The following is a 72,089-nucleotide window of genomic DNA, read 5'->3' on the forward strand; positions in this document are numbered from 1 at the left end:
CATAAATGGACTTCTCAAGCTTACACACTCTATTTGGATGCTTCGGATCGACAAAACCCTCTGGCTGAGCCATGTAAATATCCTCAGCCAACATTCCATTAAGGAAAGCGGTTTTGACATCCATTTGCCAAATCTCATAATCATGAAATGCGGCAATAGCTAGCATCACTCTAATAGACTTTATCTTCGCAACTGGTGAGAAGGTCTCATCATAGTCAACTCCGGGAGTTTGAGTAAAGCCCTTCGCAACCAATCGTGCCTTATATGTGTGTACGTTTCCATCAACGTCGGTCTTCTTCTTGAAGATCCATTTGCACCCAACGGTCTTACATCCGGGCACATTATCAACCAAATTCCAAACTTGGTTGTCATACATGGACTGGATCTCGTTGTCCATTGCCTCTTTCCATTTCGTAGACTCCGGGCCTGCCATGGCTTCCTTATAGCTATTAGGTTCATCAAGGTTTATTAGTGTATCATCACTAATATACGTGTCCCCTTCGGTAGTAATATGAAAACCATAAAACTGAGGTTGAACTCTAACTCTTTCGGAACGTCTAAGAGGTAATGACTCGTCAATTGGTTCAACCGGAGTTTCCTCCTCGGGTTGAGTGCCAGCGGTAGAGGTTCCTTCATCTATCGACTCTTGAATCTCTTCAAGCTCGATTTGCCTCCCATTGTCTCCTTGGCTTATGAGTTCTCGCTCTCGGAAAACTCCTCTCCTCACAACGAAGACAACATTGTCCTTCGGTCTATAAAAGAGATATCCAAAGGATTTCTATGGGTAGCCGATGAAAATACATCGCTCACTACGAGGTTTGAGCTTGTCGTGAGTATCTCGTCTTACAAAAGCCTTGCAACCCCAAACCTTGATATGTGCTAACGAGGGAGCTTTCCCTGTCCACATCTCGTGAGGTGTTTTGGCAACCTTCTTAGTAGGGACTTAGTTAAGGATATGGGCGGCAGTCTCTAAGGCATACCCCCAAAAAGAGATAGGTAGTGAAGCACGACTCATCATAGAGCGAACCATGTCTAACAAGGTTTGATTACGCCTTTCTGCCACACCATTCAACTGCAGTATCCTAGGTGGCGTCAATTGTGAAACTATTCCACACTCCTTGAGATAGTCGTGGAATTCAAGACTTAGGTACTCTCCTCCTCGATCGGATCGAAGCATCTTGATTTTCCTGCCCAATTGATTCTCCACTTCATTCTTGAACTCTTTGAACTTTTCAAATGTTTCTGACTTTTGCTTGTTTAAGTAGATGTACCCATATCTACTATAGTCATCGGTAAAAGTCACATAGAAGCGGTTTCCATCCTTCGTGGTTGATCTAAACGGTCCACATACATCGGTATGTATAAGGTCCAATAGACCCTCACCCCTCTCACATGTACTAGTGAAGGGTGACTTAGTCATCTTTCCAAGCAAACAAGACTCGCATGTGTCATCTTCCCTAAGGTCGAATGACTCCAACACTCCATCCATTTGGAGTTGGGCTATGCGCTTCTTGTTGACATGTCCAAGACGACAATGCCACAAGGATGCTCTATCCATACCATTGGAAGAATCCATGCATAAAACATCATTTCCTAAGTTATTTACAATCATAACAGTTTCATAAATTCCATTACACGGTATTGCTTCAAAGTTTAAGACACCATTTGGATAAGCAAGAATAGAACCATTCTCATTATTAAAAGAAAATCTAAAACCTTGTCTAAACAAACCATGAAATGAAATGATGTTTCTTTCCATTTCTGGCGAATAGCAACAATTGTTCAAATCTAAACATAAACCATCCCTAAGCACTAAAGAATACACTCCAATCTTGGTCACATGCGACGATCTTCTGTTCCCCATGATTAGATTTATTCTTCCATGCTCAACATCCCTATTTCTTCTTAGTCCCTGCAAATCAGAACAAATGTGGTAACCACAACCGGTATCAAGGACCCAAGAAATAGCATGAGATGAATTATTAGATATAATTGTGTAAATACTTGCGAAAAATGGCTTGATCTTTCATTCCTTGATAGCTTGCAGGTATTCTGGGCAGCTTCTCTTCCAATGTCCTATTTTATGGCAGTGGTGGCACTCTGCCTCCTTTGGGTTAGGACAGGGTTTAACAGGATCAACTTTGGTCCCACTAGAAGAGGCACCATCTCGGGACTTAACCTTGCGATGGTTCTTAGACGAAGCCTTCCTCTTCTTTCCTCTTCCTTGCCCAATAGCCAAAACAAGAGCAACTGGTGGATTGGGAGTTGGTGTAGCGGACTTGTCCTTGAGGTTGCTTTCAGCAACCCTAAGGAGACCTTGGAGCTTACTTAGGGTGACCTCTTCTTTGTTCATGTGGTAGGTCATCCTAAATTGATTGTAACACGGAGGCAAAGAGTGAAGCACCATGTCGATCCCCAAGTCTTCCCCAAAGTCAACATTCAACTTGCGAAGACGGTCGACATACCTTTGCATCTTCTGCAGGTGCACGGTAAGAGATTCTCCATGACCCATTTTGGCGGAAATTATGTTAGTGAAAATCTCGTAACGCTCTTGCCTCGCGTTTTGGTGGTATCTCTCTAACAAGTCTTGGTGCATTTCGCACGGATACATGTCCTCATCGGAATTTTGGAATTCTGAGTTCATAGTGGCTATCATGATGCAATGAACCTTCGTCGCATCACGTTCATGAGTCTCAAAAGCAGTCATTTCAGCCGGAGTAGCGATTTCTGGGTTAATCTTCTCGAGCTTCTCATCGAGGACATACTCCTTGTCCTCGTAGCGAGCAATTGTGTGAATGTATCTTATCCATTCGCTAAAGTTCGTCCCATCGAAAGTCACCTTTTGGCAAAGGCTCATCAACGTGAATGAACTAGCAGCAACATTGTTTGCGTTCGACATCTACAAATAGAAAGGACAAAGATAGATTAGAATTTGAATCCCTAATTATCACCCAATAAGAAAAATTAGGGCTAGGATCCAACAACAATATTTACATATTAGAAAAGGGATACCGTAATCTAACATGCAAACAATTTGAAGGTAAGTGAATGACGATTCACTAATTCTCCACCATGAAAACATAACTTTAAGTTCTAAATGTATTGAGAATTCCTAGGTTTGGATGAGATTCATTGAAACTTTTCAATGACATGTTTAAATTTCGATATGCCCCTCTCGTTTGTGACTGGGATACCGAGGATCACAAAGTGGGTGTGAATTACCATGCAAATTCACATGGTCCCTTCATTGTAACAATTACCTATTCGATGTGCCGGTAAACCACACATGCTCCATCGAACTATGATAAACAATGAATCACCCTTTGCCACCTTTGCTTAGAACCAATTAGTGTGCCGGTAAACCACACACGCTCCACTAACTTCTTAGCAAGGATGCAAAGTGTAATTTCATGGGATTACATCAATTCACTCTTCCTAAAGTAACTAGGATTGGGAAATTTTGAAAAACATGTAGTTACTTTGTATTTCATATTATACTTTTAATGAAGAGATGAGGTTGCCCTATCCTACCCGTTCGGCTAACGACCCTCCACCGATCAAGCAAGCGGTGGGTGTGAGTGTACACTCATTAAGCGCCATTTTATAGGCCTCAACCTTATACCCACCTTATAGACCGGCTTCGTGAATGAGGCCTACTAATGGTAAGACTAGCATTTTAATTATACATACTATATATATATATATATATATATATATATATATATATATATATATATTAATCTTGTAATATTATATTAGTATAGGGTTGAATTTTAAACTTGTAAAATTCTAGGGTTTGAAATTTAAATTGTCTAAATTAAAACTTTTAATCACAAAACATAAATTTCAAAACTTGAGGGCAAGTTTTAAACATTTCAAAACATAGGGGATCAAATAACAAATAATCTAAATTAACATTTAATCACATAATTATCCATATTTGATTTATTTAATAATTTCTTACAAAACAATTTACCAATTTAATTAAAATAATTAATCAATTATCACATAAGGAAATAAATATTTTATTAATTGATAAATATCTTCAATTAGATCAAGAATATACTCATATATATATATATATATATATATATATATATATATATATATATATATAATATATATATATATATATATATATCAGAAAATCGGATTTATATTGAAATAATATGATTAAGGCAAGTATCTCAAAGATAAACAGCAAGAAATCCCGACATTTGCTCTTTCTGACGCTTGGACTCGCCGAGTCAAGCCTACTCGCCGAGTCCACTATGGGACTCGCCGAGTCCATCAGACAGAACCACAAAATTCGAATTTTGAAGGCAATAAAAGAGCAACCAATGCATCAATTCAATAGAAACCAATCTAGGCTCTGATACCACTGATGGGTTTTGGCCATATGAACATTCCTATGTGCACATGCAAACCCTAATGCTTGGATCTAGGTTTTTCTAATTGAACATGCATTCAATCCAAGACTTCTAATGGCTAATAGACTATTATAACAATATGAAATCAGAATTAGAAGTATACATTGAATCACTTGCTTGATCTTCTTGTCCTTGGAGCTTTAGAGTCACAATTGTCACTCCTCTAATGGCTTACAAACACCAACTAGCAAGAGGATGATTTGAGAGAGAGGAGAGGTAAGTGAAAATCGGCCAGGGTTCCTTTTTAAAGCACAAGTGCCGATTTCCCTTGACCCCTAGGGTCTATTTATACTAATGAGGCTCCTAGGGTTTCACCCTTAGACCCTAATTGGATAACTTAGGCCCTAAGCAATCCAATACCGTAATTGATAAGCCTTGGACGAAATCTAAGCCTATCCAAAGCCCTAGATATCGTCCACCATTATCCATAAGGGATTTATAGCCCAAAGTACAACTATCATACAATTGACAGTTTATACCCCTTTATTCAATTAGTCTCTTTAAGTCACCAAATTAATTTCTAATTAATTTATGACTTATATTAATCAAATAATAATATTATTATTCCTTATATTATTCTCATAATATATTAATAATATTTATACTCTCATAATAAATTATCCTGTCAAGTTGCTATGGTGAAGGCAACCCAAAAGGACCATACACAACCGGGTCAAATACTTGCCTAATATAGTTGCAGCCTTAGACACTATTCCAACATTTACATCAAGTATTGCATTAAATATTACATGCCCAAATAATTAATGTATCATGATATAAAATATGACAAGTTCCACATGTTCCTGTCGACCTTTCTGCTTAATGATTCCCTGAGAATACAAGTTAATTTTAAAACGTCAACACATATAATGTTGGTGAGTTCATAAGTGTGACAACCTGAAAATTTTTATCATGTTAAGTCCAGCCAATCACCTAAAAGTCAGACTTAATTCCATTGCCTTCTAGCCTTATTAAGGGTCATTCTAATGAGTTCTAAGCCTAGTACACTTAATGATTGAGTGTTAGGAAGTATTGGCTCGAGATCAAAAGGATGCACTCGAATCAGAGAACCCAACATTTGAGGTTCACGGCCGCAAACCCAGTTCACTAGGACCCAAAGTTGTTTGGGTCCTAGTGAGCCTTTTACAAGACAAGGAAAATCAATAGAAATATCAACCATATACATTCGTTTTATTAAAGTGGTTTCCTCTTTTCTTTTAATGGTGGAAACTTTGATTTTGTTATTTGCTTTGTTTGAATCAGTTTGTTTTTCTTTATTTCGATTCTTAACAACTCTTTTAGTATCCTTCCTAGGGTTAGTAGTCGTCTTCTTTATTTGTTCTTCCGAATCTAAGATGACCTTTCCCTTTCCTGTGACATCCTTGATAGGATTTTGCTTAGTTTGAGAATAATGAGGAGAATTGGATTTAGGACCGAAACTGCTCTTTCGGTTCTTCTGATTGCAGGATTGGCAGTGAGAGCATTGATCAGAGTTTGCCTTTGTGCTTACTTTCGTCTTTGGATTGGACGCCTTTTCCTTGCGAACATAGTTGGAGTTTTGGGATTGCCAAAAATTCTTCGTCTCAGTTAGATTCCTTTGATATCTCCTGTTTCGCTGGCGTTTCTACTCTGACAGTTGCTTTTGAGACTTGTGAATGTTTACTTTCGGCTTTGGTCTTTCTCCATGAGTTTCGCTCTTTAATGAGGAGGATTCGCTTACCGCCTTCGCAGGTTCGCTTTAAATCTCTTTAGTACCACTTGTCATGCTTTAGCAAAGTTAGATGACTTATTGATTGGTTCAGCCACGTATCTTCCTTTTACCCTCCAAGAGGTTCGTTCCGATAATCCTTTCGTTTCATCTGCATTATCAATCAGGGCAGAACAAAAATACTCATCACATCTGTCAACATTATCTTCATCTACCAAAGAAGTTAGCTCAACAGTTTGCTTCTTGGTAACCCCAGTGGTGGCATACACTTGATTTGGTACAGTTTGTACCTTCTGGTATACTACAACCTTTTCTTTCAGGACTTTGTTCTGGTCTTTAGATGATCGAGTGAACTCAACTGAGTTTTCAGATATAAGGACTTTTGCTGGTTTGGGTTCGATTTTAACAAATTCAGAATAGTCAACCACGTCCTCTACAGAAATTTCACTCATATCATTGTCCTCGTCAAATTTAGAAGTATTGTCAATGTCAATATTTTGTTCTGAACTTAATTTGGTACTCAATGAATCAAAATTTTGTACGGTTTCGGTCTTAATTTTAAACTTATCATTTTTGTCCAATAAGCTTTTAAGCATGTCCTTGTGGTCTTTTGACTTAATAAAGGACTCAATTTTGTCCAGATGACTCCTATAGGCATCGGTAGTTTCTTCTGACGAGACAATTGATTCACATTTATAACAATCAACATCTATTTCGTATTCCTTCAGCTCAAGGAAGGGCAAAATCATTTTGTGAATCTTTTTGCCAATATCGCAATCTAGATGCAACTGAGTAATATTTGTATAAAGACGCCTAGCAATCAAATAGAAAATATTCCTCTATTTTAAAATTTTCAAATTGTCACGTTGGAAATATATTAAGTCGTCTCTTTCCCTAACCAACTCTAACTCCTTCTGCTCTATCCATATCCTTCGCTCCTCACTCTTGGAAGACACCCGGCTAATTTGATCAGTTAGGTTAGCATTTGTGAGGCGAGTTTGTTTTAGGCTGCCACTTAGAATAGAAAATTTAGATTTTAAATCTTTTAATTCCTTTTCATAGATAGAAATGAGTATTTTGAGTGTTTTAAGGATAGAATTTACCTTCTTGGTCAACTGATCACATTCGTTGATCTGTTCTCCAATCGGTTTCGTTGTGAACCATCTGTCCTCCCTCTCTTTCGCTTCATCATCCCCAACATCTGTATTGTAGCCTCTCATTTGTGATACTCCAGCAGTCACCATCAGACACCTTCCAGCAAATTCAGCACTGTCCTCCTTTGCCACAAAGCCCTGCCATGCGTGGGCTTGCGAACTTCTTCATCCTCGGAGTCAGTAGACCAAATCTCCACTCCTCCAAACCCATCATCAATTATATTCCCCTGCATAATTAAAGAATTCTTTGAATTACTAGAGGTTTTCTTCTTCTTTATTTCCTCCAGCTTGCGTAAATGGTATGCTTCATCATCTTCTCCATCCTTTCCTAGATAGCTTCCTCAACATGCAATCTTTGGCAAAGTGATTTTTGTCCTGGCAGAAATTGCAGTCATATCCGGAGTCACCTACGAGCTTTCTTTCCTTCTTCACTTCTTCTTGCTGAGGAGCATTTTTAACCTCCTCTTTCGCCTTTTCTGAACTGTAGCTCCCTTGCAAGTTTTTATTCTTGGAGGTAGGGAACTTTTTGCGAGAAAACTTCTTGGGATTAGAGACCATTAATGTATATTCGTCATTTGTCAAATCACATTCGGAGAGATCCAACTCTTCTTCTTCTTCAACCACGTTCTTGCCCTTTAAGAGAAGAGCCAAAGATCCCATACTAGAAACCACTTTCATTTCCTTAGTCACTACATTTTCATGTGACTTGAGTATTCCCACAAGCTTCGCCAATGAATAGGTTTTGAATTATTCATGAACTTTCACAGTTGAAACCACCGCCATCCATTTGGGTCTTAGGCCATTCTTAAAAGTGACCTTCTGTTCGATCACTTCTCTTCCGATTCCGTGCTTGATCATCTTGCTAAGAAGATGATTGAAACGATTGAATGCCTGAATGAGTTTTTCTTCTGGATTTTGCTTGAAGTCACCAAACTCCGAAAATAGAAGAGTTTTGATTGAATGCTCTAGATCCTCATTTGTGGAATACAGATCCCTAAGCCTATCCCAGATTTGTTTTGCTGTTGCGCATGAACTAACCAGACGAAAAGTATCATATTGTAAGGAAAATATGATCATCCTCATGGCTTTAATGTTGCTCATCAGTTTTTCCTTATCGTCTTGAGGAACTTTCTCCACGTCGATCATAATCTGATTACATTCCTTTTGCGTCTTGATGGTTTTATTTGTTCCAAAATGAACAAATGGGCCCAAGGTAATAACTTCCCAGATTAGATACCCATTTTCCTCTGAGCTAAGAACATAGTCTTCAAAGTGATGCGTCCAAACTTCATAATCTTGAGTATATAAAATCGGGATTCTCGTGGTAGATCCAATACTGTTGGAGATGTTAATGGGGTTTGAATGAAAGTCTTCATGTAACATGATGATTTGTTTTGATAACCTGTCAAGAATCAGACTAGTAAACAGAGTTAGTGTAAGATCGAGATCTAAGAGTAGCGTCAATAACCAGATGACGGCTCTAACAGATATGATAATAGCGGAAACCCTAAAACCTTCTTCAACAGAAGAGATGCGTATGGATTACACAGTCTCCTTCTCTGATACCAATTGATGAGTCGAAAACTCTTTTAAGATCGAATAGATTCTTAACCAGCAAATCAAGAAAGCAAATAAAAACATGAACAAACAATGAACTAAACAAGTGCTGAATGATTAATATGCAACACCTCAGAAGAGATCAATAAAGAACTTCTACTGTAGAGGTGTGCTAGGGTTATAGTACAATCAAGGAAATAATAAATGAGAAGCGTACTAGGAACGATGCATGCATGAACCATTTATACCAAACCTTAATAAACAAAACACGACTGGATAGGCCTAGACCGTGACTATCATGGACCGAACTAAAGGCCCAATGATGCAACATCTTAAACCCAACATTAGGACTCTCCCTAACAAGTTCATATCCTTACAGACGTGTTCGTTTTGGTCATGAACACTAACATGGTTCTGCAAGAGCTTTAGGAATTGTGCCCCCATAATTCCCTTCGAAGCGACCCCACTTCTCTCTCACATAGGTGATTCCAAGAAACATTAAAAACATATGTTTAGTCTAATTTTGTCACTACATATAGGAATGGAATAGGAAGTAATGTTAACTCCCCCCATAGTGACCTGCCTCACTTATACAATTAGGTTGTCCTTTTGAACCCAGATCTTGGGATCTCCAGTCTTCTGGGTAATGTTTCCTTCATATGAATTTATTCATTCATGGGCTTTAGTCTCATTCATCTTGATAACTTATAAACTACATCACTACTTAATCCTTTTGTAAGCAGACCCGTAATGTTATCCTTTGACTTCACCTAGTCAACCGTGATGACCCCAATATAGATTACTTGTCGTATCATGTTTTATCTATGTCTAATGTGCCTTGATTTCCCATTGTACACTGTACTTTGAGCTCTATAAATTGCCGATTGATTATCACAATGTATACATATAGCCGTTACCGGCTTAGGCCATTCGGGAATGTCCTCTACAAATTGACGTAGCCACTCCGCCTCTTCAGCACAAATATCTAAGGCAATAAATTCATATTCCATCGTAGATCTAGATATAACTGTTTGCTTGGATGATTTCAAGGCTACAACAGCATCTCCAAGTGTAAACACATATCCACTTATAGATCTGGAATCTTTTATGTCAGATATCCAATTTGCATATGTGTATCCTTTGATAACTGCTGGATATCTGCCATAATGCAGTCCATATTCTCGCGTGTATCTTACATACCTTAGTAACCTAGTAATACTCTTCCAGTGTTCATAACTGGGTTTACTAGTGTATCTACTTAGTCTACTCACAACATATGCCAAGTCAGGTCTGGTACAACTCATTAGATACATCAGACTGCTAATAATTCTTGAATATTCCACTTGATTAACACTATCACGTTTATTTTTACGTAGATATTGACTGGTGTCAATTGGAGTCCTAGCTATGCTAGTATCTCCCTTAGCAAAATTTTCAAGAATCTTATCCACATAGTATGTTTGATGTGAAATCAAACCACTTTGGGTTCTTATGATCTTGACTCCAAGAATCACATCTGTTAAACCCATATCTTTCATGTCGAACCTGGATTTCAACATATCCTGCGTAGATCTTATTATCTTGTCATCACTACCAATGATAAGCATATCATCAATGGCAAGAACTAATCTAATGGATGTTATCCGTGTTACCGGTGAATACGTATCAAAGTAATCTAGACCTTCCTTTTGTCTATAACCTTTGATTACTAGTCTTGTCTTTTATTTATCAATACTGCCATCAGGTTTCATCTTTCTCTTAAAAATCCAGCGGTAACCTAGTGGCTTGCTACCTGGGGTAGGTCCACTAGTTCCCACGTATGATTTTGTAAGATAGATTCTACCTCATTTTTGATGGCTTCTTTCCATTTAGGTCCCTCAGAAGAAGTAACTGCTTCTTGGTAGGTTTTAGGTTCACTTTCCACTATATAGGTGTAAAAATCATCACCAAATGATTTTTCAACTCTAGCCCTCTTTCTTCTTCTGAGTTCCATCTCTTCTTCCTCAGATTAAACATGTCATTCAAGGCATATCCTTTTTCCATAAACATACCATTTTTGGACAAAACAAAGTTGTCCAACTCAAACACTAGCTTAAAACCAAATTGGTTTAACAAACCACCCGACACTAGATTCTTACGAAGTTCAAGAACATACAAAACATCCCTAAGCTTCACATCTTTTCCCTAAGTCATTTTTAGAATGACATCACCAACACCTTTGATATCCATGGTAGCTACATTTCCCATGTAGAGCTTTTCACCATATTCAACTTCCTTGTAGGTGTTGAGAACACTCTTATCATGACACTGTCACAACTGGAAATTTTGAGTCATGTAATCTATACATTCAAGCTAATGTGAATCAAAAACTTCAATCAAATACATCATGCAAGTACTACAAATAGTCATCAAGCAATTGGGAACCTTAGAAGTCCTTGTTTAGGTCCATTTTGGACTAGAACTTCATTATTGGACCTAATGGACCAATAAACTTCCAATTTGACTATCTTGGGTTTAGAACCCTAAATGGGCTCTAATTGGACCCACATCTAATTTATTTCAACATTTTGGGCCATATTGGGCCTAGAATGAAATGAATTGAAAGCTTTGATCCATGAATACCCTAAACTAGTTCAACAAAAAAATGGAAAAATCATACTACATTCTTTTAGGTATAAAACACACCCTAACTAACTCTAATTTTGGGCTTAAGGGAAAAAGCCCAAAATTTTCTTTTCCCTTTCAAATTCTCGGCCCAAGGCCCAAGCCCAAGGAGAAATGGAAGAGTTGACTATTTGCTTGCCACCTCATTATTACCCAACATGTTTCCATGCACCTTAGTCCATATCTCCATGCATATCACTTCAAAAGTCATTTCTTCTTCTCTTCTCTCTCACTCTCGGCCACAAGCACACACACACACCACAAAAATCTCTCAAAACCCTCTCAAGAACACTCAAGAACATCCCTCCCTCTCCTCTCCAAAAATCTCGAAAATTAGGGGCTTTCAAGAGGATCTTGCAAGTTAATCATCATCTAAGGTAAGATTATGCTTGGATCTATGGTTTAGATTCTTTTTGTTATCAAAATCCTTTCCTAATCTATGCAAAAATCGTGATCTTGCACCCTAGAACCATCTCAAACTCGAGATCTACCAAGGAAAGGTGCTAAGGCCAAAAATCATCAAGTTTTCCTCCATCTTTTCTTCCAAAAACCGAAACCACACCCAAGGTGAGCTTCATACCCCCTATTTTCTGTTTTTATGTAGATCTATATGTGTTTTGTATGCCTTGTATGATTTCCATGCTTATATGTATGCATTTGTGTGTTATAATGTTGGATCTAGCCATAAAACCCCTCAAAACCGAGATATATCTTGTGTTAAATGATTTTAGCTTCAAATATATTTCTAAATACAAAGTGTTTCAAGAAAAATGGTTAAGTGGTTTAGTAACAATTTTCTTTGGGTGAAAAACACAAATTTTGGGCCTAAAATGTGAAAAATACAAAATTAAGGGCCCAAATTGACATATCACGAATTCTGATGGATGAAGTGTGTCAAAACAGTTTCAATAAAACAATTTCTGGAAATTTACTCATTTAGAGGATTAAAAACATAAATTTCAAGCTTAATGGGCTAAAAAATGACATTTTCGGCCCAATGAGGCCCATTATGCGAATTTTTCTGTTTTGGAGGGCCAAAACTGTGATTTTCTGTAAAACAGTGGACCATAAGTGATCCAAGTCCTTTTCAAAGGTTTAAAATGCTTTTTAAATTAAAAAGGACCAAAGTTGCAAAAATTTTACAATTGGGGCCAAAATTGTCAAAATTGCGAAAAAGAAGGGTTATAACCGAGGAAACTGAAATTTCAGGGACTTAAACTGTTTTCTATGAAAAATATGCTGAAAAATATCAATTTCAATAATTTTTGGTGTTAAAATGTCAAGAAAATTGATTTAAGGACCAAACCGGAAAGTATTTAACTAAAGGGTTGAAAAAAGTAAATTTTACGAACAATGAGGGGCTGAAACAGAAAACTTCCAAGGCTATTTCAATACATGTAATCAAACAAACCATGGTACCGCGACTATCGGCGAAATACAATACACTACAATACCAAAATCGTTGTGAAACGAATTGGTTCGGTCTCGAACCAATGAAAATCCGAAACTACTAACACGACGACACTACGATTCATACAAATAACGTTTGGGAACTCAATTTACATGCGAGTGTGCACAGACGTCTACGCACCATCTTTGGGCCCCAAAAGTGTAAAATCTTGTTTGTTGGGCCTAGCTAGCCCAATGACCTGATCTTAAGGCCCGAAGACATTTTTTTCTACGAAGTGTTGGGTTTCACCGACTTGGCACGACGTAGAGGGACTTTCAATGGCTTGTATACTACTGGTCCCCAAGGGTCCTTTGGTATTGCTAGTAAAGTCTACATTTTGCGAGGCGGGTCGGGGACCCCTCGTACACATTTTATCCCCAACCGGCTATTAGAGTCATCGAGGTCTTCGTGCCCTCTTTCTCTTCGGATGTGGGACGACACGTAGTCAGGGCGGCTGGATAACGTGATTAGTACGGACGACGCCTTCGGGATCGTTAGTATAGCTATAAACTGGGCGTTTGTGTAATGCGGGTTTGTAGTAATTAATCATGCTCAAAAATAATCCAACGTCGCCTGGGACTGACACTATACGCTATGCAATGGTTTCAATGTAACTTCATGTAATTCAAGGAATTAGGAAAACATCGGGTTTTCCTAGGGTTTTCAATACATACAGATTTGAAATGCATACAATTTTAACGAACAATTTTTTTTTAAGTATAGAAACAAACAAGCATACCTATGGATCTTCACAAACATTTTCGAAGGCTTTTCATTTCAGAAAATATCGGATTTTCTGGCGGTTTTCAAACAATACAAAACATTGGAATTTAAAACACTACTTATGAACTCACCAACATTTCTTATGTTGACGTTTTTCAAAATACTTGTATTCTCAGGGAACCAGTGAACCAAAGGAAAACATATTCGGTGATGGCTTGCAGTTTGATTATGTACGAATCGAACAATTTATTTTTGGGAATGTAATGTTTAAACAATGTATGACATGTAAACGCTACTGGTTGTACTATATTAATGCATGGTGACGAATGTTGTTATGTTTCATATATTCAATGTTATGGTATTCAATTGAGTCACGACAGCCCCCGGACGTTTCCGCCGTCTGGTTCGGGGGTGTGACAGACACACATGATGATTAGCCCCCGTGTCAATCCACCACTCCTTTGAATTTGTATTCATGAGATTCACTTCAGAAACCATATCCGTGAGATCAGTTATCATGGCCACCAACTGTATGTTATCATTCACCATGCTTGCTTGACGGTTTTCCCGCTTAGGTTGCGGGCACTCCAAAGCCTTGTGACCCGGCTGGACACTTTTGTAGCACTTTAACTTGTTCTTGAAAGTTCCTGCCTTGGGGCCTAGGTTTTTTCCCTTTGCTTTCCCCTTGTGAGGTCCCTTGCTTTTGCTCTTGGAAGTTTGACCAACTTCCACCGTATGAACCTTAGAAGATTCAACTTCACTGCCTTTTTTCAAGGCAATTCGATTGTCTTCTTCAATGCGAAGACGCACCACCAGTTCCTCTACAAAAATCTCAGTTCGCTTATGCTTAAGGTAGTTTTTGAAGTCTATCCAACCAGGAGGAAGCTTTTCAACCATTGAAGCAACTTGGAATGACTCATTAAGATCCATCCCTTCTTCATTGTTATCATGTATGATGACCTGAAGGTCTTGTACTTGAATCATAAAAGATTTTGAGTAAACCATTTTGTATTCCAAGAACTTAGCAACAACATGTTTCTTGGTACCATCATCTTCTGTCTTATACTTCCTTTCCAAAGACTCCCATAGTTCCTTAGCAGTTGCAACTTTACAATAAACATTTTAAAGTGTATCAGTTAGCCCATTCAACAGATAGTTGCAACACATAAATTATGAATGCTTCCATGCATCCACTACATTGCCAGATTGAGCATCAACCTGCCCCTCAACAATTACAAGAGCAGTTTCTGTTAGGAACCGATCCAGGTTCAAGGTGGTCAAGTAGAATAACATCTTCTGCTGCCACCTCTTGAAGATAGCACCTCTTGAAGATCAGGCTAGAAATTTTTTCAGGTCTCTCAACATGATTAGCCATGATGTTTGGAACCGATACATTTGGGTTCACAGCTGGGGTATCACCGGCAGCAGGATTTCCAATAGCAACGAGAGTTCCAGTCATTCTGAAAGAGTCGACACTACAATTAAATTGATTACAGGAAAAAAAATCGACAGACAATCGATTTAGAATAAAAGAACAGAAAACAGAAAAACAAAAGATTTAGAACAAAGAAGAAATTTGTTTAAGACTGTTGGTGTAAGGACTTCATTTATCTTCTTTCAAGATTCATGTATGAAAAAGATTAGTAGCAAACGAGGTGGCTAAGGCTCGAGTTAGACTCGATTCTCTTAAACAGATATGCCGTCTGCTCCAAGGGTACAACAACCTTAACAGTATGTGTACTGCTGGATATTCCCACTTACCTAAAAGAGTATCCGGAAGCATGTGTAAAGAGAAGGATGAGGAAGAAGAGTATTTTCATTCGTGTGTCAAATGAGATGGTAGAGGTCTCCTTTTATAGTTGAAACGTAACGGAAACAAATCAATTCGATATTAATGAATTGATTGTGCATTGAATGCATCCGTTACAGAATTCATATAAGGACCAAAATTGTCAAATTTAGCAAAACAAGGGTAGTGCGAGCCTGAGTTTTCGGAGCTGCATTCGTGTCCGCAGGTCGCACCTATGCACAAGTTCGGTGTTTTTGGTATACGAAATCCAAGATTTTCACCCCCTGCGCGTGGTTAGGAATTGTAGTAAAATTATAGACACAAGCTTGTAAGCCTTTCATGCATCCAAGCTTTTAAACCTTGTTGAGTTTGGTCTTTCTACCAATGTGGGACTTATTCCCACATTCATCTCTTTTGCTAAATTTATTCTCAAATATCCATCTTTAAGTATCGATATCTCTTTCACATATACTCCATTTTGGACATATAATATATAGTTTCGAAGTTCTCACAGAGCAGAACACAAACCCACTTAGTGTTAATTATATATACAACATATTTATGTATTTATATATATCCAAAGTTAGTAAATATATAAATATTTATACTAAATTTTCACACAATAATCCAGTCTCTTTATTTGTAGTTATTCTAGGGTTTCAAACCATGGTTGCAATACACATAACAAGCAATAAATAAATCCAACCCTTTATTAAAAATCAAGAATGAAAGTAACATCAACATAGAGTCATAATCTGACCTCTTTATTTGTAGTTTTTCTAGGGGTTTCGACCATGGCTGCAATATACAAATTCAACCCTTTATTAAAAATCAAAATTTTCAAAATGAAAACATGGATGCAAGCATGTGATGAAGAAGCTTAATGGATGTAATCAGTGATATTGGAGCACAACCTTCAGTCTTGTTCATAACCTAAAAAAAAAGAAAAAGGAAATGGAACACATGAATCAAATATGGACGGAAAGAGAAATGCAAAAGATAGAAGAAAATAATCTATGTACAAAAAATAGTGTAGTTTATGCCGTTCATCGTTTTAGAATTTTAAGTTTACATTTTGTTTCTCTTGATTTATGTTCACCAAGTTTGGTTGCCTTTTCAAATCAACATCTCAATTAAATTTAGTTCAGATTTTCTTTGAAGATTTTTTGTCTTAAATCTCATTCCTACATATATCTCCAAGTTTTGTTTGGATCTTAGTTTAGTTTACATATTAAACTGTTTGATAATTGCATTATGTTAATTCTAGAACACTCCTAGTTCACATAATATTTTATAAATAATGATGGTTTCGATAACATATATGACAGAGGATTTAGGAGTATATTAAGTAGGAGAAACTAATTTATTTGTTTTCCATGTGTATAAGATTTGTCAAGGTATTTCTTCGAATTTACATGTACAGTTTGGTGGATATTAAATATGTTAGTTGCCACATACTAGTTTTATTAATGTGTAACATTGCTTATTGGTCTTAATTATGTATAATACGATGTGTTAGTAAGAAAAGTATTGAAAGTATAATGCTGGAATAGGAAGAGTCGAATGATATGGTAATAGTCGCATATTCGGTTTATTGTTTTGCAGCCATGCTTATTGTTGTTTTCAATTGTTTATATCTTTTTTTTAAAGTTGAAAGTATCTTGCTATTAATTTTTTTTATAGTTGTTTATTCAAGTTGAAAGTATATTGTTATTAATTTAATGATAATACTTGATGTTTAATTAGTTGAGAACTTGGTTATTGTTGCTTTGTAGGGTACTAGTTATGAAATCTACGAGGAGATGAAAGAAGAGATTTAGAGGGATCATGAAGAAATTGAGGTAAAAAAACAAGAAATTGCCTAGATGTATAACGAAATCATAAAGCCAAGAAAATAACCCACCCACCAAATTAGACTTTAATATTTTTATTTTTTTGATTTAGTTTCAATACTTTGAAATCAAATATGATTCTTCATTTTGCTAGTCGAATATTAATATTTATTTTTCAAGTTGAATGTTAATGTTTCGATTTGAAGGTATAAAATTTGAAGTTCATTTTTGCTAGTCGAGTATTAGCAACTGAATGACATTATATCCTAAACTGATATTCAACAATATAAAAATCAGATCAGGGAGGACTGAATGGCATTGCGTTTGAGACTAATATCCAATTCTTGAAAAATTAGGTTAGAGACCGAATGTCATTGTGTCTGAGACTGATATTCAATCATTGGAAAATCAGGTTAGGGACCGAAGGAAATATATTGGAGATTAGACATGATTGTATTAAAGATTAATATTTAGTTCTTCAAAGATCAACATAAAATAGAGATTTCAATGACACATTAAAGACTGAATGATATATCATAAATGACTGATATTCAGTGCCTAAAAGATACTATCAGGGACTGATATAATATAAAATCACGGGTTTGAAAAAAATAAATTATAGACTGAATGAGATATTAACAAATACTGATTTTAAGTATTCAATATTTTGATGTATTAGAGACTAATTTTCAGTTCTAGATATATAAAAAAATCGACCGTCAAAGACTAGGTCTTGGAGACTAGCTAAACACATCCTTGATTCTCATTAGAGACCAATTATTAACTATCGGAGACTGATTTTGTCAACTATGATACTCCGTTTTCTTATAGTGATATATATCATTTTATTCCTACTTTTTTATTTAGTCAAATATCAATATTAAACACGTTTTCTTTTTCATGTTGTCGAGTTTGACCCCCTTTTCATGGTAATCATATTTTACTTGGTAAATTTCATTTTGACTTTATTTTCATTTCATTACTATTTATTTTTGTTATTATTTTATTATATTGTTATCTAATTTATAATTTATTTATTTATTTAATAAAATTTTATTTTGGACCTATTTTAAAGAAGTTGCAAGTTCTAATATCTAAATCATTCTCCGCTTCATACATGTAACACTATAAGTTGTTCTATAAAAAGTTAAATATGAAGGTCTAAATAATTAAGAACTTTGAATTTATAACAAAATAAGAAAATTAATGAATTATTAAAATTAAAATGTTTTTTATCTTTTAAATTTAAACAAATAATTTAAATAAATAAAGAAAAAAACCAGTAAACCTTAATTTAGAATTTTTGAAATTAGAAGATAAGCTTATTAATAAAATTGATATCCATTTGTTATGATATTTATTTCAATTCTTATATTAAATTATTAAATGAAATTTAATAAAATATGAAAACCCAACATGTGGAAAAACAATTAAATCATAATTACCACAAATTGATATTTGTCAAATTAAAGGAGAGCATGTCATGTGGCAAAAAAATTCTTTGTTTATTAGGGATGATATATATATATATATATATATATATATATATATATATATATATATATATATATATATATATATATATATATATATATAGGATATAGATCCGGTAAGAAAATTTTTTTGGTAGGAAAATAAGAAGTTTTTTTTTCTACATATTTTTTTGACGAACAAAAGAAATGAATCACTAGATGATTCATTTGTAAGATGATTTACAAGAAAAAATTCCCAAAAAACATCTTTATGATTCAATTTTAAGTAAATTATGAAAAAATTCACTTTTGTGACAATTTTAGTAAATAACAACAAAATTATTGTATAAATGAATCATCGAGATGTTTTTTTGAGAATTTTTTCTTGTGAATCATCTTACAAATGAATCATTTAATGATTCTTTTTGTTTGTTCGCGAAAAAAATATGTAGAAAAAAAAACTTGTTACCTTCCTACCAAAAATTTCCTTCTTATTTGATCTTGACTCTATATATATATATATATATATATATATATATATATATATATATATATATATATATATATATATATATATATATATATATATATATATATATATATATATATGGAAGAGTTATATGGAAAATGAATGATTAGGGCAACACATATTTGAACCAATGAAACATGACAACACATCACTTCCACAATACATTACTTGTGATGAAAGAAATGGACACGTGTCATTTGATTATTGGTTCCGGTAGATGTTGCCCTAGTTATTTGTTTTCCATAGAACTCATTCTTATATATATATATATATATATATATATATATATATATATATTGTTTTTTATTATAGGAACATAATATTATTAATTATATAATAATTTATAAACATTAATTTCTAAGTCAATATATAAACACAAGGATTTTAATTTATCAAAAATGTCTAAATCGATTTCCAAAAGCCATAAGTTATTTCTAAAATTAAAATATATGCACATCAGTATTGTAATTTACAAACATTAATTTTTTTCGGTTAACGAATTTAATGGGTAATGAACTTTTGGTTTTATTCATATTTAGACAACTATATTTTTCCATATTCGTTTGATTAGTAACTTATTTATGTTCGTTATTGATTTAAATCATTGGTAATAATTAGTAATATTATCTATTTTAACAGGTTAAACAAATTTACTAACCTAACATGTATGAAAATAAAAAAATTACATAAATATATATAAAAACTAAAATTTGTTATCCTTTTTAGTCATTAACTCTATCCAAGATAAAAAAAAAAGAATTCTTTATTTTCATAAACAAATAAATAAAAGTTAACTGATTTCCCAATAAATAATGTACATTGTTAGGTCATCTTGATTTTCTTATTAATAATCCAAAAATCTATTCATGACAAAAACCTTGTACCTCCAAACCATACCATACATACTCCCACTGGACAAGGAAACGCTGCCCTCCTTATTAAACTGACACACTCATGCATGAGTTCGTTCATGAACACTGTGCATCTGAATCAGTACCCCCTCTATCCCTCAAAGAAACCAATAGAGGCCACACACCTTTAAGGTAACAGTTGCTCGTAATTAATGTCAGGTAGGGTATCCTGCAATCATTTCAGGAAACTAAAAAACACCCATGATTAATTTTCTGTCGTACATGCATGTTTTTAGCATCATGCACAGTGACGCTCACGTACTGTGTGCAAAAGAAACGATACATTTGATATCTACTTAAAGAAACCGCATAGAATGTGTATGATTTAAAAGGTATAGAGATGAGGCACAATAAAGAAAGAGAAAAGGCTGTACAACTTGAAGGAGAGAGACGAATGGTCCGGCAGATCAAGGTCAGCACCACAAGTCGCACGAAAGAGAGACGCATTCGACTATCACCTAACACTGCAATTCAGTTTTACGATGTGCAAGATCGGCTAGGGTATGATCGAGCTACCAATGCAATTGATTGGCTCATGAAGGAAGCCAAAGTTGCCATTGATGCACTCGGTGATCTAAATCAAGATGATAATCAGGGGAACAAAATGCCAGCTACCACCACCATTTTCAACCCTTCAGAGACATTTCTTCCAACAACCTATGATCAGATTCAGCAGAACACGAATCATGAACAAACAAACAGTTTAGATCACAACCTGTCTGCGCTCATGAATCCAATCAACAGATGCCCTCAAGAAATCGACCTCTTTTCAACCGCAAAGGCCTCAGTGGATTTCACATGGAGTCCAAATTACAACAGAGGAGAAGGTTATGGTTTTGTTAATCGTGAACCCATTCAATCCAGTTTCGCTCCTCCAATTGCACATACATCGAACAATGGGTTCTATGGATGTTATTTTCAGCAAGAAATTCAGGTTCAAGAGGATGAAAAGGATAATCTTCGGAGTTGACTAGTTGTACCCGGGCCTTATCTCCCCTCTAGTACTTCGGTTTTGCATTATCCAGAATAGCACAATCAAATCTTGAAGCCACATGGTACCGATGTTTCAAAATCTTACTTCTATCAATTCGGTATTTCTTTTTATGTGATCGTTACGACAAATTCAAAGTCAAATGTTTATGGGATTTAGTCATTTCGAGGTAAACACTAAAATATTTATCCAATGTAGAAGTATAAGAACTTTTACAGAAAAGTATTTGTCGTAATATTATCTAGACGCAAGAATGGTCCTATGAATTTTTTTTGGGTTTTGATCCCAAAGTTTCAAAATTAGAAATATACTGTCCTTCAACCATCATTTATCTCACTGTTAACCAGTATAATGGTTGACGTCAAATCATCATCACATTCTCTACCACTAACCATGGGATAACTGTCACTAAACACACAACTCCACTTCATTTTTTTAATTAAATTTAAATCAAAATACATAAAAAATCATATAATTTTTTTGTAAATATTAATTTTTATTAATTTAAAATACCAAATTACATTAATTAAAATACAAAAAAAAACATTAAAAATAAAAACAGAACTTCAAAATACATTACTTAATTAACCTAGAATAAAAAAAACATTACATTAACTCAAATAACCTAAATTAAAAAAAAAAACATAAGCAAAAAAAAAACTAATCTTCGTTCATATGTTGAGTTGCTACAAATGATTCACAACATCTTCTCGAAGATTAAAATACGTTTCACTGCTATGAATTTCAACAACTCGTGATAAAAACTCATTCGTTCCGGGTACGAACTCTTCAAGCGGGATAACATCGTCCGGATCGTACGTGTAAATCGCTCGACTTTGATATTCAACGATCATATTATGCATTATAATACATGCTAGGACCATTCGTTTAATTCTTTCCTTATCCCAAAGTCGTGTAGCATATTTCACTAAATGTCATGTCATGTAGGGGTTTTGTTTGAAAAAATCATAATGAGTTTCTAAACAATTACCAATATGTAAAAATATCGTTGTATTTAGACGAAAACGACATTCGAATGCGTCATCATTGTAAAGACAATTATCGACGAAGTAATCCTCGGGCCCCGCCCGACATAAGACCGAAATCCGGAAACATATAAACATTCCTCGGGCTTTCCCGGCATAAGACCAAAGTCCGGAAACATATAAAACAAGCACATGCAAGAATCACGAAGACATCAAGCATACAAACATTCCTCGAGCTTTCACCGACATCATACCGAAGTTTGGAAAGATATACAACTACATCGGGCACTGCCCGACATCAGACCTTAGTCCGGAATATGCTAACATACATAAACGGTTCAACATTTGTGCCTTCGACCCTGGAATATGCTAACATACATAAACGGTTCAACATTCGTGCCTTCGACCCGTTCTCACTGGAGGAAAACTTTTCTCGTAAAGCTGGATGCTAAAATCTCACGGTAAGGAATCTCTAACGGCTGCTGTCGCGACTCCCCGGACTGTCATTACCAACATAATACTTAGTCAAAATCCAATAATCCTTTAGATATCATTCCATACCTAAAACCCCTTCATGGGTCAACCTTGGTCGAAGTCAAAGTCAAAGTTAACGTTCTGGTGAAAGTCGACATTCTGGGTTGACTCAACTCGCCAAGTCATCTCATAACTCGTCGAGTTTCCATGCTTCTCAGAATTATGATAAAACGAGTCAACCCATCGAGTCCTTCCTCAGACTCGTCGAGTTCTGCCTTATACAGGATCGGGACAAAACATCTCGACTCGTTAACTTCCTCTATGAACTCGTCGAGTTCTTCAGTCTGTTAAGCCTTTCTTAATGGGTCAAGCACCTACTCTTTAGATCTATGCTCCATGTTTCATAAACACACTGTAAATGTCCTTTTAAGGGTAAAGTTTCCCACTTTACCCGCTAATACCCTCCCTTAAGTGATTTTAGCTCAAAACTAACTCTATAAGACCTAGATCTTGCTCCATAAGCCCCTAATACTTCAAACTAAGGCATACAAACTGAGATCTAGACCCTAGTTGCTACATGCACACATAAAGTCTCCAACTTTTCCTCCATGCATGGCCTTTTAGAGCTTAAAAGACCAAAATGACATCCTAAAGCTTGCATGGGGCTTCAATGTCCATAAAGTTTGCACCTTTATGCCATGAAAGCCCTTCAAGGTCCTAGATCTAGAAGTATACTCACTTGGGACGTTCATTACCTGAAGACCATGCTACTTGGACCAAAACCCAACAAAATGAAGATGGAGAGATCTAAGTAATCAATAAGCAAGTTTGAGACTTGCTTACCAGAAAATGATGAGGATGGGATGAAGTTGTTGGATCCATAATCTCCTTCTTAAGTCCTCAAGCCTCTCCTTCTTCTACAAGCTTCAAACACACAAGATTTCTCTCAAAAATGGCTCACAAGCTCACAAAATGCATTAGGGTTTCAAGACTTAGGGTTTGGGACTTTGAGGCTAGGAATGAGGCTAGCATGAGGGGATTAAGATGCTTTTATAGAGTGCAAAACCCCGAAATTAAGGTTTCACCCCAGCCAGCCTACTCGTCGAGTTGAGGGCTCTTGACTTGTCGAGTAGGTTACTTAAAACCCAACATTTCTTCTAATCTCTACTCGACAAGTTTTGGGGCTCCCAACTTGTCGAGTTGCTCTACCAAATGAATAGATTATAATTTAAATACATATCGGGAACCATGTGTTACAATTCTCCCCTACTTGTCTTGGACTTCATCCTCGAAGTTATCTGCTTCAAATAACTCTGGGTAATGCCCTCTCATCGCCTGGTCTGGCTCCCAAGTCCATTATGAGGCCTTGTGGTGCTGCCACTGCACCTTCACCAACTCTACCCTCTTGTTCCTCAGCTCTTTCATATTCCTGTCAAGAATGGCTATCGGTCTCTCGATGTAGTCCAGGTTATCGTCAACTTGTATATCCTCTAAAGGCACAAATGTGGAGTCATCCACTAAGCACTTCCGCAGCTGAGAGACATCAAAAGTACTGTGGATCTGGCTGAGCTCCGCCGGAAGATCCAAACGATAGGCCACACGACCCACCTTATCTGTAACTCTAAAAGGACCGATGTACCTAGGGCCCAATTTTCCCCACTTCCTTAATCGGATGACACCTTAAGGAGAACCATGTCGCCCACTTGAAACTCCATGTCTGAACGGCGCTTGTCGACATTGCTTTTCTGCCAACTCCTAGTAGTCTGGAGCCTGCTCCGGACCTGCTGGATCCTCTCAATGCTCTTGAGTACTACCTTAGTACTCCTTATGACCCTCTGACTGACCTTGCCCCCAACATATTGGGGTCCTACACTTCCTCCCGTAGAGAATCTCGAATGGAGGTCAATATATTGTAGCGTGATAGTTGTTGTTATACGAAAATTCCACTAACAGAAGATACGTATCCCAACTGTTGCCAAAGTCCAATACACACGAACGCAACATGTCCTCTAGAGTCTTAATAGTCCTCTCACTCTGCCCGTCCGTCTGAGGGTGGAAAGTGGTACTGAAGTGAAGACGAGTACCCATATCATCATGAAAGCGCTTCCAGAATCTGGAAGTGAAACGAACATCTCGGTCTGACACCACCGAAACCGGCACTCCATGATGTGCCACTACCTCGCATACATAGATTGCAACTAGCTTCTCAACTTATATACTCTCCTGGATCAGGATGAAATGAGCACTCTTGGTCAACCGATCCACGATGACCCATATCAAATCTACTCCACGTGCGGTCCTGGGAAGCTTCGTGATGAAGTCCATAGTGATATCTTCCCATTTTGACATAAGAATATCCAGTAGCTGCATCTTGTCATAAGGTCGCTGGTGCTCGGCCTTGACTTTCCAGTAAGTCAAGCATCGCTCTACTTACCAAGCTACTTCTTACTTCATGCAGGGCCACCAATAATCTGGGTGAAGATCCTGATATAACTCCGTCGCCCCAAGATGGACAGGGAACCTCGACTTGTGGGCCTCATCAATTAGAAAATGTCGTACACTGTCCTAGTACGGAACCCAGACCGTCTTATGCAACATTAACAACCTATGACTGTCATAATCAAATGAGGTCACCTGGCCGATGATCCGCTCACACTTTCAGCGCTCTTCCTTCATTCCCTTGACCTGTGCCTCCCGGATCCGTTCTAGCAACGGAATAATCACGGTCATCCTTAGACATATATCTCGAATTAGAGCCACCACCGCCTTGTGGCTAAGAGCATCGGTCATCATATTGGCCTTCTTTGTATGATAAAGGATCTCACAGTCGTAATCCCTCACCACATTTAACCACCGACGCTGCCTCATGTTCAGATGCGGCTGATCCATGGGGTACCTCAAGCTCTTATGGTCCATGTAAATGGCACAACGAACCCACAGAGGTAATGCTGCCAAATATTGAGGGAAAAAACTAAATCCCCCAACTCCAAATCGTGCATCAGGTAGTTCGCCTCATGATGCTTTAACTGCCTCGGAGCGTATGTTATAACGTAACCCCGCTGCATTAGCACCGCACCCATGCTCATGATCGAAGCGTCACAGTAAACCACGGAATCATCGACGCCCTCCGGAAAAGTCAGAATCAGTGCCTTACACAACTGCTATCTGAGAGTCTCGAAGGCTGCCTGCTGCTCAGGCCCCCAGTAGAATGTCACCGACTTTTTGGTCAGCCGGGTCAAAGGAACAACGATCTTGGAGAAATCCTGGATAAATCTCTGATAGTAACCTGCTAGACCAAGAAAACTCTGAATCTCAGTTGGAGACCTCGGAACCTCCCACCACATCATAACCTTTATCTTGGCCGGATCGACTAAAATACCCTTCTTGGTGACAAGGTGCCCCATAAACTGCCCCTCGCGCAACCAGAACTCACACTTGGAGAACTTTGGGAAAAGTCTCTCCATCCACAGTGTCTCCAGCACCTCCCTCAGGTGCTCCTTATGCTGCTCTTGAGTCTTGGAATAAACCAAGATATCATCAATGAAGACTATCACACACCGTTCTAACATCGGTCTGCACATGCGGTTCATGAGATCCATGAACACGATAGGAGCATTGGTGAGCCCAAACAACATCACCACGAACTCATAGTTACCATAACGAGTCTGAAAGGTAGTTTTCTGCACAATGTCGTCCTTGACTCGCATCTGGTGATAACCCAATCGCAGATCAATCTTGGAGAACCAAGATGCACCTTGAAACTGGTCAAATAATTCATGAATCCTCGGGAGGGGATAACAGTTCTTCACCGTTACCTTATTCAGCTCTCGGTAGTCTATACACATGCGATGTTACTCATCCTTCTTCTTCACAAACTTGATTGGGGCTCCCCATAGCAAACTGCTCGGCCTGATAAATCCCTTGTCTAACAGCTCCAACAACTGTGTAAACAACTCCTGCATCTCGGGGGAAGTTCAGTGATATGGTGCCCTGGCTATCGTAGCCGCACCAGGAACTAGGTCAATCTTGAACTCTACCTGCCTCCCTAGAGGTACCCTAGGCAAATCCTCTTGGAACATGTCTGGGTACTCTCGTATGATCGGTACATCATACACTGTCACCTTACCCTTATACCGGGTATCCATAACATAGGCGACATACCCTGCACAACCCTGCTGAAGGTAGCGCCTAGCTCTCGCTGTTGAATCTAAAGTCGGTCCATACTGCGGCCTCTCGCCCTGAATCACTAAACCTCCCCCACTTGGGCTTTGAACCCGTACTATCTATTGCTCACAGTCGTTCGTTGCCCCCATTGGAGCTCAACCAGTCCATACCTACTATAACCTTATTCCCTCGCAGGGAAATGGGTGCCAAATACACAGAAAATTGCTCATCAAATAACTACAGTGTACATCCCCGATGGACCCTCGCAACCCAAACATTCCTGTCATCCGCTATTTCTACATCAAGTGGATAGTCCAGCTCTCCTGGAGCTCCCACAAATCACTTTCTGAGCATGAGCGACACAAAAGATCGGGTAGCCCTCGAATCGAACAATAATAGAGCAGATATACTGCTCATAAGGAACGATCCTATATTTAAACACATAAACATAAGTAATAATCAATATAAATATAAAAATAAGGAGAAGATACATACTCGTGACCACATCGAGAGCTGTACGTGCCTCCTTTGCTGTCAGCTGAAAGGCCCTGCTCTTCGCTACAAGCGCCTCTGGCCGGCCCTGATAGCCATCTGTAATCCTCGGTGTAGCAGAAGCGGGTACTGCCACCTGTCCTGCTGCTATTAAACTAGGGCACTGGGACCACTTGTATCCCCTCTTATTGCAGTGGAAGCAAATCAGATCTGATACTGTCGTGGTGGTGACGATAGCTGTACAGTCCCTACTAACATGGCCAGTTTGACCGAACTTAAAGCAGCTCGAACTACCTGCCTTGTACGTTCCCTCGTGCAACATTCTGCACTTGCCACAATGACTGTGGCCCTGCTGGCTCCTCGGTCGGTGATCTGATACCTTGGGCTTCTTGCCCGCATTCCCTGACTGAACCCCCTCTGGTTTCCTCTTCTCCTCCTTTTCTCTCTCTCTCTCTCTCTCTCTCTCTCTCTCTCTCTCTCGTCCTCATAATCATGTCTTCCAATGTCTTACAGCTGGATCGGCTCCCAAACTGGCGGATATTGCTCTGCAACATCTCTTGGTATCGGGCCTTTTTCATCTCTTCATCCGCCACGTACTGCAGAACGAGAAGGGCCCTCCCCCTGAACAAGGCGGTGATCTCATTCACCATCTCAGTCGTCTAGTGGAGATCCTGGAACTCCCTAGCAAGTTGTTGCACCTCAATCATAGGTGCAAAATCGGCCTTGAACCTGGCCGAGAAGTCACTCCAGGTCATTGCATCTAAAGCTGCATCATCTCCAATGGCATGTACAACCTCCTCCTACCAGTCACGTGCAAAATCGGCCTTGAACCTGGCCGAGAAGTCACTCCAGGTCATTGCATCTAAAGCTGCATCATCTCCAATGGCATGTATGACCTCCTCCTACCAGTCATCGCATCTAAAGAAAATCAGGGACTGTACAAGTCGAAGCTTCTCCCCCTCAGGACATATGCACGTACGGAAGGTGTTGGCGACACCAGCCAACCAGCTGCTGCTAGCAATGGGGTCCCGAGCCCCGTGATAGTCTGGAGCTCCACAAACTCGGAACTCCCTGAATATCATCGTGCATGCCTAGCATGGCCTCCATCTTGGTGCAGAATGTATCCAACCTCTCATCAAGTATCTCCAGGATTCCCTCCTTAACCGTATCGAAGATCACATGAGTCTGGTCTAAAATACTGCACATGACCTTAGATGAAATGGACTCTCTCATTTGCTCGTCGAGCTTCCCGACTCTAGAGCCCAAGCCTGATCCCTCACCGACACCTGAACTGCCAACTAGTCTAGTGAGTAGTGTCACCATACTGAAAATACACCATAACAAACATCAGTATACTCATCATAATTGAGGGATCTCATATACTACAAGTATCCTGGGTTCATCTCAGTCTTCCTTGATTCGAGTACGGATCCTCTGCTTTTAGTAGAAGGGGCCCATACTACCTTCCACATATATCCGTACTTTCCTCAAGGACTGCCTTGACTCCACCAAGTCTCTGTCACTACTAATGCTCTCTATGCTAATCTCATCCTAGGCTTGCCCTAGGGTAATCTCCGATCTACTCTCCGCCATCAGCTGTATAAGAAGTCCCTGCTATCTCCCCTAACTGGCTCGCGAATACCATTACACATCACTAAGAACAGATAATTCTTCGAATGAGAGGTCTAACCCTACAACGGTTGGACTCAGATAAGAGTTGAGAAATAAGGCTAAACCTAACCGTTTTAAATTATTTAGTCCTCATAATATGTAACTTAGTGTATTCATTTACTAGTTAGTTAAAGATAACTAAAACTCCTAAAAGCACAAAGCAAGTAGCATTTGAGCATTAAGTAAACATAATCAAGCATGTCCTTCTTAGGCTATCATATTATAGAGTAATTAGTATTAGTATATAGTTCAATAAGCTAATGCAACAGGCATATAAGGCATCCTTCCTAGACCCTTAGCCTAAGTAGCATGCAGTTCTCATTCAGCCCTAATCAAGCATGTAGTTCTCATAATCATAACATAGCAAACTTGTATTGGTAATTTGGGAGAACTTACTTGAGCTCGGCTGATTGCATGCACCATACCCTTTTCTCTTTTCAAAATCTTTTTTACTAAAAATAGTTTTCTTTTAAAAATCTTTATACCAAGTCCTCAGTTGGAGTTTAGACACATCCAAGAGTGTATCCGAATCCCTCAAACCAAGGCCCTGATACCAACTTGTAACATCCCAAAAATCATGACCAAAAATTTTATTTTTAAATCAAAAATAAAATCATTGTTATCAAAATCATTCATTCAAAATCATAAGTCATCATATCAAATCAGAGTATCATATCAGATCACATATCAACATATCAAAGTGAATCATCCCATACTAAACAAATGGTGTGCGCACTGCAATTATCCCAAGCTCTTCCCCTTGCTACCGGAAGTACCTAAAATCAAAACTGAAATCTGTAAGCACGAAGCTTAGTGAGTTTCCCCAAACTACCACATACCATACACATAATCACATAATAACATAACATGGGACTTGCCGGCTACATCGGGCCCCGCCTGGCATCAGACAATGTCCGACATCCGTCTTCCAAGTTATAAAATATTGTGTTGGGTCCTAGACTTAATATTTCATTTGGGTGTCTTATTAAGGAGCCTTTATCTAATCTAAACTTGTCTTTCTTTCTTTTCAAATGTCTTCCAATAATGATTCTGACTCAAACCCTACCGAATCCTTCTCTCTCATGAACCTTTGTAGGAGAGTCATCTTTGATGGAACTAATTTCAATGATTGGATTAGGAACATAAGGATGGTCACTCGTTATGAAGACAAGGAATATGTCCTCGATAAGGAGCTTAAGGTCATCGATAAGCTGTCTGCTACTCCCGAGGAGATTGTTAAGTACACTATCCATGAGAAAGATGCCACTAAGGTATCTTGTGTCATGTTGGCTACCACGACAGTACAGTAGAACTCGAAAAATCCTATGAAGATTTCTACCCTTATGAGATGCACCTAGACCTGATGGAAAGATACCATCAGAGTGCTCATCAGGAAAGGTATGAAATCTTCACCTCCATGATAACAATAAAAATGAAGGATGGAGAGTCCATCATGGGCCACCTACAGAAAATGCAAAGATTTTGTGGACCGTTTGATAAAGATAAATATGAACTTTGATGAGGAGTTAGCAATAGATATCATTCTACACTCCTTACCCTCCTGTTATGATCAGTTCCGCATGACCTATCATATGAACAAGGAGCAGGTCACACTTAGCAAACTTCAAGGACTTTTGAGGACTGCTGAAAGTAGTCTTAAAGGTAAGAATGTTGCTACCGCTCCTACTACCGCCCCTATTCTGGCAATCAGGCACGGTAAAGGGAAAAAGAGGAAGACCCTTTCGACGGGTACCAAGGGAACTAGAAGCAAAGCTGTCCCAATTCTTCTACTGTCATGAAAAAGGGCATTGGAAGCAAAGCTGCCCCAAGTACTTGCAGGATGTTAAGGATGGGAAAGTGAAACCTACCCATGCAGGTATTTACAATATATTGTCTAATAACTCACCACATACAAATTCTTGGGTCCTTGATATAGGGTGTGGAATTCACATTTGTTATGATTTGTAGCGCCTAAAAAGAAGTGAGCATAGATAAACTAGATCATAGGGAATAGAAAAGCTTCACATGTCACCAATATTGGAGTTTATTCTTTATTGCTTAGTAGTAGGTTACTATTAGATTTGAATAAATGTTGTTACTCATCTGAAATGGCGAGAAATATTATTTCCTTTCATGGTTTGTACAAACAAGGATTTACTTTTTCTTTTGATAATGAATGTGGTGGTATTAATGCTTTTTATAGTGGTGTTTTTTATTTTAAAGCATTACCTTGTGATGGTGTATATGAAATTGTATTGGTTGTAGACAACTTAGGAAACAATGTATTGCATATTGATTCGTACACTGATTTGGATAAGGCATCCTTTTGGCATTGTCGTCCTGGACATGTCAAAAAGAAGCGCATAGGCCAACTCCAAAAGGCTGAGGTCTTGGAGTCATTTGACTTAAAGTCAGATGATAGCTGCAAATCTTGTTTACTTGGAAAAATGACTAAGTCACCCTTCACAGGTACTTGTGCTAGGGGTGAAGGTTTGTTGGACCTCATACACATAGGTGTGTGTAAATGCTTCAAAACCGCCATAGGGGAAGCTAACAACTTCTATGTGACTCTTACTGATGATTACAGTAGGAATGGCTACATCTACTTAATCAATCATAAGTTAGAAACCTTTGAAAAGTTCAAAGAGTTTAAAAAAGAAGTGGTGAATCAGTTGGGCAAGAAGATAAAGATGCTCTGATCCGATCGGGATGGTGAGTATCTTAGTATCAAGTTCCTTGACTATCTTAAGGAATGTGGAATTGTTTCACAATTGACACTTCCTTGGTCACCACAACTGAATGGTATGGCTAAGAGGCGCAATCGAACCTAGTTAGACATGGTTCGTTCCATGATGAGTCGAGATTCGTTACTAATCTCATTCTGGTGGTATGCCTTAGAGACTGCCTGTAACACCCAAATTTTCAAATAATTTTTCACATTTATAAAAACACATTTTCAATCATAATTGTCATAAAAACATCATTGTATCACATAATCAATTCATAACATCACATCCCAAGATCAAAATATGTAAAAGCTCCTCGAGTGTGTACTGATCAAACCGACGCCTTCCCGCGATCCTCACTGGTAGCTGAAACACATAACACAACACTGCAAACATAATTGCTTAGTGAGTTCCCATGAATACCAAATGTAACACATATTAGCCACTCGAGGGTATAACTTTGTTTGACCCTCTGGTCAATGTGTCTCATTGGGACCTTTCGGTCCCATAACTCTGGTGGGCCCTCTGGCCCTAACTCTGTGGGCCTTACGGTCCGAACTGTGTAAACTCTGTAACATGCATAACATAAAACACATAGAAATCTCATCATGCAAAAACATACAAATACTCTATCACATAACGCTAATTACCACTCTATGTAAAGTATAGTGAAAAGACTCACCTCGGGTAACTCGGTAAATCTCGAACTCGCTAAAATCCGATCTAGCCTCCGCCTAATCATAATAAATAAATACTCTAAATCAATACATCCCTCAAGGCTAGACTATTCCCTCTCTTGGTACTCTCAGAAGGGTAAAAGACTATTTTACCCGTCTCATGGCCCTAAGACACAAAAATTGGCCAAACCCTAAAAGTCAACAAAAAGTCAACTCTCCGGGTTACGCTGCACGTGCCAAACATGTACGCTGGGAGTACCCGGTGTCTTCACAGAAAACGGGGTGCGCGAACCCTTACGTCGCACGTGCTGGGATTACGCCCCGCGTAACTCCCAATTTCAGACTCTATGCTTTTTGGGGTCTTAATCAGTTAAGACTCACGTCCAACATCTAGATCTAACCATTTATAAGACTCTTAATCCATAAAGTTGGTGACTTTAAGCCTTTGCATGGCTGGACAAGTCACTAACACTCATAATATTCCATTTCTAAACACTAAAAGGCTCAATACTCAAGCATGACCTCATATCAACGACCAAGATGGAAACTTTATGGATCTATAACACAAATACCATTGAAATGGGACAGATCTAGGTCCATGGAGCACCTTACACTCATAAAGTCTCCACCTTTGGGACTTTTAACCCTGAAATGGCCCATGCAACATCAAACCAAAATGAAGAGGAAAGTTTTGAACTTTATACCTCTAGATGCAGCTCCTTCCATTGTAGATCTCAGATCCAAACTTGCACTTCAACCTCTAGCCTGCATAAGCTCCTCTCCTTCTTCTTCACTAACACACCAAGGCACTTTTAGCTCCAAAACACTCATTCTCAAGCTAAGGATGATGGAAGGCTCTCTTAGGGTTTCACTCACTGATATGGAGGCTGAGAAATGACCCTTAGCATCCATTATATAGTGCACAAGTCAAATATTAGGGTTTACATCTGGAGCCATTATGCCCAGCCTAACCCTGGGTACGCCCAGCGTACCCAGGAGAGTCCGTGTCCAATTTAAGCACATGAGTACGCGCAACGTACTCCCCAGTACGTCCAACGTACTCATTTGCTACAAGAACTCATCCAAGGGACCACTCTTGATAACTTGACAAAATGGAAGGATTTAATAGCTTTTCCTTGATTTTTGGGTTGTTACAATTCTCCCCCACTAGAACCAGACTTCGCCCTCGAATTCTCATGTCGAAAACAACTCCGAATGATGCTCCCGAATCTCTGACTCCGTCTCCCAAGTCAACTCAGACTCCTTCCGATGCTGCCATTGGACCTGAACTAGAGGCACCTCCTTGTTCCTCAGAACTTTGACCTTCCGGTCCAAAATCGCGATCGGTCTCTCGACATAATTCAGCCCTGAGTCCACCTGGATATCCTCTAACGGCACTACCGCTGACTCGTCGGCTATACACTTCCTCCGTTGGGACACATGGAAGGTATCATGAATCTGGCTCAACTCTGCGGGTAGCTCTAATCGATATGCCACCATGCCCACCCTCGCGATAACCCTGAATGGACCAATGTATCGGGGCCCCAACTTGCCCCTTTTCCTGAATCGGATCGCTCCTTTCCAAGAAGATACTTTTAGAAGCAAAAAATATCTGACCTGAAACTCGAGCTCGAATCGTCGCCTATCCGCGTTACTCTTCTGGCGACTCTGAGCTGTCAACAATCTCTTTCTGACCTGCTGTATCTGCTCTATCATCTGGAGTACTAGCTCAGTGCTACACAACACTCGTTGGCCGACCTCTCCCCAGCATATGGGAGTCCGACACCTCCCTCCATACAATAACTCAATGGGAGGCATACCGATACTCGAATGGTGGCTGTTGTTATAAGAAAACTCAGCCAAAGGCAGATATGAGTCCCAACTCCCTCCGAAGTCCAACACACATGCCCGAAGCATGTCCTCGAGCGTCCGAATCGTCCACTCACTCTGTCCGTCCGTCTGCAAGTGGTAGGCGGTACAGAAATGCAACCTAGTACCCAACTCCTCATGGAACTTCTTCCTGAACCTGGAAGTGAAACGCACATCTCGATCTGACACAATTGAGATTGGTACACCATGCCGCGATACCACCTCCCTCACATACACCTCTGCCAGCCTCTCTACAGAAAAGCTCTCACTGATAGCAAGAAAATGAGTGCTCATTCTCAATCTGTCGACGATCACCCAAATTGCATCGACGCCTCTCGTAGTCCTCGACAATTTGGTGATGAAATCCATGGAGATCTATTCCCACTTCCATTGGGGTACCTCAAGCGGCTGCAACTTGCCATGTGGACACTGGTGCTCGTCCTTAACCCTGCGACAGGTGAAGCACCTCTCTACAAACCACGTCACATCCCTCTTCATACAGGGCCACCAATAGTCTGTTTTCAGGTCAAAATACATCTTAGTGGCCCCGGTATCGATCGAAAACCACGACCTGTGCGCCTCCTCCATCAAAATGGCACGTGCCCCACCCTCAGCAATGAACTCAGATATCTGTCCGATCACCCACTCTCGCTTGCGGTTTTCCGGTCTCATGACCTCTAGCTGGGCCTCCTGAATGGTGTCCAACACCGGGGTCATCACTGTCAACCTCAAACAAACATCTCGCAATGGGGCACTCTCTGCCCTACGACTCAAGGCATCGGCTACCACGTTAGCCTTGCCCGGATGGTACAGGATCTCACACTCATAATCCTTTACCACATCCAGCCATCTCCTCTGACGCATGTTTAGGTTGGACTGATCCATCAGGTACTTCAAGCTCTTGTGGTCCGTATATATCGTACACCGAACCCCATACTGATAGTGACACCGAATCTTGAGGGCGAACAACACGGCCCCCTACTCGAGATCGTGGGTAGGATACCTCGTCTCATGAGGCTTCAGCTGCCTTGACGTGTATGCTATCACATGCCCTTTTTGCATCAGCACCGCACCCAGTCCCGATATTGACGCGTCACAATATACCACAAAGTCCTCCATTCCCTTCGGAAGGGCTAATATAGGGACTTCGCACAATCTCTAGCGAAGTGTCTCGAATGAGGCCTACTGCTCTGGGCCCCAACTGAACCACAATCTGGGAGAAATCCTTGATAAACCTCCGATAATAGCCAGCCAACCCCAGAAAACTCCTGATCTCTGAGGGGGATCTCGACACCTCCCAACTCATCACCACCTCAATCTTGGCCGGATCGACCAATATCCCGCTCTGGTTGATGAGATGTCCCAGAAACTGAAGCTCTCATAACAGAAATCGCACTTGGTGAATTTGGCGTAAAGCCTCTCCGATCTCAGAACCCCGACGATCTCCCTCAAATGCTCCTCATGCTGCTCTCTCGACCTCAAATACACCAATACATCATCAATGAACACGATTACAAAATGATCCAACATTGGCCTGCACACCCTATTCATGAGATCCATGAATGCTGCCAGTGCATTGGTGAGCCCGAAAGGCATCACCACGAACTCGTAATGCCCATAACAAGTCCTGAATGCTGTCTTTTGGATATCCTCATCATACACACTCATCTGATGATATCCAGACCTCAAATCAATCTTGGAGAACCAAGACGCTCCCTGCAACTGGTCGAACAAATCGTCGATCCTCGGTAAGGGGTAACGGTTCTTGACCGTCAGCTTGTTCAACTCCCGGTAATCAATGCACATCCAGTGTGAACCATCCTTTTTCTTGACAAAAAGGATCGACGCTCCCCACGGCGAGCTACTCGGCCAGATAAACCCCTTCCCCAGCAGCTCCTGAAGCTGCGAGGACAACTCCTGCATCTCTGGAGGTGCAAGGCGATAGGGCGCCTTGGCGATAGGCGCTGCCCCCAGAACCAAATCGATATGGAACTCCACCTGCCTCTCGGGAGGCATACCTGACAGATCCTCGGAGAAAACATCCAGGAACTCACGCACTATTGGGACCTCATCGACCGACCTCGGTCTCTTCGTACCTACTCTCGTATCCACCACATAAGCCATAAACCCACTACAACCCTGCTGTAGACTCTGCCTCGCTCTTGCGGCTGAACAAAATGCTGACCCATAATGGGTACCTTCGCCATAAACCGTAAGAACTCCCCCACTAGGGTCTCGTATGGTCACCAGCTGTCGTTCGCAGTCAATAACTGCTCCAAATCTGCTCAACCAGTGCATGCCTACAATGACACAGACATCGTCCATAGTAATCAGGACCAAATCAATCGGGAAATCTACGCCGAAGATCTCGAGTACACATCCTCGAATCACATCCATGGCATACACTGCCTTCTCATCAACTATGGAAACCCGCAAAGCTTGACTCAACGCCTCACGACGGATGCTGATGTGTTGGCTAAAGGCTAACGATATAAAAGACCGACTCGCACCCGAGTCAAATAACACCAAAGCAGGTACAGAACACACAAGAAATGTACCTATGCATATCATAATATAAGCATAACACCACAACTCAAAATAAACAGATGAATGAATACATACCAGCCAAAACATCGGGTGTAGCACGGACCTCCTCCGCTGTCAACTGGAAGGCTCTCCCGCAAGCCTTCAGCACCTCAGCCGTCACTGACCGACTCTCTGCAGCTCGAACGACAGCAGGGGCATATCCCTGTGATGCTCCCTGTGCTGAACCCCGCAACTGCGGACACTCGACCTTTCCGGTGTCCGGTCTGGTTGCAGTGAAAACATACTGCAAATCCCTTGGGGCAATCCTTGGCCATGTGCCCCTCCTTGCCACACTTGTAGCAAGACCCTGCTCTACACACTCCCTCATGACCCTTGCCGCACTTGCCACAAGTACGGCCCTTCTAGTTCTCTGATCTCGAATCGGCGGGCTTGGCCCGCTTGGCTGCTGGCTGGGACTTAGCCGGTCGCCGATCCCTCCCCTGAGACTCCGCCTCCTCTCTAACCTGAGTCTCTAGGTCTATCTACCTCTTCCAAGCATTTTCCTGAAGCTCGGCAAATTTTCGGTAGACACGTGCTCAGGGCAGAACATCACCCTCTCATGGAACATCCTGGTGATCACAGTAACAGACTCAGTACCCTGCTTGAGGGTCAGAAACTCCTGGACCAAACGCTCCCTCTCCACCGGGGGAACATACTCATCATGAAACATAGCGGTGAACCTCTCCCAGGTCACCACAGCAAGCTCAGTAGACGAAAAGTGCGCCGTCACAAACTACCACCAGTTCTTCGCCCCCAAGCAAAGTTGGTTCAGCGCAAATCGGAGTCTCAAATGCTCTGGACATGAACACGTATAGAAACATCCCTCAATATCAGAAATCCATCTCATCGCAGCAATCGGATCCTGTGTTCCATCAAACTCTGGTGGCTTCGTGTTGCTGAACTCCCAGAACAGCAACAAATCACCACCCTAAGGTCTGGCAGCACCAACAGCTGCAGTAGCTGCAGCGGCTGCAACCTCAGTAACCGTTACGTATCTCTCATTGAAAGTCTCAATCAGTGGGGTCTTAATAGACCCGAACATCTCTGGAATCTCTGCACGGATAGCCACAGCCACCTCCTCATGGATCATCTGGCGGAGCTCCTCATCACTCACCCCGCTAGTCTCTGTTCTGTGGTGTGTCCCAACCATGATGTCTCTGAAATACAACATAAAAATATTAGAGATTCGCTCGAGCATACTCGTACTCGATAACTCAACCCTACTCGTTCCATGGTATCCAAAGGATTCTTACTTGGGCTGCGCACTACTCCTGTGTCTTCAATAGTACGGGCCCAATACTACCGCCCACACCGCATCAGTATTCATCCCAAGTCCTCCTCCTAGGATCCCAGGTCCCAAGTACTCTACTCTCTCTATACAGAGTCCACCCTCTAGCAGATCTCTCATAAGCTCCTCGCTGCTTTCTATTCACTCTCAAGTGTCTCCTAGCAGCAAAATCCCTAGGCTAAGGCATCATAATTCAAGCCACTCTAGCCCTAATAAGAATGCCTATCCTACTCTAGCTTGCATATCATATCATAACATATCGCATAAATCATAATGTAAGGGTATTTTGGGAAATCACCGTTCGAGCATTGGCTGATCGTACACACTGCTCTGCTCTGCTCTTTCAAAAAACCTTTTACTCTTGAGAAAATTTTGTGAATTTTATTTTGAAAATCTCTCAAATCCTCTTTGAGTTCAGATACGCCCGAAGGTGCACCCGAATCCCTCAAACCAAGGCTCTGATACCAACTTGTAACACCCAAATTTTCAAATAATTTTTCACATTTATAAAAACACATTTTCATTCATAATTATCATAAAAACATCATTGTATCACATAATCAATTCATAACATCACATCCCAAGATCAAAATATGTAAAAGCTCCTCGAGTGTGTACTGATCAAACCAGCGCCTTCCCACGATCCTCACTGGTACCTGAAACACATAACACAACACTGTAAGCATAATTGCTTAGTGAGTTCCCCAGAATACCACATGTAAAACATATTAGCCACTCGAGGCTATAACTCTGTTTGACCCTCTGGTCAATGTGTCTCAGTGGGACCTTCCGGTCCCATAACTGTGGTGGGCCCTCTGGCCCTAACTCTGTGGGCCTTACGGTACGAACTCTATAAACTCTGTAACATGCATAGCATAAAACACATAGAAATATCATCATGCAAAAACATACAAATACTCTATCATATAATTCTAATTACCACTCTAGTTAAAGTATAATGAGAAGACTCACCTTGGGTAACTCGGTAAATCTCGAACTCTGTAAAATCTGATCTAGCCTCCATCTAATCGTAATAAATATATACTCTAAATCAATACATCCCTTAAGGCTAGACTATTCCCTCTCTTGGCACTCTCAGAAGGGTAAAAGACCATTTTACCCCTCTCATGGCCCTAAGACCCAAAAAATTTGCCAAACCCTAAAAGTAAAAAAAGTCAACTCTCCGGGTTACGCTGCGCGTACCAAACATGTACGCTGAGCGTACCCGATGTCTTCACAGAAAACGGGGTGCGCGGCCCCTTACGCCGCTCGTATTGGGATTACGCCCCGCGTAAATCCTAGTTTCTAACTCTAAGCTTTTTGGGGTCTTAATTAGTTAAGACTCACGTCCAACTTTTAGATCTGACCATTTATAACCCTCTTAATCCATAAAGTTGGTGACTTTAATCCTTTGCATGGCTGGACAAGTCACTAACACTCATAATATTCCATTTCGAAACACTATAAGGCTCAATACTCAAGCATGACCTCATATCAATGACCAAGATGGAAACTTTATGGATCTATAACACAAATACCACTGAAATGGGACAGATCTAGGTCCATGGAGCACATTACACTCATAAAGTCTCCACCTTTGGGGATTTTAACCCTAAAATGGCCCATGCAACATCAAACCAAAATGAAGAGGAAACTTTTGAACTTTATACCTCCATATGCAGCTTCTTCCTCTGTAGATCTCAGATCCAAACTTGCACTTCAAGCTCTAGCCTCCACAAGCTCCTCTCCTTCTTCTTCACTAACACACCAAGGCACTTTTAGCTCCAAATCACTCACTCTCAAGCTAAGGACTATGGAAGGTTCTCTTAAGGTTTCACTCACTGATATGGAGGCTGAGAAATGAGCCTTAGCATCCATTATATAGCGCACAAGTCAAATATTGGGGTTTGCGTCTGGACCATTACGCCCAGCGTACCCAGGCGAGTCCGCGTCCAATTTAAGCACATGAGTACGCGCAACGTACTCCCCAGTATGCCCAACATACTCATTTGCTACAAGAACTCATCCAAGGGACCACTCTTGACAACTTGACAAAATGGAAGGATTTAATAGCTTTACCTGGATTTTTGGGATGTTACACTGCTGCCCATATCCTTAATCTAGTCCCTACAAAAAAGGTTGCCAAAACACCTCACGAGATGTGGACTAGGAAAGTTCCTACTTTAGACCACATCAAGGTTTGGGGTTGTGACGCTTTCGTGAGGCGCGAGACTCATAATAAGCTTGAACCTCGAAGTGAGCGATGTACTTTTGTCGGCTACCCACATAAATCATTTGGTTATCTCCTCTAAAAACCGAGCGACAATGTTGTCTTCATTGAGAGGATATGAGTCTTTGATGAGATAGAATTCATAAGCCAAGGAAACAATGGGATGCAAATTTACCTTGAAGAACTTCAAGATTCAAGCGGTGAAGGAACCTCAAACACTAGCAATCAACCTAAAGAGGAAAATCATGTTGAGATGATAGATGAATCTGGACCTCTAAGGCGTTCCACAAGAGTTAGGATCACACCTGATTTTTATTATGGTTTCCATATTACTATAGAAGGTGATGCATTTATCAGTGATAGTACACTGGTAAATTTGGATGAAACTAAAAACTTCAACGAAGCCAAGGCAGGCCCTGAGTCAGCAAAATGGAAAGATGCTATGGACAGCTAGATTCAGTCCATGTATGACAATCTATTTTGGAACTTGGTTGAAAATGTACCGGGTCGTAAGACAAATGGGTGCAAATGGATCTTCAAGAAAAAGACCGACATGGATGGGAATGTACACACTTATAAGGCGCGACTGGTTGCGAAGGGTTTTACTCAAGCTCTGGGAGTTGATTATGATGAAACCTTCTCACCGGTAGCGAAGATAAAGTCTATTAGGGTTATGCTTTCCATTGCCGCATTTCATGATTATGAAATATGGCAAATGGATGTCAAAACCACTTTCCTTAATGGAAAGTTGGTCGAGGATGTTTACATGAGTCAGCCAGAGGGTTTTGTTGATGCAAAGTACCCTAATATAGTGTGTGAGCTTGAGAAATCCATCTATGGACTAAAACAAGCATCTCAATGATGGAATCTTTGTTCGATGAGAAAGTCAAAGAGTTTGGCTTTTCGAGGAGCGAGGATGAGTCATGTGTATATGTTAAGACTAGTGGGAGTATAGTTAGATTTTTGGTATTGTATGTGGATGACATACTACTCATAGGAAATGACATCCCAACCTTGCAGGAGGTTAAGTCTTGGCTTGGGAAATGTTTCGCTATGAAGGACCTTGGAGAAGCTGCCTATATCCTAAGGATAAGGATATTGAGAGATAGGATTATGAGACTAATTGGACTTAGTGAATGGACTACTTGGATAAGGTGATGAATAGGTTCAGCATGCAGGATTCCAAGAAAGGTGACATACCGATCCAGAGTAACTCCAAACTGAGTAAGACTTAGAGACTGAGTACAAGGTTGTGATAGTTGAGATGAGTCGAGTATCGCATGCTTCTGTTGTAGGCTCAATCATGTATGCTATGACTTGTACTCGCCCTAATGTGGCCTTTTCTTTAAGCATAGTCAACATATATCAAGGGAATCCTGGCAAGGCGCACTGGATTGCGGTGAAAAACATTCTCAAGTACCTACGAAGGACTAAGGACTGGGTCCTTACCCTTGGTGGGAGGGATGACTTGAGAGTAGTGGGGTATAGTGATGCTAGCTTTCAGACTGACAGGGATAATTTCTGCTCTCAATCAGGATGGGTCTTTACCTTAAATGGAGGAGAAATTACTTGGAAAATTTCCAAGCAGGAGAAAGTAGTTGATTCAATGTGCAAATCAGAGTACATGTGACATCCCGAAATTCAGGTCAAAGATTGTGAACGGTCAAGTTCACCGTAAGTCTCTTGGTAAATTGACTCATTGAGTTTTAGTGTTCATAAAGTAAAATAAATGATTTATTCCAACTATATAAGATACCAGGTGGTATCTTACTTCCAAATATGTAATCTGACTAATAAATCAAATAGCTCAAACTGCAACACTAGTTAACGCGACTAAAAAAAACTGAAATTTTGTATTAAACAGTTTTGAGCAATACAAACACTCTAGTCTCGTTGTACTTGTTTCTCTGATTTAGAAAATTTAAATGACGTCCGAAACGGAATTCGTATGCAGAAGATACGTCCGTTTTAAGAATCCAAAACCAGTATAATACCGATTTCTTAAAAACTGTATGTTTCTATCCGTTGAGGGACTTGCACACCTCAAATGGAAATTCCGAAAACATTTTTGGACTTAAGATATAGCCTAATATTTAATTTGATATTTGAAATATTTTGGGTAAAAACAATTATAAAAGTTGACAAATCAAAAGTTTTCAGGATTTTTAATCGCAAAACATTAAACTATTTATTTCGACATGATTTCTATTATTGGTTATGTATTCTAGAATAATATATATACATCCAAATCCGGTAGATTTGGAATAGCCTAATACTTAAAAAAATCATGAACGACTAGATATATGTACCTATATACAAGTATGAGATATGTTATATGGTCAAATGCAAAACATATTTACTAGAGTTTTGATAAAATATACAATATGAGACAATCATGCAATTCATATATGTTATATAATTAAAATTATATAACAACACTGAATATATAAATATTTATATAAATCATATATCATTTTTCCAAATACGTATGCTAGTGTATATAACTAGTAAAAATAAATCAATACTCATCCAAATACACAAATAATTAGGGTATTACAAAGCTTCTAAAACCAAATCAAACAAATACACACGTTACATTACATAACGAAACAATTCATTATATAAAATATAAAATGAAACTTATACTCTACTCTTAAATTTACAGCCAAAATTTTGCACACTTACTCAACTATTGTAAAAATTGCTTCTAAGCTTCAACTTATACAAAATCATACGCCAAGGGTCTGTTTCTTCTGCTGTCCTTCAATTGCTGCCAAGGACTCATCCAAGAGGGCAACAACCCTCTTTCGATCTTTCTTCTTTCCCAGGGGTTTCACAGTAACACCCAAAACACCTTAAGGTTTTGTTGATGTTCTCCTTCTCCTTCACTTCCCTGTCAAATGAACCAACCAAACAAACCATCGATATCTATCCAAACAAAAACAAACCATAGCAAACAAACACCCCGAGATTATTGTAATCTGTCATCCTTCCCTGCAATCAGAACCATCCTAAAACACCCACTTAGGTTCTCCCACTACTGTGAAACAATCAAAGAAAAAGAGAAGAAACAAACCTGTTATGATCACCGAGGATCGGCTATGCCCTCCATCCATCTTTTCCTGTCGACCTTCACCACTGGTGATGCCTCCCTCACGATTCCACCACCCAGAAACCCTTTGTTTCTTCTTTTCCTCTCCCACTGATTTCACAGCTCTAACCCAAACACTTCAACTGACTACTATCTAACAAAAATGAGAAGGTGTCACACCCCCAAACCTAGGATGGTGGAAAAGTCCGGGGGTGGATGACTTCATGTATAGAATCATAACAACAATTGCAATAGTGATTAAAGCAAACACAACCAACATATATATATATATATATATATATATATATATATATATATATATATATATAATTGAAAGGGTTTCATCATTGTATGAATTACATGTTTCCAAATCAATTACAATATGTTGACAAAATGTGAAATGTTTGACGCCTTAACGTCCCATACTCAAAAGCACTTGGTCACCTGTTTAGTGATTTCCTGAGAATACAAGTTTTTTGAAAAAGTGTCAACACAAAGGTTGGTGAGTTCATGAGCTTTTGTTTTAAACTGATAAAAGCCTTGTTCCTTGTAAAAGTATTGTTTGTTCCAGAAAAATCCAAAGACCGAAATGTATAAGTAACTTTCCTTACTTATAGTAACTAATGTGAGTTTAAATCGACATAAAATCGGTTGATTTCAATGAAATCCCCGTAAATCCTATGTTTGTTAATACTTAATGTGAGTTATTATAACCATTCTATGACCTAGATGGCCTGAAATGACGTTCTTCAGGCGTCGGAAATATTATGACATTTGTCACCCCGGACCTGTCGATCTAGCTGTTGCATGCAACTAAGGTGTGGGTTTCTCAAACCCAATATAGATCTATATACAACTATCACACTCTCCCTCCAGGAGACTCTAGTTACAACACATGACTTATTTGTAATACTTGAAAAGGAGTATGAAGCGAATGTCTCACAAAGTCATTAACGTATTTACATATTGTGTAAAAAAAATCTCTTATGTATAAATGTACCCTTTTGGTAATGAGTATCATATGTAATGCATCATAAACTGTACGTATTATAGTTTATCAAAACAAGGGTAGTAGTAATAAAGTACATAAACTATACTTAACATAGTTTATTCGAATGTTTGTATGTAATGGATGTACTTTGATTATAACAATTTGTTATTTTCTATGCTTTATATAGTAAAAATCCATTTGTTAACTGATGTATGTATGTATACTAATACAAAATGTCATATGTTGCAATAACAATTCATCACATAATACACCTTGCTCAACATGTCACAAGGTGAAATCAAATTGATAGCATTTTTCTGTTGTTAACATTTTCTATTACTGTTCTTAGAAACTTTGTAGAAAAACCATCAAAAGTCCAAATCAGAATCTGTAAATTCTGAGAGTTTGGAAAATGAGTCTAGTTTGTTCATAAATTTTCTCATGATTTATAGTGACCTCCAACTTAGGTGAAAAAGTCCATGTTCACAGACCGGTCAGGATTGGCCTTGAAATGATAGGCAGTTTTGTAAAAATCACCATAAATTGTAGAAAAATTATATGGTGATGTGCAAGTAACCATTTTAAAGCTACGAATTTGAAATACCTGAACCTAATACAATTTTGAAAATTAAAATGTTTAAGTTGACCAGAACAGTCCGTGAATGGAGTTAAACTTTTATGATGAAAGTTGTTGGATAAGTTTAGTTATGTTCTTGGTGTTTTAACTTGTATCCCCCCCTAAAACTTAACAAAACATGATAATTTAGGGGGTATGAGCTCACCTTAGGTGATTTTAGTGGATGATTGTTGAAGAAGAGAAGTGTTCAACTCAAGAACACTTGGACGATTGTGTGACATCCCCATTTTCAAGGCCAGAAAAGACCGATTATGTTTATGCTTTATAAAAATCAGAGTATCTCTTTTAATCAAAATGTTGCGGAATTTGTTCCCAGTAAAACATGATAAATACGTTATCAAAGCATTTGCAAAGAAAAGTATTTTTTTATTCATTTTAAAACATTTAGGATGTCATTGTCAATACAGAAACATAAGCATAAACAGAACTTACATTCATTATCACTAGTGATCTATATCTCCTTAATCTCTCAGTGTAATGTGACTTCATATCAACACCTGTGATATAAATAAACTGAGTGGGTCAGGTTGGGAAACCTGGTGAGTACATAGGGTTTTCAACCCACAATAATATAATTATTATGTTTAATTGTCAAACAGTTAACCCAATTATCCATCCCCATTATCTTCTTTATTCTTAAGGGTCTACCCTAAAAATCAGCTACTCCTCAGTAATTCATTCCTAAGGATCATCCAAAGGAATCGGCACGAAATCCATCGTTTCTAGGGTTTACTCAACAGACACTAAATCCATAACTGCCAGGGCTATTTCGTTTATCGACAGTATCCACTCGCAATACATGTCAATGGGTTTTTTTTAGAGTACACCGGTGAACACATCGTTCACAACACATACAAGTTGCGAGCCTGCTAGTGTTCCACTGGACTGTCTAGAATAGTCCGTGGTAGTCATCCATACTCTGCTGAATGACGGGGCCATCATTTGGATAAAAAGCTTCTCACATCGTCCACCTCTCACCCTCACCTCACGGTCTATTTCACCTCTCAACGCATCATCCAACTCATACTCCATCTATTACATCTACCCATGTTTTACCCCAACATTATTGTAGATATAAAATACATATACAGTTTAAATCATTTAAAATATGTATAAAATCATTCATCCAGCATATATAGCAATTATACGGATAATATTCACACATAGCATGTAGTTTATATAAAATACTTCTTATCTATGTGTAAGATGAAAGTAACTATGCACTCACTTGATACGGCGGTGATTTCGAACTCAAACAACGCTTCGTTATCTCAAAACAATTTTCCTCGACAAAACCTAGTATCAATACCACTAGGGTTTAGTTTTAACGTTAACCGCGACTAATTAACAGTCTAACTATTATTAGTATTATATAAGCGTTAAATAACACTCAATATAACTCATAATAATAGCCTAAATAATTATTTTAAGGTCCTAATAATGTTACTATAATTAAATAAAAGGTATATTAAATATAGTATAGGCGTAACTGACTTACAACGGGTTTTTATTAAAAATCGGGCTTCGCTGGAGTAGCGTTTCCGAGCCGAAAGCTTTTCTTCTTGGAGCCGTCGTGTGCTCCAGGGCTTTCTTCTCATGCTAGGGAGGTTCCCTAGACTTCGGAGGGGTTTAGGGAGGCTAGAGAGAAGTTAGAGAGAGAAAGAGAGGCGTATGGTGTGAAGAAATTATGAAGAGTTCATCTTTTATTTACAGGAATTTTATAGTAAAGTAGTCTCCAAGCATCATCCGTATCTTTCGTGTACGAGCTCCGTTTTTTATGTTCTTTATATAAACGCATTGGTATTTACGAGTACTACAACTTTCATTTAGACCCCGTCGGCTAATTCTCCTTCTATATCATATTTACAAAAACTGTATCGAATCGTGGCGCTCGAAAAGTAGAGACTAAGCTTCGTCCATAACATTCGCATATGATCTCCATTTTTTTCGATATTTATATCCACTCGTTGGTATTTACGAGTACTATAACTTTCATTTAGACCTCGTTGGCTAATTCTGTCACACCCCGAAACCCAGGGCAGAAACGTTCGGGGGCGGAGGACGTCATGAATATCACAACCAATGTACATAGTAAGCATAGTAAACACAAAACTTTACAATACATAGATTCATTTACATTGTCTGAAAACAAGAGTTACATGAGTTATACATATACATATCATATGAACAAAAGTAAAGTCGTGTCTTCTACGTACTCCGTCTTCACCAAAATGATCGTTGGGTACCTGTCTAATATGGACCTGAGAATACAAGCAATTTGAAAATCAACATAAAGCTGGTGAGTTCATAAGCAGTTTGTTTTCTGAAAATGAACATGTTTCTTTCCGGTTTTCTGAAAAAGTTACGAACCCAAGAAAATCCCATATTTTCTTAAAAGTAAAGTTTAGTTACCCGTTTGTTACCCAGTTTGATTAAGAACGGTTTGTTATCTGATTTTTACACACTCTGATTAAGAACAAGTTCAGTTAGCCCAGGAAAAACCCTTATTTTCCTAAAATGTTTGTGAAGTGTTATCAAATCTGAAAGGAACGTACAAGTATCTACTATACTTAAAGTGTGTGTGTGAAGTTTCCTGAAGATTTGGTTACCTTTAAATGTACATTACTTTTTCACACGTATATAAAACTAATAAATAAGTATAAAGCTTTCATAATCTTGATTGCATGTTCCTTAACCATACTTCAGACTAGATATGACTCGGAAGGGGGCCAGTATCTTTTTATGACTTTTGTCACCCTTGAACCTTTTGGTTCGGCTGTCGCTAGCAGCCAGGTGCGGGATAGTCAGTCTCGTATAGATCTATACACTCAAGTCACGCTCTCCCTTCCGGAGATTCTGGTTACAGGGATAGTCCTCCACTGTCGTATCTAGGGGAAGTGTTACAAAGGACGTGTCTCTAATCTTAAGATTTATGAATTTAAAAACTGAAATTATTAATACGAAAACCCTGTTTTATTGGTCCTTAACTCTCGTATCTAGGGGAGTACTATCTAGGACCTAACTAAGTTCTAATGATACATATCCTTCACACTCGTATCTAGGGGGTGTTTTATTAAGGACAACACAAAAGTTCTATGATTTCTAATAGTAAATGTGTGAACAATCAATTGTGAAGTATAAAGTATAACACTATATAATAAGAATTGAAATTGGTTTGAAAAACAACTCTGAAAGTCAAACAATTTGTTAATATGTTTTCAATTCTTAAAAGTGTACGGATTATAAAACCATTCAAATGAAATAATGAATTTAAGTACAAGATATTTTTGTACTTTTTCTTGTATTTCTCCCTGAAAACATTGAAAAACATTGAAAAAGGGTAGGGGTATGAACTCACCAGGTGAGAAAACGTGACGGATTGGATGCTAAGTGTCGGTTCGGGGCATGATAACAACCGAGGTTCCTATGTACTATTAAATGATACACAAATGTATCTAATTAGACTTTAAATCACTAATTAGATATGATTATACACTCCAAGACGCGAAAACACTTCAAATCAAGTGTTTGGAGTGACCCGGGTGACATCTATGGACATATATGGTTTGGATATGGAGTTTACTCTTCAAGAGTAAACTCCCAAGAGAGTTCACGGCCCTAAAGACCATATCCACATGAGTTTACGGCCATAAGCTCATGGGTGGTGCTTTTGGGTGCTAACTGGCCTTATATCATTTTAGGGGTGATGCTAGGTTAGGCTCTAGAGCATTGGAAAGGGATTAAACCACCATATGGACTACTTAAAGGAGTTAATGGCAGTAAACTAGGAGTTTACGGCCGTAAGCTCCCCCATATCCATTCCTTATATATTTTGGTGGTGTAAGGTCAATCACATGTGATTTAAACTCATTTTACAAGCCTTGGATGGAATTTAAGGCATCAATTGACCATGGTTTAGGAGTTTACGGCTCAAGAACCCATCCTTGGGGGGTTTAGGGCCATGAACTCCTAAGGGAGTTGTTTTCATCAATTTTATGGCTTCTAATTCGATTGTGGTTGGTTCTAGACTTTAATCCAAGGCTATTGGTGTGTTTAAATGGCATTTTAACACTTTAAATTGAGTTTACTACCCATGATAAAGAGTTTATGGACCAAGCATGTTCATGGGCAGTAAAATCATGTTTACTCCCCAAAATTTGAGTTTAAGGTGTTCTAAGTCCAATCCAATAAGTCCTTAAGCCATATCTAAGCTCCATAAGTGATCTGGGAGGGTTTTTAGGCTCTAAAACCCAACTTATATGTGTTCACGGCCCAAGAGCATTCCAGGGCCGTAAACCCATGTTTATGGTCGTAAATCATAGATTGAACACGGATTTGGAAGCTAGAAAGGTTGTACAACAAGTTAGGAAGGTTACCTTGATGAAATGGGGCTTGAAATGAGTGATTTTGGATCATAGACTTGTATTTGAGGAGAGAGGTTAGAGAGAGAGTAGTGAGAGAGTGTAAAACTTCAAAATGAAGTCTTTTGAGCTTTAAATATGTTATAAGTTTCGGACACGGTGGAATTGTACCTGATACCGACGTTAAACGGGGCTTTTGGTCGCACCCGATTAAGTTGTCGTAACCCGGCAGGATCGAATCTAAAAATTTTCAAATTAATAATTTCGGCCAATATCATGAGTTCCTAAGGGGTTTGGACACTCATGAATTTTTAATAAACATATAAATTTAAATAACTTAGTCCAAAAACGAAATCGGAACGAATCGCTAAAGACGGGTTTTACGGACGAAATGGGTTACAGCGATGGACAAACTTCGGGTTGTCACATTATCCCCCTGTTAGAGGGAATTTCGTCCCAAAATTCAAAGATTAGGATATAGTTCATGAATTGAAAAGAGAGATGTGGATGAATCTACTGCTTCGGGTCTTGACGCTCCTAAGTGGAATCGGCTCTCCGCTAGACATTCCAGCGAACCCTCACTATCGGGATGCGACTTTGTTTCGTACGTTTAACATTTTGATCTATGATTTTGTTTGGTTCTTCCATAGGGTTCATACTTCTGTTGATTTCGATCTCATCAAAGGGGTTACTAGCGTTTCATCGGGTAGGCACTTCTTATGAATAAAGACGTGGAATACCAGATGGATGCTGCTAAGTTCTGAAAGTAGTTGGAGTTTGAAGGTTACGGAATCGATCCAAACGAGGATCTCGAAGGGTCTAATGTACCACGAGTTAAGTTTTCCATGCTTTCCAAGGCGGACCATGTCTTCCCAGAGTAAGACCTCCAACAAGAGGGTACATCTTTCTGTGTCAAAATGGTTAGGGTTTTGGCAATTCAGGAAAAATTCTGGATGAACTTGCAATAGTAGCCAGCGAGGCCCAAGAATTGACGGGTTTCTGTGGGTATCTTCGGTGCGACTAATTCTCTATTGCTTTGATCTTAGGAGGATTCCACACGTATGTCTTCATCGTCTACTACATGACTAAGGAAAATGGTTTGACTGATGGGCATCACTACGAACTTATAGTGACCATATCGAGTCCGGCATACTATCTAAGGAACATCACTCTCATGGATTTGTAGCTGATGGTACCTTGACCTAAGGTTTATCTTTGAGAAGTGGCTTGTTCTCTGAAGTGGATCGAAAAGGTCATCTATTCGAGCAAAGAGGATATCGGTTTTGACGGTCAACTCATCAAGCTGACTGGATAACTCCTGCATTTCTGCTGGAGCTAAGCGATACGGAGATTTGGCTACTGGGGTAGTTCCAGGAATTAAGTCGATACAAAATTTCAACCTGATGTTTGGAAAGAATTCCCGGAAGCTATACAAGAACTACCTCAGGAAAGTCACAGACTTCGGGGACGTTCTCGAGGTCTCTAACTTCCTTTTTCTCATGGATCACATGGGCTAGAAATGCATGGCACTCCTTTCGGGGAAACCACTTGATTTTTGATGCATGAATTGATACGAAGGTTGGAACCGAATTTATCGTCGTAGATCTTGAGGGTCTGATCAGAGAGGAGATTGGGACGGATGGATTTTTCAATGCGAGGGTATCAACACGATTGGGACTCAACCAGTCCATGCCACAGATAACATCAAAACTATTTACGGAAACTGGCATAAGATCAATGGATGAAGGATGGTTGTTTAGAGTAAGGGTAGAACCTATGGATGTATTGGTAAAGTTCTCTTTCCCACTGTTATTCGTTTTGATGGTGAATGTTTCATTTACTAGTGGAGGGCTAAGATTAAGAAGATGTCTGAATGAATAGTTAATAGATTTTTCTTTTAGCCCTAGAATCGGAAAAGGTTGCAGGCGTAAGAGTTTGTTGAGGAGGAATATACTTGAGGCAACGGTGGGATCAACGGCTATCTCCTCTCGTCCTATTGCTAGAACTCTTTCGGTGTTCCCAGTCGTTGTTGCCTTGGGGCAGTTTCACTTAAAATGCCCGACTTCTCTGCAACCATAGCAGGCCTAACCAATGCCCGCTCCGGAAGCTTGATTGGTTGATTGAGTTGGCGTCTTGTAGTTTTCACAGTGTGACCCTTTTTGCCACAACTGTTGCAAAACACCTCTAGACATGGGTTGTAAGGGAGGTGACGATAGTTGCACTTGTCACAACTAGGGAGGGTTCCAACATACCTACTGGTAGGTTTTCGAGCTAAGGATCCAACAACAGAAACAACTGCAGGGGTAGCAGCAGCGTGAACTGCCACAGTTTGCTGCCTCTTCGAAGACTCCTGCAATGTCTGACTTTTCTTCTTCCCAATTTTTCTTTTCTCGCCACTCCTCTCTATCGGCACGGGAGTGGTAGTTGCTTCCTCAAGGTCATCACTATGGTCGATTAAGGTTTGTCCTAAGCATTTGGCGCTGTCGTATGTATCCGGCCTCACAGCTAAAACGTTTCCTTTTGTTGGCTGGGTCAGCCCCCAGATGAATCTCTCTATCTTCTTACTCTCCGGGGTAACCATTCCCGGGCAGAGTAGTGCCAAGTCGTCGAACCTGGAAGTGTAAGCGAAAATATCGGAACCCTTCATCTTCAGGTTCCAGAGTTCGTGCTCCAATTTCTGCATTTCGCCCTGAGGGCAGTTCTCAGCCAGCAGAAGTTCCTTCATGGCTTCCCAACCCATGGCGTTGGCTACAAGTAAAGTTAGGGATTTGACTCAGCCGTTCCACCAAGTCAGGGCTTTCTTGATGAAGGTGCAGGCGGCGAACTTCACCTTATCAGATTCTGAACAGGCACAAATTTCAAAGATAGATTTGATTTTCTCGAACCATCGGGTGTGGGAAATGACACCCCCAGTGCCATCAAAGGACGTGGGTTTTGCGTTCATGAAATCTTTATAGGAACCTTCTTTTCGGTGTCTCTGACTGCCTTCTTGGTTTTGAGGTTGGGGACCACCTTCTGAACCACCGGGGTTCCTTTGAGACATGGCAGCTGCCACCGCAACAGTAACAGCTGCCTGGAATATTACAGGATCAAATTGGGGAGGAGGTGGTGGTGGAGGAGGATTGTTGTTGTTCTTTGAGCTGGGTCTCTTTCTTGGAGGCATATTGATCTAAAAATATCAGGAAAGAGAGGATCATAAGTCCTCTGAATTGAATCAAGAGATATGGAACATGGGATATCTCAGTAAGACAGATATATGGTATTCTATTAAGCGATAAAGCAGGAATGAATTATCAAAACAGATTAACTATCGCTAAAGGAATGATAGAGGAGTAACGCTGGAATGAGGATTTCTATAAAGGATTTGGTTTGAGAAATACTCCCATAGTATTTCATGATTCGCTGTGACCACGGCTCGTTGTTTGGGTATTGGGGAAGTTTTAGGCATTCCGCATACCACAGTCACTCCCAAGCACATGTTTTCCGTGTCTCGAATGAATATAGTTGGCCAGGCTATATTGATCCTAGACACGACTACATAACCGCCCATGTTTAACCGCAGCGTACAACTCCCATTTACTTATGTTTTGTTCTACTTGTAGTTACGGATCTCGATGGTTAGGTATACTTATATACTTTTTCAAAATACTTATATTTTAAAGTATACTTTTAGTTCAGAGCACTTAGGCCCCTTAGTGTTTATAGTCTTATACCATGTAAGGTCTGGTATACTAGTTCACTATAAACAAGGGCTCTGATACCAATCTGTCGCACCCCGAAACCCATGGCGGAAACATTCCGGGGACGTCATGAATATCACAACCAATGTACATAGTAAGCATAGTAAACACAAAACTTTACATTACATAGATTCATTTACACTGCCTGAAAACAAGAGTTACGTGAGTTATACATATACATATCATATGAACAAAAGTAAAGTCGTGTCTTCTACGTACTCCGTCTTCACCAAAATGATTGTTGGGTACCTGTCTAATATGGACCTGAGAATACAAGCAGTTTGAAAATCAACATAAAGCTGGTGAGTTCATAAGCGGTTTGTTTTCTGAAAATGAACATGTTTCTTTCCGGTTTTCTGAAAAAGTTACGAACGCAAGAAAATCCCATATTTTTTAAAAGTAAAGTTTAGTTACCCGTTTGTTCCCAGTTTGATTAAGAACAGTTTATTATCTGATTTTTACACACTCTGATTAAGAACAAGTTCAGTTATCCCAGGAAAAACCCTTATTTTCCTAAAATTATTAATACGAAAACCCTGTTTTATTGGTCCTTAACTTTCGTATCTAGGGGAGTACTATCTAGGACTTGACTAAGTTCTAATGATACCTATCCTTCACACTTGTATGTAGGGGGTGTTTTATTAAGGAGAACACAAAAGTTCTATGATTTCTAACAGTAAATGTGTGAACAATCAATTGTGAAGTATAAAGTATAACACTATATAATAAGAATTGAAATTGGTTTGAAAAACAACTCTACAAGTCAAACAATTTGTTAATATGTTTTCAATTCTTAAAAGTGTACGGATTATAAAACCATTCAAATGAAATAATGAATTTAAGTACAAGATATTTTTGTACTTTTGCTTGTATTTCCCCCTGAAAACATTGAAAAACATTGAAAAAGGGTAGGGGTATGAACTCACCAGGCGAGATAACGTGACGGATTATACACTCCAAGACGCGAAAACACTTCAAATCAAGTGTTTGCAGTGACCCGGGTGACATCTATGGACGTATATGATTTGGATATGAAGTTTACTCTTCAAGAGTAAACTCCCAAGAGAGTTCACAGCCCTAAAGACCACATCCCCATGAGTTTACGGCCTTAATCTCATGGGTGGTGCTTTTGGGTGCTAAATGGCCTTATATCATTTTAGGGGTGATGCTAGGTTTGGTTCTAGAACATTGGAAAGGGATTAAACCACCATATGGACCACTTAAAGGATTTTACGGTAGTAAACTAGGAGTTTACGGCCGTAAGCTCCCCCATATCCATTCCTTATATGTTTTGGTGGTGTAAGGTCAATCACATGTGATTTAAACTCATTTTACAAGCCTTGGATGGAATTTAGGGCATCAATTGACCATGTTTTAGGAGTTTACGGCCCAGGAACCCATCCTTGGGGGGTTTACGGCCGTGAACTCCTAAGGGAGTTGTTTTCATCAATTTTAAGGCTTCTAATTCGATTGTGGTTGGTTCTAGACTTTAATCCAAGGCTATTGGTGTGTTTAAATGGCATTTTAACACTTTAAATTGAGTTTACTACCCATGATATAGAGTTTACGGCCTAAGCATGTTCTTGGGCAGTAAACTCATGTTTACTCCCCAAAATTTGAGTTTAAGGTGTTCTAAGTCCAATCTAATAAGTCCTTAAGTCATATCCAAGCTCCATAAGTCATTTGGGAGGGTTTTTCGGCTCTAAAACCCAACTTATATGTGTTCACGGCCCAAGAGCATTCCAAGGCCGTAAACACATGTTTATGATCCTAAATCATAGATTGAACACGGATTTGGAAGCTAGAAAGGTTGTACAACAAGTTAGGAAGGTTACCTTGATGAAATGGGGCTTGAAATGAGTGATTTTGGATCAAAGACCTTGATTTGAGGAGAGAGGTTAGAGAGAGAGAGTAGTGAGAGAGTGTAAAACTTCAAAATGAAGTCTTTTGAGCTTTAAATATGTTCTAAGTTTCGGACACGGTGAAATTCTACCCGATACTGATGTTAAACGAGGCTTTTGGTCGCACCCGATTAAGTTGTCGTAACCCGGCGGGATCGAATCTAAAAATTTTCAAATTAATAATTTGGGCCAATATCATGAGTTCCTAAGGGGTTTGGACACTCATGAATTTTTAATAAACATATAAATTTAAATAACTTAGCCCAAAAACGAAATTGGAACGAATCGCTAAAGACGGGTTTTACGGACGAAATGGGTTACGACGATGGACAAACTTAGGGTGAAACCCTAATAACCCATGTCTTTTCCTTTCCAAGGATCCATGGGTTAAATCTCGATGGATCATCCATGGACTTTCATATTATCTTATCCCATTAACAAATGAGTATTAGCGCACACCATATAAAATATAATAGCCCATAATTTAATCAGTCTTCTTTTTAATCTCTAAATTAATTCATAATTAATTTAAGACTAAAACGAATTAAATAACATGAATTCATATTAATATATTATAACTTATAATATATTAATAAATCGTAAGTATACAATTCGCATAAAATTATCCATAAATCGTTTGGGTGAAGTGCAACCCAAATGGACCATGCCGGGCCGGGTCAAGTATGTACCAAATAAGCTATGGACTTAGACACCTTATCCAACAGACTCCCACTTGGATAAGTCTAATAACTATATTTGCGTATGTTACTTCAGGAACCAACCAGCAATCGTAGCTCTCGAAAAATCTGTTGAACTATGAAGCGCCATTTTAGATAAGTGATCATATAATCCTCTATTCTCATGATATCAGCCGGACAAATACATGGAACAACGTCATACTTATTGTCCAGTAGTTTGTTTCCCGATTTTCGATTTGTTTGACAAAGAACTTAATCGAACACATCAATTTAGTTCTGACCGGCCGGTACATAGGTCACAACAAAATCATCGAGGGGCCCAAATATCGCTTCTATTTCTAGAAGGAACAGATAAACTTCGACTCATATACTTGTTCTACTACTTGTTGAATTGTACATAAAGGCACGTTTTATAACATCAAGTTACTGATGCGTTTACGTGCAATCAATGCACAACCAACTCATAGGTAACAACTCATATCTCTAGGTTTGAATATTTATATGATATTACCGTCTCACGATCACTCGAGATAAATTCCATGAAGTGATACAAGTGAGCGTGGGTTTATTCCAATACTCATAACTTATGAGCACTCATGAATGTTGTAGCAACCATTGCTATGACTAAACCCATTTAGCCATCTACAAACTCGATTCATTACAGTCTTGATTCATACCTACTTCCAACATATGAACAACTGTGGAGTGTTTAAATAACTTAGTCATTCGGAAAGAATAACCTAGCTATTTTGGAAGTCAAAACATGCAAAGTGAAACACAATAATAATCGAATCCAATATGGTCTCAGAACCCTTTTGAATATAAATAGAACCACCTTTTATTTATCACCATATTGATTACACATTATTCATTGTATAATGTTTCAAAAAATCAACTTAAGACTTGAATAAAAACAACAGTCGTCCCATGCTCCTAGCATGTACACTTTGTTTTTCTAAACAATAGTTATGCCATACTCCAAGTATGCACACTATGTTTGTCTATGATCCTTACATTGTGATGTAGATCAATTGAACATGATTCCAATGATACTCATTTCACAATCCCAAATCCTTATTGTAAATGTGAGAATCCCCGATTCCTATCATTTACCAAAAAAATTGTTAGATTTTAAACTTTTATGCAATGTTCCTCTTGTAATGATTATGCACAAAGTCACCAAAACCTTGTCACCAGTCATTACAAAGTATTCCAAAGAAGGTCAACTTCTATGGAACGGAAGTCTCATATTCAAAGTACATTGCTTTGAACATCCTTCTTGCATTAAGGTTTTCTAATCTTACATAGATTGAATTGTTGGATTAATGTCTAAGTCCATAACTATATTTGGTATGTACTTGACCCGACCCGGCATGGTCCATTTGGGTTGCACTTCACCGACACAATTTATATGGATAATCTTTTGAGAATAGTATGTTTATGATTAATATTAATATATTATAAGTTCTAATATATTAATATGGAATCATATTATTTAATTAGTATTGATCAAGAATTAATTTATAATTAATTAAGTGATCAAAAGGAACTAATTAAATATGGACTCTTATATATACGGAATAGGCCAAGTTCATTTAGGTTGGGCTAAGCTTTCATGGATATTCCATGGAGTGTTTAACCCATGGATCCTAGGAAATGAAAGGTCATGGGTATTAGGGTTTAACCCTAATCCTCCACACTATATAAAGATGTCCTTGGTTGGTGAAATTGGCACTAGTGTGGATACACTAAGAGGGCTAGCCAATTTCACTAAGAGAGAACCAAGTATTCATATTCTCTAAAGTCTTCCAAGGTGTCTTGGTGATTTGTGATTCCACTTGAGGCTTTCACACTATTGGGGCTAAGCTCTTAAAGCTTGAAGACATCAAGCTACATCAAAAGGTATGTCCACTAACTAGTACTTTGTAGATTAAGAACATCATAATATGCTAGTTAGGATTAAAGCCTTGGAAAGTTCTTATTTGCATGTATAATAGACAAAACATAGATCCAAGGTATTTAGGGTTGCATGTACACTTAGGAGTGTTAGAATGCTCAAAACCCAACAGTGGTATCAGAGCCTAGGCTTGTTCTCTTGTTATACTTGCAAAACTGCTTAAAAAATCGAAATTGGTGCTGTCTGATCATCAGACTCGGCGAGTCCATCAGGAGACTCGACGAGTCCATGCCTAAAAAGTGATCAAATCGATCCAACTCGCCGAGTTAGTTCATGCACTCGACGAGTTGGACCCCCAGACAGCATAAACTCGACTTTTTTGGCTGGAATTGGACTAGGAACATTACCCAAAGAGGTTTTGGACTTATAAACTTGTTTTTGATGTGGTAATCTTCATGCTAATCCAATTTTAAAGATAATTGTCAATAGATTCATGTTTTGTATTAGTTTAAAGTGTTACTCTAATTACATGGAAAAGTTTGATTTGAATTATCTTGTTTATATGAGTTGCTTAGATTAATAGAAGTTATGTGAAATTGTTGTTTTCAATCCAAATTAATCTAAGAGTTGATTCTAAAATGTGTTTTTGTAACTTGTCCTCAAGTTATATGAAAAGTCACATTTATGTTTCATAAAACTCATAAAAGTTGGCAATGGTTACAAAAGATGAAGAGTCTTGTCCTTAAGTTATGGAGGTTCAAGAGTCACTTCATTAATAAATAAATAAATAAAGTGTAACCTTAATTAATTTCATAAGTTATAAAATAAAGAAAAGCTAATTCTTTTATTAGTTTAAAGTCTTCCATAACTTGTCCTCAAGTTATGGAACTTGAAGAGTTTTTTGGATTAAAACTACTTTAAACACATAAGTTATGGAATTAATTAGTTTGGAATAGTTTCAAAACTTGCCCTCAAGTTTTGGAATTTGAAAAGTTTTCACTTATGAATACTTTAATTCCAAGTTAGCCCTTAGAATTTTAAAAGTTAAAATTCAACCCTTATACTTTATAATATTATAAGTTAATATATATATATATATATATATATATATATATATATATATATATATATGTATGTATAAGAGTAAAGTCAGTCTTACCGCTAGTACGCCTCATTCACAAAGCCGGTCTATAAGGTGGGTATAAGGTTGTTGCCTATAAAATGGCAACTTAATGGGTGTCCACTCTCACCCACCGCTTGCTTGACTGGTGGAGGGTCGTTAGCCGAACGGGTTTGACAGGACTATAATTCTCCCTTCATTAAAAGTATTAATGATAAATACTAAGTAACTAAACTCTTAATAATACCCAATCTTAGTTACTTAGGAAAATGTGAATAAGGTGCTAATCCATGAAATTACACTTTACACTTCGTCTAAGTCGTTAGTAGAGCGTGTGTGGTTAACCGGCACACTAACCTGGACTTAACAAGGTAGGTAAAGGGTGACTTAATATTTATCATAGTATCGATGGAGCGTGTGTGGTTTACCGGCACATCGATTAAGGGGTAAACACTTAAGGGTATCAAGTAATTTGCATGGTTACTTCACACCTTGTTTTGTGATCCTCGGCATCCCAGTCACAAAACCTGAAGGGCACACTCGAGATTGAAACATGCCATTGAACAGTTCAATGAATCTCAAAGATCTAGGAGTTTCAAAACCAATTAAAACGTAATAATACATTTCGTTTATCTTGGTGGAAATTGGTGAATCGTCATTCACCTACCTACAAATATTTTATAGCTTGGATTACGGCATACCTCTTCTAAGTTATAAAATAGTTTGTAGGGTCCTAGCCTTAACATTTCATATTGGGTGTCATATTAAGGACTTAAGATCAACTATCTTGAATATCTCCCAAAAACATGTCTGGTTTAGACATTTATGATCTTCCCAAATCTCTTGAAACAAGCTTTCCTAAATGAAGATGATGTCCCTTGGAAATCATACTTCATTCACCTCCTCCAATTATTCTCCCTAACCCACAAGTTCTTGAAAAGTTTAAGGTCTCTCAAGCCCAATTGGCAAGGTAAGGTCTAGGTGTGGTCACGTCTTGGAGGTGTAGCCACATATTGACAAGCCAGGAGAGTTGGGTGTCAAAGTCTTGAGAAAGTTGGTGGTTCAATCACTTTCTAAGTCACATAGTGAGTTCCTTTGGGACACCTATGAAACAGGCTATGACAAGACCCTTAATGATCTTATCTATTTGTTAAGATCAACTTCCTTAAAACTTGATGGACATTGACAATAGTGACACATGAAATCCCGGAAAGCATTCTCTTCCCAATGGAAAGGGATCGGCCATAGTCAACTCGGTTGACCAAATGGTAAAGAGAAAAACTAAGTCTGTGATAGTCCCGTGTACCATTATCAAAGGGTCCATATGTTTATATTGCCAAAGGAAGGGGCATTGGTTGCGTAGCTGCCAAATTTACCTAAGAAAGTTAAAGTCAATAAGTTTGACTCTACTTCAGGTAAAGTGCACTATCTAACTCTGCTAAGTTTCGATTCTAAGATTCCTGATACATGATGTGACTGGGTCACATGGTGATGTTTTAAGAATCAGAGAAAGGTGAAGAAACTTAAAGAAAGAATATGCTGAATCTGATGGCGTAGATGGATTTCTATCGCATAGTTTGAAGATCGGATTCTTGAGCTACTTCTTAGGAGTTATGAGATATTGCTTAGGAGTAGATAACAACAAGTTTTCATATGGATTGTAAGGATAAGTTTTTCCGCAAAGTTTTAAAATAAAAGAAAAATTTTGATTTTATTTATTTTAAAATATCCTTACAATGGCATTTGAGGAAAAATTGTTGCTTATATGATTCCATTAATAGCAAGAGTGGAAATATGAAATTGATTCTTTCATTTGTGGTAATGTCTAAATTTACCAAATAAGGAAAGATTTTCATCACCCAAGTTTCAATTGGACCAGAACTTGGAATCATGCAAGTTGTATAGCATGATGAATGAGAACTTTCAAGTATTGGAAAAATTAAGACTAATTACTCGTTCACATGGATGTGTGAGTCAAGTAAAGGACTAAGGGATCGAGTACACATTCTTGTGCACTGATCAAGTCCACCACAAGAGTTCAGTAAGATTATTCGTCCTAATTTACTAAAGTTTAGTAAATATGGTTATACTTACAAGCTTAAGTGTAACTCTGAGACATTGGAAAAAGGTTCCAATGTATGGTAGAGCGAATAAGAAGAATCAAATTAGGCAGAAGGATAAAAGTGTCTCAAATCTGAAAAAATGGGAGAGTACTTTAGTATCAGTTTTGTGATCATCTTAATGATTAAGAAACCATATCAAAATTAGTTCTCTAAGGAAAATCTTAGTGCATTCTTGTGACTAAGAAGAGGAACTTGAATTGTTGAAATGGTTAAATCAAGAAGATGAGTCATACTTCGTTCCAATACAAGTCTTAGAGTCATACTCCAAGATTGTAACTTGAGTGACATGTCTCAAAGAAGGTTTAAAACACTTGTCAAATGTAAGAGTAAAAGTTTTCTACTCTTGTACATTTGAAATTGGTAAGTTGTGATGTTTTGGATAAAACAAAGACCAACTTAGGCCAATTGTGTGAAGTGTTTGTCTTGGTTAGAATCCACACTATCTCTTGGATGTTTGACAAAGGAGTCTTATAGGTCAAGGGGACAGTGGGAGTCTTAAAGGTCTTGAAAGTTTCAAGAACTAATCAAGAATAAAACCTGAAGTTCTTCACTAGCACACGACTTGAGGTTTATAACCTATCGTGTAAACATATTCTGTGCCCATTCCAGTTAAATTTGGCTTTGCATATGAGTTCTTAGAGTTCTCAATTTGTTACACAACAACTTGGAAGCAATGGCAAGCCCTTGAGCTGCCAGGTGGCAAGAAGTTAAGATTGAGTTCAATCCATATGAGTTTGGATTTGTCATTATCCTTGTCTTGTGTCTATGGTTTTGACAATTCACTTGGATAAGAACTCATACACCATTAAATCTAAGTGTCATATGGTTTCTCTCCAATTCATGAAAATGATGGTGGGGAAACACTTTCACTAAGTAGATTTTAGCTAGATAGCAATTGTGATATTTGCATTCTCACAGTCGTTAGTGGAGCGTGTGTGGTTTACCGGCACACTAACCTGGACTTGTGAGAAGTGGCAAAAAGGTCTAACCATTATGATTACAACATCCCTCTTCATAATTGTTTAGACACACAAGTGTGCTATCTAAGGGAAGGTGTATGATTTTGATAAAGTCTTATCAAAACAATCTAGTATCAGGAATCTGAACTTTAGTAAGAAAGTCAGCTGATTTCTGAGTACATGTCAAAGCTAGTGGGTGCATAAGTGTTATGCTAATAATCATCATGTTAGTAGGATCATGATAGTTATGATAAGTATTGCAAGCTAGCAATGTTAATTATAGAAAACAAAAGTTTCAATTGGGAAAGAGTTGTTTTGCTATAATTAAGGGAGAGGAAATTATACTTCATCTCAAATCTATAAGCTTAGATCGTGAGGTTTTAATCATTTAGTCAAGGATATATATGAATTTCATGTTGGAATGGCTCAACATAAGGAAATTTTGTATATGAGTCCATTATTTGCGTTCTAAAATTCGATTATGATTACAGCATCCCTTTTCATAATCTGAATTATGAGAACTTGGCAAATTGAAATTCAAATATTATAGCAAAAGACTGGTTTAGTCTTTATGTGAGACATCATGAATCAATTCCCATATGCTTCGGATATAGGATCGATTACATGTGCTATATTCATCCTTTCTAAAATTTTCCAAATGCCTGGGGCATTAAGAAGGGAAAAGGTTTAGAACTGGATATGACTAAAAGGATTAAACAATTGTCGAGGACAATCTAAGGTTTACCAAAGATTGGTTGCTCAAGGACAGATGGAAGTATAGTGATAATTCTGGAAGGACCATATTGACATAATCTGTAAGGAGGCAACTCTTGTTCAGAAATGATAGTCAAAATGAATCTGGAAATGTTTCAAAGTTAGAATTTTCAATCTGTTTAAGATTAGGAAACTTAGTGCAAGAAGGATGTTTCCAAGGAGCTGGTCTCCTTTGGAATACTCTGTAATGATTGTTGTCAAGTCTTTCTGACTTTGTGCATAATCATTACAAGAGGATCAATGCATATAAGTTTAGAATCTAACAGATTTCAATAAATGACATGAATTTGGAATTCTTGTATTTGCGGTAAGGATTTGGGAGTGTGAAAAGAGAATCATTGATGTTATGTTCAATTGATCTAGTTCACAAAGTAAAGATCATAGACAAACATAGTATGCATACTTGGTGTGTGGCATGACTAGTGTTTAGAAAAACATAGTGTACATGCTTGGAGCATGGGACAACTATTGTTTTAAATTCAAGAATAAAGTTGATAGCTGAAACAGTATAAAATGAATAATGTGCAATCATATGCTGATAAATAAAAGGTGTTTTATTTATGTTCATAGGTTTTGATACCATATTGGATTCAATTATTATTGTGTTTCATTTTGCATGTTTTGACTTCCCGAATAAACTGGGTTATTCTTCCGGAATGACTAAGTTATTCAAACCATCCACAGTCGGTCATATGTTGGAAGTAGATATGAATCAAGACTGTCATGGGTTGGCTTGTAGAGGTCTAAGGTGTTAGACAAAGGGCTACAACACTCATGAGTGCTCATAAGTTCTGAGTATTGGATTCAACCCGCGCTCATTGGAATCACTTCATGGATTTTATCACGAGTGATCATGAGACGATAATATCTTATATTCTTCAAACCTAGAGATATGAGTTGTTACTATGAGTTGGTTGTACATTGATTGCACGAAAACGCATTTGGTAACTCAGTGCTATAAAACATGCCTTTGTGTATGATTCAACAAGTAGTAGAACAAGCCATATGAGTCGAAGTTTATCCATTCCTTTTACCTTCAGGATAAAAGCAATATATGTGGGCCCCTCGATGATTTGATGATGACAAATGGAAGTGCTCGGCCGGGCCAACACTGATTTGATTTGTTCAATTAGTCAGTCATCATAAATCAAAAATCGGGAAACAACAAATGGACAGAGAGAATGATTATAATCCATGTCTCAGTCCATATGATATCTAGAATGGAGGAATATATGATCCCTTATCTAATGGATAAGTTGGTTGACAAGATCAGAGTTCGACAGCGGCTTTAAGAGCTACGATTGTCAGTTAGGTTTGAAGTCATACGCAATAGTAGTTTTAGACTTATCCAAGTGGGAGACTGTTGGATTAATGTCTAAATCCATAACTATATTTGGTATGTACTTGACCCGACCCGGCATGGTCCATTTGGGTTGCACTTCACCGACACAATTTATATGGATAATCTTTTGAGAATAGTATGTTTATGATTAATATTAATATATTATAAGTTCTAATATATTAATATGGAATCATATTATTTAATTAGTATTGATCAAGAATTAATTTATAATTAATTAAGTGATCAAAAGGAACTAATTAAATATGGACTCTTATATATATGGAATGGGCCAAGTTCATTTAGGTTGGGCTAAGCTTTCATGGATAGTCCATGGAGTGTTTAACCCATGGATCCTAGGAAATGAAAGGTCATGGGTATTAGGGTTTAACCCTAATCCTCCACACTATATAAAGATGTCCTTGGTTGGTGAAATTGGCACTAGTGTGGATACACTAAGAGGGCTAGCCGATTTCACTAAGAGAGAACCAAGTATTCATATTCTCTAAAGTCTTCCAAGGTGTCTTGGTGATTTGTGATTCCACTTGAGGCTTTCACACTATTGGGGCTAAGCTCTTAAAGCTTGAAGACATCAAGCTACATCAAAAGGTATGTCCTCTAACTAGTACTTTGTAGATTAAGAACATCATAATATGCTAGTTAGGATTGAAGCCTTGGAAAGTTCTTATTTGCATGTATAATAGAGAAAACATAGATCCAAGGTATTTAGGGTTGCATGTACACTTAGGAGTGTTAGAATGCTCAAAACCCAACATGAATAACTTCCACCTATGGAGACATTTCCATAGTCCCATTTTGACTATCACTTCCGAACAATAGTTACTTCTTTTCAGAATATGTCAATATGGTCCTTTCCGACAACTTACATCATACTTCCAACTGTCCCTAAGCAACCAATCTTTGGCGAACCTCAGATTTGTGCTCGACAATTGCTTAATCACTTTAGTCATATCCAGTTCTAGACTCTTCCCTTCTCAATGCCTTAAGCATTTGGAAAATTTAGAAAAGATGAATATTATAGCACATGCAATCGATCCTATATCCGAAGCATATGAGACACGATTCATGATGTTTGACATAAAGACATGATACTAGACCAGTCTTTTGCTACAATATTTTTTATTTTCCATGTTTTCAAAATTTAATTATGAAGAGGGATGCCGTAATCATAATCGAATTTTGAAAACCCAATATATATAGAATTTCCTTAAGTCGAACCATTCAGACATAAAATTCATATATATGTCCTTGACTAAGGATGATTAAAATCTCAATCTAAGGTTCTAGAATTGAAATGAAGTATAATTTCCTCTCCCTTAATTATAGCAAAACGACTTTTTCAACCCCTGCAACTTCATGAATTGAAACTTTTGTTTTTCTATAATTAACATTGCTAGCTTTCAATACTAATCATAATTATCATGCTCGCACTAACATGATGATTATTAGCAAAACACTTATGCTCCCACTAGCTCTGACATATTTCCAGAAATCTGCTGGACTTCTGAAATTTAGATTCATACACCCTTTCTTAGATATCTCACATGTGTGTCTAAGCAATTTCAAGAACTATGAAAAGGGTGCCGTAATCATAGTCTCAATTTCTTAGACCTTTGCCATTTCTCACAAGTCCATGTTAGTGTGCCGGTTAACCACACACGCTCCACTAACGACTTTTGAAAATGCAAATAACACAATTGATATCTACGTAAAATCTACTTAGTGAAAGCGTTTCCTCACCATCATTTTCATGAATCGGAAAGAAACCTTATGACACTTAGATTTTATAGTGTATGAGTTCTTATCCATGTGAATTTGTCAAAACCATAATCACAAGATAAGATTAGTGACAAATTCAGCCTTACATGGATTAAACTTGTTCAATCTTAGTTTCTTGTCACCTTGGTAGCACAAGGCCCACCAATGCTTCCAAGTTGAACTCTGATAACTCACATGTAAATTCAACTTATTTGAAGTAGGTATAGAAACAAGAATTATGTCAACACGATTGGTTGCAAACCTTAAGTCGTGTGCTAGTGATAAATTATAGGTTTTACTCTTGATTAAATCTTGAAACTCTTTCGGGATCTTTAAGGCTCCCACTGTCCCCTTGATATATAAGTTTCCCTAGAAAATAACCATTCCTTGACAAAACAAATATTCAAGGGATGGTGCGGATTCTTATCAAGACTAACACTTCACACAATTGGTCTTAGTTGGTCTTTGTCTCATCCAAGTCATCACAACTTACCAATCTCAAATGTACAAGGGTAGAAACACTTTACACTACATTTGATAAGTGTTTTAAACCTTACTTTATGTCACTCAATGTTACAATCTTGGAGTATGACTCTAAGAATTGTTTTGGAACGAAGTATGACTCATCTTCTCGATCTTAACCAATCCAACAATTCATGACCTCTCTTCTTAGCCATAACAATGCACTAAGACGTCCTTAGAGTATGAATTTGTGATATGGTTTCATAATCATTTAGATGATCATGAAATACGATACTAAAGTACTCTCCCATCCTTTTAGATTTGAGAAACTTTTATCTTTCTGCCTAATTTGATTCTTCTCATTTGTTTTGTCATACATTGTAACCTTTCCAATGTTACAGAATTATACTTAACCTTATAAGTATAATCATATTTATTAATCTTTAGTAAATCATGAAAAATCAATCTTTGTGGTGGACCTTGACCAGCGCACACCCAGTGTACCTAATTCCTTAGTCCTTCAATTGACTCACATATACATGTGATCAAAGAATTAGTCTTAATTTTCAAAGATGAAAATTCTCATTCATCATACAATACAACTCGTATGATTCCATGTTTCTGTCCAATTGAAACTTGGGTGATGAGAAACTTTCTTCATTTGGTAAATTCAGACACTACCACAAATGAAAGAATCAAATCCACTTTCCAATATTGCTATTACTGGAAACATATAAGCAACAATTTTCCACAGATGCCATTGTAAGGATATTTTTAAAATAAATAAATAAAATTAAAACCCTTTTTTTCTTTTATTTTAAAACTTTGCGGAAAAACGTATCCTTACAATCCACATGAAAACCTTGTTGTTATCTATTCATAAGCAATATATTATAACTCTTAAGCAACAGCTCAAAATTCTGATTGCCGAACCATGCGATCGAAACCCACCTTTGCAATCAGAATCAACATATACTTACTTTAAGCTTCCTATCTTTTCTTTGATTCTTAAAAACATCAGCATGTGACCCATTCACATTATGTAATAAGAATCTCCAAATAGGAACTTAATATAGTTAGACAGTGGACTTTACCCGAAGTAGAGTCAAACCTCTTGACTTGATCAACCTTATGACCTTTCAGGTGAATAGGGCAGCTTTGCAACTAGTGCCCCTTCCTTTGGCAACAAAACACATGGACCCTTTGGTAATGGCACATGAGACTATCTCAGACTTAGCCTTTCTCTTTACCATTTGGTTAACCGAGTTGACTATGGCCGATCCCTTTCCATTGGGAAGAGAAATCCTTTTCTAGATATCCAATGCTACCATTGTCAATGTCCATTTAAGACTTGGGAAGTTGTTCTTTTAATCAAATTTGCTTTACTGGTGTTCCGAATCATTGCTGATTCCACAACACCAAGCAAATAGATAACATCATTAAGGGTCATGTCATAGTCCGTCTCATAGTAGTCCCAAAGAGACTCACTATGTTACTAAGAAAGTGATTGAACATCCAACTTTCACGGGACTTTGACACCCAACTTTCCCGACTTGTATCTCCAACACAATATTTTATAATTTGGAAGAGGGATGCCGTAATCTAAGCTATAAAATATTTGAATGTAGGCGAATGACGATTCACCAATTTCCACCATGAAAAACGAAATAATTTATTAGGTTTTAATTGGATTTGAAATTCCTAGATCTTTTGAGATTCATTGAACTTTTCAATGGCATGTTTCAATCTCGAGTGTGCCCTCTCAAATTTTGTGACTGGGATGCCGAGAATCACAAAACAAGGTGTGAATAACCATACCAATTCACTTGGTACCCTTAATATTATCACCCAATCAATGTGCCGGTTAACCACACACGCTCCATTGATCTATGAAAAACATTAAGTCACCCTTCGTGATCCTTACTAGTCCAAGTTAGTGTGCCGGTTAACCACACACGCTCCACCAACGACTTGGTAAGGTACAAAGTGTGAATTCCATGGGCTAGCACCAAATTCACATTTTTCCTAAAGTAACTAAGATTGGGAATTAAATAAAACATTTAGTTACTTTATAATAATCATTATACTTTTAATGAGAATTTAAAGTCATTGTCCTACCCATTGGGCTAACAACCCTCCACCAGTCAAGCAAGCGGTGGGTGAGAGTGGACACCCATTAAGTCGCCATTTTATAGGCAACAACCTTATACCCACCTTATAGACCGGCTTCGTGAATGAGGCCTACTAACGGTAAAACGACTTGTTCTTATACATATATATATATATATATATATATATATATATATATATATATATATATATATAATAATAATAATAATAATAATAATAATTAACCATTAATCTTATAATAGTATAAGGGTAGAATTTTAACTTTTAAAACTTCTAGGGTATGGAATTAAAGTTTGTGTGAGACTTTACAAATTCCAAAACTTGAGGGAAAGTTTTGAACAATTCATAAACTTTTGGATATTCATAACTTATGAGTTTTAATTAAGTGTTTAACACTTTTAATGAAGAGTCTCTTGGAAATCCATAACTTGAGGACAAGTTATGAAGTCCATAAAAGCATTTATTAGAAAAACTCTTCTAAAGTGTAACTTATGACTTCTTAAAAAAAAACATTTAAAAGAAAAAACTTTTGGAATTCCATAACTTGAGGACAAATTATGAATTCCATTAAAACACATTAAGATCAAGAATTAACTAACAAACAATTTGCAAATAATTCCTATGATCTAACAAAACTCATATGAACATGAACATCCACATCAACAATTTCAAGAATCATATGAACACATATAAACTTGAAATTTTGATTATAACTTTGAAATTGGTCCACCATCATCATTACCACATCAAAAATAGGTTTTATGAGTCCAAAACAGTTTAAGGTAATGATTCTAGATCAATTCCAGCACCAAAACTCATAGATATGCTGTCTGGGGTTCCAACTTGTCGAGTGCATGAACCAACTCGCCGAGTTGGATGAATTTTGTCTTGGACTCGTCGAGTCCCTTCATGGACTCGGTGAGTCTGCTGTGCAGACAGCACATAAACTTCGATTTTCAGCAATTTGGATCAAGTATTCAAGAAAGCAAGCCTAGGCTCTGATACCACTGTTGGGTTTTGAGCAATCTAACACTTCCTAAGTGTGCATGCAACCCTAATAAACCTTGGATCTATGTTTTCTTCTAAAATACATGCAAATAATAACTTCCAAGGTTTCTTCCTAACTAGCATAGCATAAGGATTATGAATCATAAAAGTACTAGTAGAAATACATACCTTTTGATGATGGTTGATTGTTTGGAGTTTGAGAGCCAAGCACCAATAGTGTGAATGCCTCAAATGGAATCACAAATCACCACAAACACTTGGAAAAATTTGAGAGAGTAGTATACTTTCTTGTGGAATCGGCCACCACTAAGTCTCACACTCCTAGTGTCACATTTCTTGCATCATATGCTTCTTTATATAGTGTGCATGGTTAGGGTGAAACCCTAATAACCCATGTCTTTTCCTTTCCAAGGATCCATGGGTTAAAGCTCCATGGATCATTCATGGACTTTCATATTAGCTTATCCCATTAACAAATGAGTATTAGCGCACACTATATAAAATATAATAGCCCATAATTTAATCAGTCTTCTTTTTAATCTCTAAATTAATTCATAATTAATTTAAGACTAAAACTAATTAAATAACATGAATTCATATTAATATATTATAACTTATAATATATTAATAAATCGTAAGTATACAATTCGCATAAAATTATCCATAAATCATTTGGGTGAAGTGCAACCCAAATGGACCATGTCGGGCCGGGTCAAGTATGTACCAAATAAGTTATGGACTTAGACACCTTATCCAACAATAATTACATCTTAAAAGGTAGCATTCCTAGCTACAAGCAACTATCCAGATACCTCTACTAATCGCTTTGATTGTCTTTCACTTCAATCTTCTAGCTTAAGTCAGATACTACATCGGAATTGGTTCTCTGAACCATGTAACATACTCGTCTTAGTCGGACTCAATTTCCTATGACCACTAGGGTCGGAATAACAATCATCTTTTTAGTCATTACCAAAACGATGGTAACAACATACTTGAATAAAATGAAATCAATTACTAGTTTCTTGGTAACCTTGTGACTTTCCCTGATCCAAGCGTGAGTCTTGTGCTTCCGGTAGTATATGCGTCTACTACCTTTCATACCTACTCATACTCGTCCCAAGTATTGTCTCGCAGTTTTCCAAGTCACCATGCAAGAAGATCACATAACAGTTTAACACACCAGATAACAAAAGGAATGCTTTATAATCTTTCTAGAAACGATTACATAGGTGTTCAAGTTCATCCTAGACCGTGCCTCTATTAGGCTACCCCTACCATACTGTTGGAATAGTCTCTAAGGCTGTAACTATATTTGGCATGTGTTTGACCCGGTTGTGCATGGTCCTTTTGGGTTGCCTTCACCATAGCAACTTGATAGGATGATTTTTAATGAGAGAAGAAATATTATTAACATATTATGAGAATAATATAAGGAATAATAATATTGTTATTTGATTAATATAGGTCATAAATTAATTAGGAATTAATTTGGCGACTTAAAGAGATTAATTAAATAAAGGGGCATAAACTGTCAATTGTATGATAGTTGTATTTTGGGCTGTGATTCCTTAGGAATAAGAGGGAGGACAATTTTAGGGTTTGGAAGAGCCTATAAATCGTCCAAGGCTTATCAATAAGGATATTGGATTTCTTAGGGCCTAAGTTATCCAATTTGGGTTTTAAGGGTGAAACCCTAGGAAGCTCACTAGTATAAATAGACCCATAGGGTTGAGGAAATTGGCACACTTGGTATTGGAGTAACCCTGGCCGATTTCTCACCCTCCTTTCTCTCTCTATTATCATCCTCTTGCTAGTTGGTGTTTGTAAGCCATTAAAGGAGTGACAATTGTGACTCTAAGCTCCAAGGACAAGAAGATTCAAGCAAACAATTCAAGGTAATCCATCAGATCTGATTTCATGTTTTATAATTTGAATGTTTTCATTAGATCTATCAATCAAAGTATTGGATACATTGCATGTTCAATTACAGAAACCTAGATCCAAGCATTAGGGTTTGTATGTGCACATAGGAATGTTCTTATGGCTCAAACCCATTAGTGGTATCAGAGCCTTGATTGGTTTCTATTGAATTGATGCATTGGTTGCTTGATTGTTGATTGCAAAAATCGTTTTTTGTCCTTATGCCTGATCTACTCGGTGAGTACCACAGTGTACTCGGCGAGTAGGCCTCAACTCGGCGAGTCCATTGTGGTGCTCGGCGAGTTCGAGCGTTAGAAGGAGCTAGTTTCGGGATATTTTGCTGTTTTTCTTATGGAAACTTGCCTTAATGTTCATGGGTCAAAAAAATCCGATTTTAAACATATATGTGAGTATATCCTTGACCTAACAAAATATATTTACCAATTAGTTGAATAATAATTTCCTTATATGATATTAATTGATTATTTTAATTAAATTGGTGAATTGTTTTGCAAGAAACATTTAAATAAATCAAATATAGATAATTATGAGATTAAATGGTTAATTTAAATTATTTGTTATTTGATCCCTTATGTTTTGAAAAGTTTAAAACTTGTCCTCAAGTTTTGACATTTATGTTTTGTGATTAAAAGTTTAATTTAGACAATTTAAATTTCAAACCCTAGAATTTTACAAGTTTAAAATTCAACCCTATACTAATATAATATTACAAGACTAATATATATATATATATATATATATATATATATATATATATATATA

The 72,089-nt window shown here is 38.1% G+C and overlaps 1 protein-coding gene across 1 annotated transcript; it reads right to left on the bottom strand.

Annotated features, from left to right (window-relative positions):
* Window positions 1-9,667: 9,667 nt before the first annotated feature.
* On the bottom strand, window positions 9,668-15,145 carry LOC145065882 (uncharacterized). The gene is made up of 6 exons (XM_079012982.1): window positions 14,923-15,145; window positions 14,113-14,792; window positions 11,088-11,156; window positions 10,901-11,033; window positions 10,693-10,772; window positions 9,668-10,567 (listed from the first exon to the last, which is right to left on the bottom strand). Exons 1-6 carry the CDS (start codon window positions 15,143-15,145, stop codon window positions 9,668-9,670), a joined length of 2,085 nt encoding a protein of 694 aa, XP_078869108.1.
* Between the last annotated feature and the right edge of the window lie 56,944 nt (window positions 15,146-72,089).

This window comes from Lactuca serriola, chromosome 1, assembly GCF_051521515.1.
Source record: "Lactuca serriola cultivar US96UC23 chromosome 1, Lser_US96UC23_V15, whole genome shotgun sequence".
Lineage (NCBI taxonomy): Eukaryota > Viridiplantae > Streptophyta > Magnoliopsida > Asterales > Asteraceae > Lactuca > Lactuca serriola.

Excerpts from the sequence above, each read along its gene's own strand:
- LOC145065882 (XM_079012982.1), bottom strand. The coding sequence starts at position 15,145 with ATGACTGGAACTCTCGTTGCTATTGGAAATCCTGCTGCCGGTGATACC. Across the intron at positions 11,157-14,112 it reads ACACGGGGGCTAATCATCAT|TGTCATGATAAGAGTGTTCT; the intron begins GTGTGTCTGTCA and ends CAGTTGTGACAG. Across the intron at positions 10,568-10,692 it reads AAGAAGCCATCAAAAATGAG|ACAAGACTAGTAATCAAAGG; the intron begins GTAGAATCTATC and ends GATAAATAAAAG.